Source organism: Helianthus annuus, chromosome 3 (genome assembly GCF_002127325.2).
Source record: "Helianthus annuus cultivar XRQ/B chromosome 3, HanXRQr2.0-SUNRISE, whole genome shotgun sequence".
Lineage (NCBI taxonomy): Eukaryota > Viridiplantae > Streptophyta > Magnoliopsida > Asterales > Asteraceae > Helianthus > Helianthus annuus.
Window position 1 is genome coordinate 158,522,209 of NC_035435.2, and position 72,089 is coordinate 158,594,297.

General features: G+C 36.9%; 4 protein-coding genes and 1 long non-coding RNA gene across 5 annotated transcripts; 4 read left to right on the plus strand and 1 right to left on the minus strand.

The window, feature by feature from the left end:
• Positions 1-5,681: 5,681 nt before the first annotated feature.
• On the plus strand, positions 5,682-24,386 carry LOC110930437 (beta-1,6-galactosyltransferase GALT31A). Its single transcript, XM_022173737.2, has 11 exons — positions 5,682-6,113; positions 7,964-8,063; positions 8,156-8,220; positions 8,326-8,504; positions 8,607-8,670; positions 22,032-22,104; positions 22,212-22,332; positions 22,891-22,978; positions 23,068-23,193; positions 23,277-23,386; positions 24,017-24,386. Exons 1-11 carry the CDS (start codon positions 5,968-5,970, stop codon positions 24,163-24,165), a joined length of 1,221 nt encoding a protein of 406 aa, XP_022029429.1. The 5' UTR covers positions 5,682-5,967; the 3' UTR covers positions 24,166-24,386.
• Positions 18,540-19,552, minus strand: LOC110930385. The gene is made up of 2 exons (XR_004888712.1): positions 19,358-19,552; positions 18,540-18,768 (listed from the first exon to the last, which is right to left on the minus strand). It is a non-coding gene; the product is annotated as an uncharacterized LOC110930385 (long non-coding RNA).
• A 5,457-nt stretch (positions 24,387-29,843) lies between the features above and the next one.
• LOC110932409 lies at positions 29,844-30,173 on the plus strand. Its single transcript, XM_022175746.1, has one exon. It carries the CDS (start codon positions 29,844-29,846, stop codon positions 30,171-30,173), a length of 330 nt encoding a protein of 109 aa, XP_022031438.1.
• Positions 30,174-38,461: 8,288 nt separating this feature from the next.
• LOC110930384 lies at positions 38,462-40,983 on the plus strand. The gene is made up of 6 exons (XM_022173685.2): positions 38,462-39,114; positions 39,293-39,455; positions 39,572-39,748; positions 39,842-39,925; positions 40,122-40,203; positions 40,328-40,983. The coding sequence occupies exons 1-6, from the start codon at positions 38,822-38,824 to the stop codon at positions 40,780-40,782; spliced, it is 1,254 nt and encodes a 417-aa protein (XP_022029377.1). The 5' UTR covers positions 38,462-38,821; the 3' UTR covers positions 40,783-40,983.
• A 14,039-nt stretch (positions 40,984-55,022) lies between these two features.
• On the plus strand, positions 55,023-57,717 carry LOC110930383 (glucan endo-1,3-beta-glucosidase 11). The gene is made up of 3 exons (XM_022173684.2): positions 55,023-55,386; positions 55,486-56,609; positions 57,490-57,717. Exons 1-3 carry the CDS (start codon positions 55,341-55,343, stop codon positions 57,565-57,567), a joined length of 1,248 nt encoding a protein of 415 aa, XP_022029376.1. The 5' UTR covers positions 55,023-55,340; the 3' UTR covers positions 57,568-57,717.
• Positions 57,718-72,089: the final 14,372 nt, after the last annotated feature.

Consider the following 72,089-nt stretch of genomic DNA (forward strand, 5'->3'; position numbering starts at 1 on the left):
TGTATTTTGATGACGTTAAAAGGTCAATTGTTGAGTGAAAGCTGGTATTTTTGCTGGTTTTCTCGAAGATGGGGAGGTAGTTGTGAGGGTTTTTGATGTTCAGAGACATGATCGGAGAAGAAGGTGATTTGGGGATAAAACAAGGTTTAAGTTGGAGGGTTTTTAATATGTTGGAAACTGTTTTTGAGAATTTTGAATTCGAGACGGCAGTGGTAGAAGCTCGATTTAGGGATGAAACAACTTTTATATAGAGAGAAAAAGTGAAGGATGACGTGGCAGTAGTTACAAATATCTGATGGCTAAGATCTGTCCACGTCAGAACCTTTCTTACGACAACCGATGACACTTGTTTCGAAACCTCTGTTGGTCGACTACAGTAGTTGGGAACAGTGTGAGTCAAACAGTCGTTAGATAAACAGAAGTTATGAGAACAGATGATAACTTTCAGCAGTTGTTTTATTTTTAGCTAACATCTGATCCACGTCAGAACCTCTCTTGTAATAATGGATGACAGTCAGCACTATAGTAAATCAACAGTCATTAGGATAAACAGAAATTATGACAACAGACGATACCTTTTAGCAGTAGATGTATTTTTAGGCAAACAGAAGTTTCAAAAACAGTTATTTGCAACAGGTGTAACACAACAGTTGTAAGTCTAACATCTGCTATTAGCCCAACCACTGTTAGTACCAAAACCTCTGTTGAGCATTTTAAGATTGAATATCATCTATTGTTCGTTAACATCTGTTGACCCATAGCAGACCTTTGCATCTTCAGACGTTTATTCATCAGCAGATGCTCTCTTTTGTCAGACTTTAGCTACAACACACCTTTTACAACAGCAAATATCGACTCCTTGTAATTAGGTCTTACCGGAAATTCTTCCAAAAGAGAGCAAAGATTAATAGTATTAAAATTTATTCATTTAGTCAACAGTGGTAAATCAATAGTCGTTAGCATACACAGTTGTTTCATAAGAAGGTTCGAATATATGACAACAGCAGCATGCTTATACAAAGGTCTACAATTACAATTTCACACATTGTGCAACATCTAATCTAATGGACTAACAAACTCCCAACATCTGCTATTGACCTAACCACTGTTACTATAAAAACCTTTTGTCGGCTCAACATATTTTGAATATCATCTGTTGTTCTTTAATATTTCCTTCTTCAATCTTTCATCATCAGCAGATGTTCTCTTTTACCATACTTTAACTACAACAGACCTTTTACAACTCCAAATATTGACTCTCTGTAATTTATAGGAGCACAGATTCTTCAAAAAAACTGCTATCAATGATCAAATTTTGAACATTTGTTTTATCTTTGCACTCATCTGTTCACATCAAACCAACCCTTGAAACTATTAAGCCACTGTTGACTTACCAAATAGATGTTCAGACACAATTCAACATCAACATAATCTAAATCAAACTCAAACACTAAATAAGTAAAACTAAAACGCAACATAGATTCATAAGATTAATATTTATTCATTTATTCATGACATTAAAAGTCCAATAATTACATAACATACTGAACAACTAAATTTTCTAATCTAACAATAACAACAAGAATTAAGAAACTTTAGCTTCAACTCCATCGATTGCTGAACCTCTCGATGTATGTCCTTCAACATCGCCATGAACTCTACGTCTCTATCACCGCACTCTATATTACTGACAACACAAAGCTCACGAACGGAAGTTGAAGGCATCCGCATAAGATTTCTGGAAACCTGCTCTCTCGTGAACAGGCCAACTTGCAATCCATCAAAACATCTCTTTAGCTCTTGAAGAGTAGCCCTATCATCATACACATGTTCCTTGATTTTCCTGACAAAACGCTGCTTTAAATCATCTGATTTTACAGAAGTGAATGACGCCATTTCAATAAACTATTTTACTCGACTTTATTGAAAGTATGATATCTTCGTAGGAAAACGTGATGAAAAACAGGTGAAGTGGCTATGAGTTTATATACTGAAATATCTATCAGTGAAAGAATTAATATAAACATTTAATAATCTAATCAATCAAAACGTGTAGATTTAATATAAACATATTAATGTATATTTCAAAACAACAGTCTTTTAATGCAAAAACCTTTTCAAACCCCAACTTTTATGGAAAAACTGTAAAACTAAATACCAAGAAACCCAAGGGACAATTTTCGAAGTTCAAAGAACAAAAGCAGATTATCATAATTACAATTAACCTCTTCATTTACCATGTAGACGCGTTTTTAAACTCTATAAAAGACCGATGATTACATTTGATTCAAAACATCAACAAATTGTCCTACAAATCACTGTCTGTGAAAAATTGTTCTACATCAGAAAATCCAACAAAAATCTACATGGAAAACTTCAGCTTCTACCACTGTTCAGACACCAGTGACGTTAAAACACAATTCTCGATGTGGTCACTAAAAGAAAAAAGAACAGACGAAGAACTAAACAGGAAAGTCAACATAATCAATGACATTAATTACAACAAAACCTGGAACAGCATAACATTGCTCGATGAAGTCCTCCACTCTCCTCCATCAGATTTCCAGAAGAATGCAGAAGAGTTTCTGACACAACTTCTAAAACAGGATCAGAAAATCTACAACATGCTAACTGACCTGAAAAACAAAAGAGAGCATGAAATCACATGGAGAAAGGCCAGAGTCTACGAAATCCTAGCAAGTGTTAACTCTAGCGTGTAATACTTTATAAATATTTAATTAAATTTCTATTTTTCTATGTAATAGTTCATTTTAATAATCTCAACATGCATCTTAACATAGTCTAAAATGTCAGTGTCAATAAAAACTCTCAAAATCATCAACAGTTAATCAAAATAAGAAACAAACCTAAAATGCAAAGGTCTCCTCTCAACTGTTGTAGCACATCTAACTTTTCACAATATTGCACGAATCTATACTTTGTATAAAAGAAGAAAATCTCACTGACATAAGAAAAGCTGACTTTCGATTTAACGAAAATCGAACAATGCAACTTTCCCATCAAAGAAGGTGCACATGCAACTTTTCACGATGTTGCAACAATGATACTGCAACATCGATGTTGAAAGGTTGATGTGTGAAGGGAAGCTTCATTGAAACGACGATGTTGGAACAATGATACTGGAACGATTACATGTAAACAGAAGTTCAAACACATGATATTGTAACAATGATATGTAAACAGAATCAACAAACATTCGAACAAAGAAGTATAATCGGAGATTAGCCGGCTGAATCACGAGAAATATGCATTTGAGAGAGAGAGAGAGATACGCTCGCAGATATGAGCGAAAGAGATTTGAATGTGGATCCAGATTCATATATCTTATTTATAGGATTAGAATATATGGTTTGAATTTTGAATCTGGAGCCAGAATTTTGAATTTGGACAGATGTTTACTTTGGAAACAGAGGTTTGATTATAAGGTGAAGGACAGAGGTTTGAATAAGATTTTAAATGATTTTATATATTAGGCTTTATGATATAATAATGACATAAGAAAAACCTTGTTGGACAGCCTCTCTGGCTGACACATCAGCTTTTCTTATGTCATTGGGATTTCTCCTTTTATAGAAAATATAGATAGATTGAGACCAATCCAACAAATCAAGATCAGAATTATAAACGCTAAAAATTTAAATTACCAAATGGAATATATATGAAATGTAGTCACTAAAATGGGCGTAAAGCCTAAGTAAACTCCTACATGATAACACATGTCACAGTTATAGTATTTATCAAAAAAAAAAAAAAAAAACCATATTAATAGTATAACCACTTTAACAGGTCATACTAAATAGACATCAATACTAAACTAAAAAGACTACTATTTAATTATATTTATTCTTTCCCTAAAATCATATTTCAAAAACCAGAAATGAAATGATGGTCATTACCAAAGGCCTTTTGGTCGGCTTCATGACTTTCGTTTGTTGATTAGACCAAGCGGTATGGCATGCTTAGGCCCGGTGAGGCCCGGCGCCGGTCCCCCACACCGCCCCCCACTCTCTCGGCTCGTCCCTTCCGTCACTCAGCAGCCGATGTTCACGGGCCTCCCTTCTCCTCCCTTCTCTCACATATACCTATACATACATACATATATATACATAAAGGGGTTCATCCCCCACCCCCTGGGTCCATCCTCTCCAAGCCACTCCTACGTGGCGTAACGTGACGGCCCATCCCCTTAAGGATGAGGCTCTCCATACCCACTAGTCTTAGAATCTCGTATAAAGCAATTTGCTTTAAATTGAACCAAAAAGTTCCTTTAATTATGGGCAGAGCCGACCCTAACGGCTTAAGAATTGAGGCAATTGCCTAAGGCCCCTACTATTTGAGGGTCCCAAATTTTAAACCCCTTCTTATTTATATATATTAGTTATATAGTTATGCATGCTAAGTACTGAAATATGACAGACCCATTTTATAGAAATGGCAGAACTAGCTTAAAAATTTAGGGGTGTCCCAATTTTTTATTTTTTAGACCTGGGGTATCTTTTGTATAACGGAGACGAAGTTGAGGGATATTTTTACACTACGGAAACTCAGTTAAGAGGTATTTTTACACTACGTAAACGGGGTTAAGGAGTAGCCCGTGCTACCCCTACTAACATTCTAAGTCCTCCCCTGTAGAAATCTCTATTTCTCAATTTTTAAGTCTCAGAGTTCACGGTATAATTATGCATTCAAGTTATATTTTTGTCAATGTCTTATGAATTTATAATTAACTATTTATCTATTTGTGATAGTTTGAATTGATTACGTATCTTGTTTACTTTACTTATGTGAATTTATTTGTGTGAACAATTTGAATCATGGTTTGGAAATTACAATTCTGTTAAACAAACGATTTTGTTAGTTGATTTATGTGAATGATTAGTTTATTTTCCATTCTCAAGCCTAGATAAAGAAAAAGGATTTAGTAAAATGAAATTTCGAAAATGGCCCGAATTTTAGTTTTGCCTTGGGCCAACCCTGGTTTGGGCTTCCTTCTAAACGGGTGGACCGAATCACCACGCTTTATTCTTCCTAAAAGAGAGTGATTCATTTGTAGGGTGATATCGGATGTCACGAGTCTTTGCTATTAATAAAATGTGACATGAATGGTTTTCTAAAAACAACTTGTGTTTGCACACACTCTCAGCCAGATATTACTATTTAAAATAGTACTTCTCGCTTTTTACGATGAAATGTAGTGACTACTTTTGATTATTTGTTTAGGCTGATTATTTCTTTAGATGTAAATCAAAGTTCAAATGCAACAACACGCAAGATTTATGAGAATAATTCCTGACTAATTTAATATTAATCAAACGAAAAAACTAAACTAAAAATTACAATATCTATACATACTTTCTATTAAAATGTAGTATGTATGAATTTCTAAAACCACTCGTGTTTACACAGGGGTATCACTACTTGTATAAAAATAAAAGTAAAAAAAATAAAAGTAAAAAGATTGATGGTCACTCCCCAATTAAATGAACACTTGTGTCATACGTTTGTAGGCTAGTGTGGTCATACATCATTGGGATTCAAATTTAAATAATATTAAACACTCACCTTTTTCAAAATAAACATCTTGAGCCAAACATGTTACCCACTACTATTACCATTATTATTATTTTTATTATATAGCATCCATTTCGAAATCAAAACTTATGTCCTTTGAGATCTGAGGTGTCCGACACTAAATCTTCTTACTCATTAACACTAATCTTACTTAATTCACACCTTTCATTACCCGCATTTGTCCGTTAATGTCTGAACCCTCTGACCCATCTTCAAACCCCTTCAATCTTGCTGCTTTTTCTTGATTAATTCTCCATTAATGGAGTTTCAGTTTCTTTAACACAAGACTTATATAAAGCTCTCACCTTTTTTTCATTTTTGGGTTTAAAGATTGTCACAGAGAAGAAAAGTTGTCTTCTTTTGCTCACTTTTGAGATGGGTTTGATGTATGGGACCAAACAGACCCACACCCACAAGATTTGGTCCGGGTCTGGGTTCGGGTCTGGCTCAGGGGTTTCAGCCAGATGGGTCACATTCTTCTGCTTTGCTAGCTTTTGTTTGGGGGTCATCTTCATTAACAGGTTTGTTGCAGATTGGGTTCTTGAAATCTTGAATCTTGCTGTGCATTTCACTTTTTTTTTTGGTTGATTTGTTGTTGATTGAATGTGTGATCTTCTTTATTGGTTAGTGGTCACTATCTTGGAAGATTGGAGGTATGAGATTTGGTGTAAACCTAACATAACTCTAATGATTAGATGATTTTGTGTCTGGATCAGTTAAGTCTATTCAGATGTTGAATGAAGTTGATTTGGTGTGACTTTTGAGCTGAAAGTGAGATAGGAACCTAAAAAATTAAAACTTGTACTATATGACATATTGCCATCACATGATATTAGGGATTGTGATCAATCAAGTTAGATAGTTTCCTTAGTAGATTGATTCTCATAGCCATATTTGTTAAAAGCCATCGCCTCTTGCGCCTAGGCCCATTTTTCAGGCGAGGCGAGGCAGTTGCGCTTTAAGTCGAGGAAGTTGCGCTTTAGCTCTCCAGGTGATGGTTCAGGCGCACATTCCGGCAAGATTCCTAGATTCCGGAGAGTTTCCGGCTAAATTCTGACAAGATTCTAGCCAAATTTCTACTTTTAATCAAGGAAAACTACTTTTCTACACTAATACACTAATATTTTGGTACTAATTAGATGATATAAAGTGTTACATAATAGACTTTGTTTATTTTATTTGAAGAATAGTATTCTTTTTCTAATACATAATATTTTTTTTTTATTTTTTTCATTATGCGCTTTATTTTTATCAGACCCTCGCTTTTTTTGCGCTTTGTGCCTAGGCCCCAGGCGAGGCCTATGCGCCTTGAGTGCGCCTAGTGCCTTTAATAACTATGCTCATAGCCACAAATATTCTATTCGGGAATCGTCTACGTGTTCTTTTGTGCTAATCTCCGTTAGATGAGATCCACATAACACTCTAGGCAAATCCCACATCGGCTGTAGACATGAGAGATGTTGGGTTCGTCAATTGGATGCATTGGTTGTGAATGAGATGAGAAATCCATAACTAAGCGTGCTTAGGTGAGGGCAATATGAGAAGTCTCAACACGGGCAACGAGAAAAAAAATAACTTAGCTCCTTGTGGAGTATGGTGGTAGGTATTGAGGGGCCAGATGTTACAACAATTGTTTAGGAAATTTCGATGTTCTTCAATGATGAACACACATGACCACGATAACTATGTAGACGTTTTTTGAGTTTGTAGGAACATTGTAGTAGCTTAATTATGTACTAACTTTAGATGTTTGCTGATAGTCCTATGAGTTACACACCTTTTTCGTATATTTAATGCGTCTACATATGCGTTCATAGCTCCAGGTCTTTTCAATGCCTAACAATCAAGTTGGTGTTTATCTTTAGTCTAAGCCGCATATCATAGTGTTTATCTTTAGATATTCTCCGCTTAAAACAGGTTTCTGTAGTAACTCATTCCTCAATATTAGGAGATAAGCATTGGTTTGACCATGAGTATATATATCTTGAATATTCTTGAGTCCTAATCTTTTGTCATAGATAAGTCAAACTTGTCAAGGTTGACCATAAGTATGTAGTCAAAGCAGTGTCAACACTAGATCCATCCATGTTGCAACAGTATGTTGTAACACTAGTGTATTTGCGAACTGAGTGAACAAATCCTGGCCATTGATCTACACACGTGTATGGCCAGGATCTCATCATCAAATCGTAAAATACACTAGTGTATTTCAACATCAAATCCTGGCCATTAATCTACACATGTGTATGGTCAGGATTAGTTCACTCAGTTCGCAAGCTACACTAGTGTTCAGTCTTGAACCTAATCCTATAAGTATATGTGTATTTTCATTGTTTTCAATCCTTATTTTAACGTTTACTTATTGCTCTAGATTTGGCATCACTCGAGTCCCTTTAGAAACAAACGACATCCCTTCAACTTTGGAGAAACAAAAAGAACTACTTCAGACCGATATCAACTGTGAGAAGAAGGCAAGTAATCAGTATAACTTTTTTTTATAAATATATATTGACTTATTTCAACGTCATTCATACCTCTAACTCTCATATTTTAATTGTTGCAGGATGATGCTTCTGTTGAAGCTCGAGATATATTCTCTCAAGTTTCGCACACGCATGATGTCATCATGTAACATTTTTGCTTCCATCTCAATTTAAAATATTCAAAACTACTTTTTTTTTTAAATCTTTGTAAATGTTATTTCTTTTACTCATTTATGCATAAAACTTTCAGGAATTTAGACAAGACAATATCATCACTGGAAACAAAGCTTGCGTCTGCTAGATCCGCTAAGAAACCGATATCCGAGGCATCAAATGAGGGCCGGAAGTTTTTCTTTGTTATGGGAATCATGACTGCGTTTAGCAGCCAAAAAAGACGAGATTCCATTAGACAAACATGGATGCCTCAAGGTTTTAATTTATTTTTTAGTTTGGTGGTGCCACTAACGTTGTATATATTACATTCTATATTTATAAATTTTATATATAACTTCTTGGTTTTTGTTCATTTAGGGAAGGATCTATTGAGGTTAGAGAAAGAAAAGGGGATTATAATACGGTTCGTCATTGGACATAGGTGAGTTAATAAAACTAGTCTAACTCTCTTATTTTTAATGCAAAAGTTCCTCGACCAAATCTTGGTGTGTTAAAGTCCCTAAACTTGTCAGAAATACACGAGAAAGTCCCTCAACCCAATTTTGGTATAAATAAAGTCTCAAAATTTGTGTAGAATGCACGTATTTATGAAAAATTTTGGTATAAATAAAGTCTCAAAATTTGTGTAGAATGCACGTATTCGTGAAAAATTTTGGTATAAATAAAGTCTCAAAATTTGTGTAGAATGCACATATTTGTGAAAAATTAAAATAATGACACCCCTTAAGTTGGTTAAATTTTAATGAAGTGACATTTTAACATTTTTGCATATGAAATGTTATACCATCTTATTTGGAGCAATTTAAAAGACAACAACATGCCGTTATTTAAAAAAGAAGATTCACAACTACGCGCATTTTAGATTAGTTTAGGGACGTTGAGATACCAAAAACGTTTTGAGGTACTTTTTCGTGTATTTTGGAACCAAAACTAGTTTGAGGGATTTTTGCGTGCAAATTAAGAAAGTACATTGTAAAACCCGTACAGGATCAATCTATGATATCAATAATATCTTGTGAAAGCGCGGAATTCAGTCACAAGACGATTCAAGATTAAATAATAACAATAACAATCAATGATAATTGAAAGCAATAGAAATCACAAACCAAATAGTTCTTGCATTCAACGATGACCGAAGACTGATACAAGAACAGAGACTCGCAACCGGTTACCCAACCAACAACCTCAACCCTAAGGTTGAGGTGTGTATATATACTAGACACTAGGACCGAAACATAAGCCCTATAACTAATGGGTTGCGAGTCGGCCCTATAACATCCAAACCGGCCCAAAATATCTATAAAGAAATAACAAAAACAACCCTTGTAACCCCTGTACTATATTCACCTGCATGAATAAACCTTCAGGTTCCAACAATCTCCCCCTAGGTTTATGCATGCAGGTTCTTGATTCTTCAAGTGTTGCTACTACCTCCCAAACGATCTTGAAAACCACCAAATCCAACTTTGCGAATGTGAATAGCGGACGCAACAGCGGCAGTCCAACCCTTTGCGATATCTTCATACTTTTCAGTTGCACGAATCTGATTTTGAGCTAAGACCTCCAAATCTTCAAGAGCAATGTTTAACACATCCACTTGATCAACTAAACGGAAGCTGACATCACCATCACAAACGAACACAGCCTGACCAAGACGCTCATCATAAGCCCAAAAATGCAGAGACTTCAGAGCACCTTGTGGAATCTTCTTGACCAACGGTATCACCTTCTCTTTGTCTGTTACCGGCCAGTGCACTACTTTCATGCGCTTTTTGGTAAATGAATCCCGGACACCCTTAAGAGGTTTAACAATCGAGTCAGCAGTGCGCATCGATGGAAAGTTATGTTGAACTTCCCTCTTCAACCTTTCGAAAAATATGTGTCCAGGACCTCCAGGGTTATCATCAACATAAGGAGCATTAGATAATTCTGTCAGATCAACCTTTGTAAACGATTGAAACTGGCCAGGATGTTTATACCACTCCACCGGACCAACTTTTCTCTTAATCCACCACCTATGCCTGTCGTGGTCATAACCCCAGCTTACCACTCCCGAGCGATTGCCAACTTTATCATACAAAGTCTCACCAACATCCATCATATGATGAGAAGCCTGAGCATCAACATCATCTGGATTCAGATTCTTGTTTTTCAAAATCACCAACTCTCTTTTTCTTTTAATTCTTTCTGCCTTTGCTTTCGCTGCTTCTGGATCAGTAACTCTTTCAAAATATTTCTCCATCGCAGCATTCTTTTCAGCATTATCTTCTTCAAAAGCCTTCTTTCGGTTCTCAACATCTGTTGGATCAGAAAACTCCTGTCCAAACTTTTTCTCAAGCTTACCACGTAAATCATAGACCATGGAGAATAACAAACTCACATCTCCTTGCAATTGCTCAATCTGTTGATCCTTCTTTACTATGACATCTTCAAGTTGGATGATCTTTGCTTCTTTGTGAATCGAATCTTGTTCAACAACCAATCTTCTCTTCATCTCTCTCATACTAATAAATTCATCTTCATCACTAGAATCATCATCAAACGGCATTCTCAACGGTTCCTCAGGCCTTTTGCCACTAGAACTGCTCGGCACATCATGAACAACATTGGAGGGGCCGGCAGAATCAGAAGCACCCAGCAATACATCACCAGCAGGCTCTGAAGCAACACTTGCAGCTTGAACTTCAACAGTAACATCAGTGGTTTCCATATCAGTTCTTTGAGTATCAACATCAAACAGACCCTCAAAAGTATCTGTGGAGGGGTTGGTAGCATCAGCAACACTCTTCTCAAAATCAAAATCATACAGATCCTCATCATCTTCATCAGCATTCAAGGATTGATCTTTGTTCTTCTCAACATACATACCGAGCCGAGGATCCCTCCTTTTCCGCTTAATTGGAAGGGAATCAGGATCCTTTGGACGTTCACTTGACTCTTCATTTGGAACTGAAAGATCAGAAGGAGGCTTTCCCATCTTTTCAGTCACTGTCTTTAATAACAGAGCCAAATCTTCAGTAGAAATCACAGGTGGGGCAGTTGAAACAGCATCAGAAACTCCAGCTTCAGGTGGAAGCTCCATATCCTCATCAGAATCAAACGAAATCTCAACACCTTCCTCATCTGAATCAATATTCACAAGCTCATTCTCTAATCCTCTTTGAACATCATGCTCTTCAGCAACTATAGCAACAGCTGGTCCAACATTAGCTTGAATTGGTTGATCTATGACTAGTTCAGCAGCAACATCTTCAGTTTCAGCGAACTGACCAAACTTCTCTAAGGGAATTTTTCCTTCAAACTTCCTTTCTGTACTCTTCTTCGTAGTAAGCGCGCCAAAACACGCGGGACCCATTGGTTTTAACTCTAATGTGTTTCCAGTTTTCACCAACTGCGGATAACTTGCATTGAGGATCATCTGAATAAACCTTGGATACATAAGGAACTTATCCTTCCTGACTTCGAGAACATTTCTTTTCATAGCCTCCAAAACATACTTCGAGTAGTTGAATGGCTCATTTGTGATTACACACACCAAAGCAGCAGTCTGTGTACTATTTAACTGATCAGTTCCTCCCCGATTCTCAGATACGCACAACAGAAACATGTGCACTAACAACCTCCAGTACGGATGCACAAATTTCTTGATCAGAGGGGGATATTTGCCTTCATAACTAAGCCTGGGTAGAATAGCCTCAACTGTACCAGCTGGAACCTCAATCGAATCCGACTCTTGATCATTAAACTGCAACACCTCACGAATCATCTGCTCTGTTATTGTAATCGTGATCTTCTGAATTTCAGACACAATAACTCCCTTTCCTTCAACCACTTCGATCTTCGCATTCTTCCAGAAATCTTGAATGAGGCCTTCATAAATGACTGGATTGTCTCGTAATGCGTGAACAATACGGCAGCTGTTTAGACCTTTCATGAGCGAAGAGTATAATCTCCGATGTTTCTCTGGAGGAGGTGCCAAGTATCCTGCCTGATTATGAGTTGCTATAAACTTCAAATCCATTATCTGCACAAACCAAAAGTGTGTCACAAACATACACAATTATCAATTATCAAAATCAACTTCAAACAAGATGTTTTTGACTCGAGATCACGAATCACAATCAAAAGTTTTGAGTCGCAACCAATGTCACAGTTGAACCATGAGTCGAGACCATGAGTCGAGACCATGAGTCGAGACCATGAGTCAAAACCACGAGTCGAGATCATGAGTCGAGACCATGAGTCGAGACAACAGATCTCGAGTAGTGATGATAAGGTTGCGACTCGCAACCAATAGTCTCGAGTCCTTATCCACGAACACTTTGACTTTCAAACATTTTGGATCAAAACCCCATAACACCATAAAAAAAACTGTGAAGACCAGATTATGTTAATTTTTAGGGTTCTTCAATTTCTTCAAATCTTCAACTTATCATCATCAGACCTGCAAAACTTCAAGCAGATCATCAAAGTACCTTCAAAAATATGAATCGAGACCGGAGACTTATGAGTCGAGACCGGAAATTATGAGTCGAGACCGGAGAGCAGAGGATGACTGTCGGAATTCTTTGAGAGAAAAACCTTGAAGATTTCGAGTGAGTTATGAGGTCTCGACTCGAAATCTCCCCTTTATACATCAGCCCATCAAATGGGCTTGGGCCAAACATTGGGCTCGTTGGACCGAGATTTTTCAATGGATTTTCTTAAACAATTTTTTAAATCAGATTTAATCAAATTACAAACCATTTATCAACACATTTAATTTATAATCCATTCAAACTTTCTGAGCAAGATTTGTTGAAAAACCTAAAATCAAAAATAAATAATTAAATATTCATTATTTATAAACAAAATGGGAAAACAACAAAGATTACTCAGGGATCAAATCACGGGGTTTCGGGCTTGACTTCACTTATCAACACTGATCTACTAGAGGATGATCTAGACGATTGCCAGTATATTTGTCCTCTTAAACTCATCTCCCTAGATCTTTTCCATATAACTGCCTGTATCTCATTTTATCATGTTTTGATATTTTTAATAATGAGCACCCAAACAAATACTAATCAAATCCTGGAATTATGCACAGCTCACTCTATCATGCAAGCAGTTTCCCTACCACATATTTCACAAGTCCAATCCAAATTTCTGAAATCTTAACTGGGAATAGATTGAGAAGAGAACAGAATAGATCTTAGATTGAGATGGTATAATATACAGATCAAATGAGTTTTCTCAATTTGATATAGGTTTATTGGGTTTCTTTTGGGCACTAGAGGGCCTCTTTCGGGTGTTAATTGATCTACAGATCGACAACGTACAGCTAGGTCAGCATGTATCTGGATGCAGCAGAAGCTGACGTTGCCTAGCACCTCCAGGTCAGCATGTATCTGGATGCAGCAGAGGAGGTACACGACTTTTTCAGATAAGATTTCAGAGTCAGATCAAAATTGTGTGTATCGGGAAAAACATACAAACATTCAAATAGACATGAGCTAATTCCAAGTGATTTTCTTTTCTGAGGTCATGTACTAGTTTAGTTCTGAACAGAAACAGCTATTGTTTCCAATCTTAAGGATAGAGCCTACCAACACATCATACTAGAGTCAACCTATTTCGATACTGGTCTTACATGAGTCAGCCCTTGACCATAAAGTGAAAGTTCATTTCATTTCCCAGTCATTGCAACGCTTGCTTTCCCCCTTCTTCCCTTTTTTTATTTTTTTTTAATAATTTTTTTTTAATGTTTTTGTATTTTTTTTATTTTTTTAATGTTTTTGTATTTTCGAATTTTTCTCCCCCTAAATTTGTGCATAAATAAAAAACTACCTACGAATAGAAAAACTTTATGAACAAATTTACGTACGAAACAAAAACATGCTCAGTCAGTAAAACGGATCATTTTCAGAAAATCCACAAGCACTCTGAATTTCGAGCTGCTAACAGGCTTGGTGAACAAATCGGCTGCATTTGCATCTGTGTCGATTTGTTCAAGAGTGATAAGGCCTCTGTCAAAGCAGTCTCGGATAAAATGGACTTTAATATCAATGTGCTTGGTTTTGGAGTGAAAGACAGGATTCCGAACAATTTGAATTGCAGCATCATTATCGCAGTAAATAGTAGTGTTAAGATAAGTCAAACCATAATCCTGCAATTGATGTTGCATCCACACCACTTGAGAACAGGAAGCAGAAGCAGCAACATACTCAGCTTCAGCTGTGGATATCGCCACTGTTTGTTGTTTCTTGCATTGCCAAGAGATGAGCCGATCACCCAAGAATTGACATCCCGCAGATGTAGATTTCCTGTCACTATCAGTACCTCCAAAATTGCTGTCAGAGAAAGCAAACAAGTCAAAATTGGAATCCCTCGGATACCACAGGCCAAACCGAGGTCGGCCTTTAAGATACCGAAAGATCCTTTTAACAGCAGTAAGATGAGAAGTTTTAGGATTAGCCTGATAGCGTGCACAGTTGCAGACAGCAAACATGATATCCGGACGGCTGGCTGTGAGATACATCAACGACCCGATCATTGACCTGTATTGACGTTGATTTACAGACTCTCCTTCTTCATCTTCAGTCAATAGTGGCCTCTCTGCCATTGGTGTTTCAGCAGGCTTAGCATCCGTAAACTTGAATTTCGCCAGTACATCATCCACATACTTCCCTTGATGGATAAGAATCCCTTGCGAACTCTGTTTGACTTGCAATCCCAGAAACAGTGTCATTTCTCCAAGAGCACTCATTTCAAATTTCTTCTTCATAACCCTCTCGAATTCCTTGCAGAGATCCTCGCTCGTAGATCCGAAAATGATATCATCGACATAAATCTGAACCAGGATTTGATCACTTCCCACCTTCTTGATAAACAGAGTCTGGTCTATGGTGCCACGTGTATACCCGTGAGCCAAAAGATGCTCAGTTAATGTGGCATACCAGGCTCGAGGAGCTTGGTGTAAGCCGTACAGTGCCTTGTCCAGCTTGTAGCGTAGCCAGGATAATCTGGATGTACAAACCCTGGTGGCTGCTCGACAAAAATTTCTTCCTTCACATCTCCATAGAGAAACGCGGTCTTGACATCCATCTGATAAACAGTGAATCCCATGTATGACGCGTAAGCTAAGAAGATCCGGATGGCTTCAAGTCGTGCAACTGGAGCATATACTTCATCATAATCCAGACCTTCAATCTGTTTAAATCCCTGAACTACCAGCCTTGCCTTGTTGCGAACAATGACTCCAGCAGAATCTTGCTTGTTTCGAAAAACCCATCTTGTTCCAAGTTTACGCTTTCCCTCTGGCAACTTGACAAGTTTCCATACTCCAAGCTTCTCAAATTGGTTCAATTCTTCGTGCATTACATCAACCCATCCAGGTTCCTGCAAAGCGATATCAACAGATTTAGGTTCAATCTGAGAAAGATAGCAAGAGTATAAACAAGTATTGATGACTCCAGATTGACTCCTTGTCATGACCCCTGCGTTGACAGGACCAATGACATTCTCTATAGGATGATTTCGCTGAACATTTGTGGGTATGGCTATATCTGGAGCTATCTCGTCTTCGGAAGCAGCATTTTGATCAGCAGAAATGGTATGGCTTGTCTCCCCCTCATTAGGTGCTGTAGAGTGATGAATGAATGGAGTGACAACAGAACAATCCTCCGGAATCGGATCAGGAAACAATGAAGATCCTGAAACACTGGGTGAGGCACCACTTGTTGAAGCACCTTCAGGGGTGTGATGGGACACCTGTTGTGGTGAAGGGTGAGGAGTAAAAACTATCCCCGGGGGATCAACGGTGTGGCTTTTTGATTCGCTTACGGATTGTTCTTCTTCCTCAGTGTCACCAAATGACAATGGTTGATGCGGCATCGACGTTCCTGCACCTGTAGAAACACTTGGCAACACGTTAAAAGATTTAAACAAAGTAGCATAATCATATAACCAATCTGGGCCAACTCTAGCATCCGTAGAGTTTTCCTCTAGCCATTCAATGTTGCACGACTCAACGACCTTTTTGGTTACTTTGTTGTACACTCTATAAGCTGAGCCTTTAGAGTATCCAACAAAATAACAGTCGTCTCCTTTGACTTCAAACTTTCCATTAGTGTCCATTAGTAATAACACACATGGACAACCAAAGATACGAAAGTGTGAAACCGAAGGTTTGTTTCCTTCCAGAATCTCATAAGGAGTTTTCATGTGACGTTTATTTACTAAAGCATGATTCTGGACATAACAGGCCGTGCTAACAGCTTCAGCCCAGAAGAAACTAGGAAGCTTGGAGTCAGCCAGCATAGTACGTGCAGCCTCTATAAGAGTACGATTTCGCCTTTCAGCAACACCGTTCTGCTGTGGAGTACGAGGAGCACTGTACTGTTGATCAATTCCCTTCTCTGCACAGAAAGAATTCATGGTAAGGTTTTTGAATTCTGTCCCATTATCTGATCGAATCGCCTTAACCCTTTTACTAGCTTGATTTTCCACCAAGGTGATGAATTGTTTGATCAAAACTGCTGCCTCACTCTTGTGACTTAGAAAATACACCCAGGTGTATCGTGAATAGTCATCAACTATCACGAGACAATATGCCTTCTTGCCAATGCTTAAAACATTCACGGGCCCAAAAAGGTCCATATGAAGTAACTCAAGAACAGCCTTGGTTGAGGGTGTAGATTTAGACTTGTGCGGCTTTCGATGAGCTTTGCCTTTAGCGCAGGCAACACATTTCTCTACCAACATAAAATCTTTGATTGGCAGATCACGAACCAGCTGACCTTTGGCAAGGCGATTTAAATTTTTCATGTTCACGTGCCCGAGACGACGATGCCACAATAGACCATCATGTTCTGATATCTTCGAAAACAAGCAAGTGATCTCTTCACACGGCTTCTTGTTCATATCGATGACATAAGCATTTCCTTTTCTCTCGGCAGTCATTAAGAACCAATCTTCAGGAATGACAATCCCTGGCTTCAAAACATAACATCCCTTTTTTGTAAAATGCACCGAATTTCCTCGGTCACAAATTTGCGAAATGCTCAACAAATTGTGTTTCAGTTCAGGAACATAGTTCACATTTTCGAAGCTTAAGACACCGTTTTTCACAGTTCCCTTCAGTGTGATTCTACCAGATTCTCCTCCCGCAAAAGAGACATAACCCCCGTCAAATTCTTTTACATTGACCAGCTGAGTCAAGTCCCCTGTCATATGCCTGGAACAGCCACTATCCATGTACCAGAGGCGCACGGTAGTCCTCCATAGCTGTTCCTGCACGATTTGCGAGATTAGTTAGATTTGGGAACCCAGCCCATAGTGGATCTGGGTTTTCCATATGCATCAATGTACGTTACTTTTTGCCAAATCAGATTATCTTTATTCAAAAATTTTGATTTATCTCTGTTGACAAAAGGATTTGCATTCATGTTCGACTGGGCAGCCTTTACCTTTGGTTTCCAGTGTTGATATGACCAGTTAGAACAATAATTATCAAAAACATTTTGTTTGTGTCTTTGAAAAAAATTTTGATTCTGTTGGTTTCTTCGTTTGGCTGCATTCCAGTCTAAATCAGAAGGCCTGGTCCTTCGACTGTTATTCTTCATTGCCTCTGTCTTCGTGACGTTCGTGGGCTTAGAACAACTAGTTCGATTTGATCTATCCTTCTGATTTTTGAAACCTTTGTGCTCAGATGACTTCTTTGGGGGATGGACACAATTTCGTGCAATATGTCCCGCAATTCCACAGTTGAAACAAGTTTGTCGTTTCAATGTGTGGAGTTTCGGGTTTTTCTGAAAATTGTTCCTGCTTTGCTTTTCAGGTTTGGCGATTTTTGCTGACTTTTGTTTAGAGCGATCTGGGTTCACCTGATTCGACTTTTCACAAGCATGTGATGTATGTTGCGATTCAGACACGACTTTCTTACTGTGATTACCTTTTCCTTGAAAATCTGACGATTTGAGATCAGTTTTATTTGGTAAAACATCTGTTGAAGATTTTACGTTCAAATTACCATTTAATTCTTTGTCGATGATTTTTGATTCAGTTTCAATTTCAGAAGCATTTGAAATTTCACTAACACATGCTTCTTCAACATGTGTATCAACGGTTTCCAATGGGGTCCCACAAGATTCAGCATTAGGGACTCCCACTGAGACCGATTCAGAAGAAGAATCAGGACATTCGTGATTTTCTTGAGAAGAAGTGTCAGTGGTTTCACTGAATGTATCCTGAGGGACCTCACCTGCAACACTATCATCTGACATATTAGAACCATCACATTCACAATTATTAACCGAAGAAAAATCATCACCATAATTAACGTTCACAGTTTCAACACAAACATCATCAGTCTTGCCCAAAACATCAGGCCCATTACCAGCTAAAGAAAGTAACATGCTAAAAATACTTTGTCCCAAAATAAGATCAGGATTATTTTCATCAAAACAAGGTTTTTGTGAATCAGAATTTAAAACTTGTTCTCCCCCAAGTGTCTCTTCACATTTCACATCAACTTTTTCTGCACATGCAAACGACTGGTTAGGATCAACATTTCCTTTTGAGATAAAATTCATTGTATGACCTGGTTGTTTATCAACAGATTTGTTGTTGATCGATGACTTATCGGTTTTTGGACCGTAAGTCATCTTGCCCTCATTGAGTAACTCCTCTTCCGTAAAAGGCATATAAGTGTAGTTATGATTGTATGGAGGAGGAGTTTTTGTGTATCCCAATCCAGCCCCTTTCTTTTCTTTATACTCTAGTTGTATGTCACAAATGTTCTTGACCAAATTACTAGAGGTGTCAAATTTTTTAATATTGATTTCATTTATCTGATATTTGACTTTCAAGTCCTCTAATTCTTTGGTCAGGTCGCTAATTGTGGCTAGAGCATCTAGAAAATTACAATTTTTAGCACTGAGGTCTTCTTTTAGCTGAACTATATCTTTTCTTTGGGCCTCAATTTTTTCTTTGTAAAGTTTTTCATTTTTGGCCAAAGTAAAGTTTTTATTCTTAAGATCTTGATAATCTTGAATAAGTTCAGCATTATGTATTCTATAAGCCTCAACTCTTTCTCTGCATTTAGTAGTGCAGAAAATAGAACGTACCTCTTCAGCAGTGAGTCCATGAACAGGAGCTGACAGGATTTTGGTCATGAATGCAAAGTTCTCAGCTTGAGGCTCAGCATCTGGCGAAGAGTCCTTTTCCTCTGAAGTCATGAATGCTATGTTTTGAGCAGCACTCTGGATTTCTGGTTGAGAGATGTTCAGACGTTGAATTTCATCATCCCAATTGAAATCTGCACTTGGTTGAACAGCAAGGGCTGAACTCTGATTTCCTTCACCAGCAACAGCTGAATCGTTTGTCGTCACAAGAGCCCTTTCAGGGTTTGGAGGAGCAGGATGCGCAGGAGTAAAGTCTTTGTTGTTGTTTTTGGGCTTAGGACAGTTTCTTGCCAAATGACCTTGCTCATGGCAGTTGTAGCAGCGTAACTTCATTGGAACATTTGCAGAGTTTGAAAAAGAAGAGCCCCATCTATTTCTGCCAGTCTTTTGTGCAAATCTTTGTGCTCTGAATGCTGCCATTGCCATTTGCCAGGTGATGTCCATCTCCTCCACATCTTCAGGATGATACTGAAATAGATCATTCAACGACCAGCTTGGAGGTTGTATTTTACCTGCAACAAAAGCATTCAAACAATTTATCACAGAAGCAGCGACCTCCAGATTCTCTTTCGATTGCTGAGAAAAGAATGCGATGAGCTCAGATTTTGCTGAAGAAGGTGCGGCGATTTTTGCTGCAGGCGATGAGGAGCTTGAGCTAGAGTAATGCACAGTAGTGGTTGACCCAGAGGTAGCCTTTTTCGATCCATTCTGTGAAATCAGTGCAGTGTTGTCATTGCTTGGATTGGTGGAAGAAACAGAAATGCCTGCGGCTAACAGACTGGACTTGTGATTATTCTCCCGTTGCTTGTCATCAAGCTCACATGCTTTGATGTGTGAAATCATTTCAGTCAAGGTGCATCTTGCGAGATCTTTGGTCCGCTTGATCATAGCAACGTGATTATCCCAACTCTTAGGCAAGGCATTCAGAAGTTGACGATTCTGAGCCGCCTTTGAAGGAAGTATTTCTTCTAGATCCATTTGAGTAATGATCTTTGAGAAACGCTGAATCTGATTCTCAATGGTTTCCCCATAGACGTAGTTGAAATTGTTGAAGTTTTGCCTCAACAGGTTCCTTCTGCTTTCCCTCATGTCTTCATTCCCCTCGTACACATCGATCAATGCTTCCCACAGTTCTTTGGCTGATTTGCAAGTGCGAAATCCCATAGCAATATCTGACCCCAGTCCCATGGTCAAGTATCCGATTGCTCGATTATCTTCTTCGACAATAGCGTAATCTTCGTCAGTATATTCAGCACGAGGTTTCTTGACTTTGACTCCAGGGTTCGTCTCCCTCTCATACATGATTTCTCTAGGGCCTCTTTCAATGACCCTCCAAAGCTTGGGCTCCTTAAACTTGATATGTTGCTCAAAACGCCACTTCCATTCAGGAAAGTCATTAGCATCTAAAAGCCTTGGAATACGAGAGCTGGTTCCAATTTTTGAGTCCAACTCTTGCTGAGCGTTTGTGACAGCTAGGTCATTAGCAGTTGACATGTTTGCTTATGGTTAATTAATTAAATTAATTAAGGTCCAATAGTCCAACAGTCCAACAGTTTAACAGTCCAAAAGATCAACAGTTCAACAGTCCAAAACACGAGTTTATGTTTGACGTTGCGAGTCGAGAACGCGGTTGCGAGTCACCCACTACTTGTCGAGACCAGCCGATTGCGAGTCGAGACAAAAACAGCACAACTCGAGACTTCACTCGAGACCTTCAACCGTTGCGAGTCGAGACCAAAACAGGACAAGCCGAGACCTCTGTTGTTGCGAGTCGAGATGAAAACAGGACAAGCCGAGACCTCTGTGGTTGCGAGTCGAGACCTGCAAAACAGATAAGTGATAAGAACTGTTGACTCGGAATCCCGGATTTTCAGCACTTCCAAAATTCAAAGATTTGAAATCTTTGAATTTTCTTCAATCAGCTCCAAAAAATCAGCAAACAGATTTCTGAAAATTATACGATCCAAATCAGTAACTTTTTAACAAAAACCACCAAGAACAGATTAGTATAATCGAATCCTTTCACTGCAAAACAATCACCACAAACCGGTTAGTAATATTAGTTTAACCTTGAATCCGATTGATATCAAAACCGAACCAAGAATGGTTTCTTGGCTCTGATACCAATTGTAAAACCCGTACAGGATCAATCTATGATATCAATAATATCTTGTGAAAGCGCGGAATTCAGTCACAAGACGATTCAAGATTAAATAATAACAATAACAATCAATGATAATTGAAAGCAATAGAAATCACAAACCAAATAGTTCTTGCATTCAACGATGACCGAAGACTGATACAAGAACAGAGACTCGCAACCGGTTACCCAACCAACAACCTCAACCCTAAGGTTGAGGTGTGTATATATACTAGACACTAGGACCGAAACATAAGCCCTATAACTAATGGGTTGCGAGTCGGCCCTATAACATCCAAACCGGCCCAAAATATCTATAAAGAAATAACAAAAACAACCCTTGTAACCCCTGTACTATATTCACCTGCATGAATAAACCTTCAGGTTCCAACATACATTGGTTTTTTATGGTATTATTATATAAAAGTTTGGGTTTTTTTTGTTCCGTTTATGACTCGAATTTCAAACTATATTCAGTGCAACACAGAACGGGCTTTTGGATCATGCCATTGATGTTGAAGATGAACAGCATAAGGATTTTCTAAGACTGGTATGATAGATATTTTGTAATCATAAACATATCTATATGTTTAATTAATACACAAGAAGACATTTAATTATTTATGTGTATAACACTTTATTATTTTGGAACTGCAGAACCATGTAGAGGGATATCATGAGTTATCTTCTAAAACTCAAATCTATTTCTCAACAGTTGCTGCAAAGTGGGATGCCGATTTCTACATCAAAGTAGACGATGATGTTCACGTTAATCTTGGTTAGCACATCTTGTAATATAGCATAAAGATTACAAAATATAGTATAAAATAAAATAGAGTAAAATGCCATTTTCGTCCCTGAGCTTTGGCCACTTTTGCAACTTTCGTTCAAAGGTTTGTTTTTCTGCATCTGGCTTACCATTTTCGTCCGGCTCGTTAACTCCATCCATTTTTCTCCTTTAAGTAAAGGGTAATTCTGTCTGTTTTTGCTAACTTAAAGGGCAATTCGGTCTCTTTCACTTTATGTAAAAAGTCTTTTTCACTTTATGTAAAAAGACGAATACCCTGAAAAAGACCGAATTGCCCTTTAAGTTAACAAAAATACAGAAATACCCTTGACTTAACTACCCTTGACTTAACGGAGAAAACTGGATGGAGTTAATGAGCCAGATGAAAATGGCAAGATTTCAAACCTTTTGGATCCAGATGCGGAAAAACAAACCTTTGGATGAACGTTGCAAAACTGCCCAAACCTCAGGGACGAAAATGGCATTTTACTCTTTAATAAAATATCAAAACAAGTTTATGTAATCCCTTTGCTTAACAAATTTGCGCAGGCATGATTGGCTCTACCTTGCTCCGTCATCGCGCAAAGCCACGTGTTTATCTTGGTTGCATGAAATCAGGACCTGTTCTTGCACAAAAGTAAGATCATGCATTCTACCCGTTTTTATTATTATTTTTTTTTTCAAATTTTATATATTATATTCTCTTACAAATAAAACTTATTACAGAGGGGTGAAGTATCATGAACCTGAATACTGGAAATTTGGAGAAGACGGAAATAAATATTTCAGGCATGCAACGGGACAAATATATGCGCTATCCAAAGATTTGGCCACTTATATTTCAATAAATCGGTTAGCATTTCATGTCGAATTCATGATGCTTGTTTTTACTTTTATTCTGATTATTGATGTAAACATGTAATCTTTGTTATCAGTCACATACTTCATAAGTATGCAAATGAAGATGTTTCGTTGGGCTCTTGGTTTATCGGTCTTGATGTTGAACATATTGATGATCGAAGCCTCTGCTGCCAAACGCCCCCTGGTAAGATTTATCCACCAAAGCTATCTTTTTTTCTTCGAATTTTCATAATTCTTTTAAGAGTAATTATCTTCTCCGTATTTTCATAATTCTCTTAAGAGTAAAATGTCGTTTTGGTCCCTGAGGTTTGGCCAGTTTTGCGACTTTCGTCCAAAGGTTTGTTTTTCCGCTTCTTGATCCAAAAGGTTTGAAATCTTCCATTTTCATCCTGCTCGAGCTCGTCAACTCCATCCATTTTTCTCCGTTAAGTCAGGGGTAATTCTTTTTTTTTTGTTAACCTTAAGGGTAATTCAGTCTTTTTCATTTTATGTAAAAAGACCGAATACCCCTGAAAAAGACAGAATTGACCTTTTAAGTTAACGAAAAAGATGGCAATACCCCTGACTTAACGAAGAAAAATGGATGGAGTTAACGAGCCGGACGAAAATGGCAAGATTTCAAACCTTTTGGATCCAGATGCGGAAAAACAAACCTTTGGACAAAAAGTCGTAAAACTAGCCAAACCTTAGGGATGAAAATGACATTTTACTCTTCTTTTAGTGTCAATAGTTGGATTATTAAAAATCCAATTTACTAATGAACTATCGATTAATGTTTGTTTAAATGTCAACTTTGTTAACTTTGACCGAATAGATTGCGAGTGGAAAACGCAAGCGGGGAACTTGTGTGCAGCTTCATTCGATTGGAGTTGCAGTGGCATATGCAAATCAGTGGAACGTATGAAGGAAGTGCACAAGCTATGCGGGGAAGGTGAAGACGCAATCTGGCACACCAGTTTCTAACTAAACCACTCTTTGACTTCCCCTTTGACCAAAACGATATGATCACCAACAGCCCGAGTTTTGGCAAACTGGTCGCGGGTCGGGCGTAGACCATAAAAAGGAATGATTTTGCACATATAATGGTAGTTGATCATGATCATGTATTAATCTTATTATGACACATGTAAATCTAGTTATTGGGTGGAAATGCATTTCTTGAATGATCACATGTTTGAAAGTTACAACTTACAAACGTCCACTTGAAGATTCTCATACTTTCACATGATCTTTGATGATTTCTATGTATCAAAAAGGTGCCTAACAAAACAAGTAACAAATATCAAAAAATAAAAGGGTTTGAAGGGGGCCGGTGACTAATGGGCCAATACATCAAACTCAACTATGAAAAATAGTTTTCAAGATTTTTTTTTTTCGTCGTTAAAAAAAATTAGAACATTTTTCACGAATGGCAGAATGGGTAGAATCAGGGTCGGAACCAAGGGGATCATGGGTTTCTGGTCACGGTAACTAATCAAATCTTTATCTTAAAAAGTTATAAGAAAAAGGAGATCTTCACCTTTTAGAATATGTATAGTGGTTTAACTAAAAGTGAAAAAGTATATGTCATGTCACTGTCAAGTAAGTGGTGGGACTTTAAGTTAACTAAACTCTCAAGAGTGTGTTAATGATTTAACTAAAACAAATATAAAGGAAAAAAAAAAAGAAAATATAAAAAGGAGTGTGGCTTGCTCAAGAAAGGTTAATTACACAACTCTCCCTCATGCCCATTATAGCCACGACACGACACGGTGTTTGGGGCTCATGGGTGTGGTGGCACCTCCTTAACGCACACTTAACATAGTCTTGAAAACAACTTATAATGCATCAAGAATAAAATTTCTAACTACACCTTTAATCAAGTAGAATTGAAAATTATTTATAAAGAGGAAAGATACTTGTAGCTTTTATTAAAATAAACTATCAAAGAAAAATAATATACAATTTCTAGGTTTATCTCTTTTTGTAACTCTTAGGCCGGAGGGTATGGAGGGCGCCACTGTGCCACATCACCGCCGATAGTGCCCCCCCCCCCCCCACCCATACCCTGCAAGTTAAACCAGGGCGCCATGCTTGCTTCGCCACCATGTTAACGAACGATTTTTTGATTTGATTGAGGGGAGATGGTCAGCTTAAAGGGGGCGCTATAATTAAAGGGGGGCTTTATCTCACACCGTGCACGTTAAGGGGATGGGTCTTAAAGTCCCCTGTGTGACGTGACGTTGACATGGCACTGAGATAACGTGATAAAGTCCCTAGAGGCTTTATCCCACACCCTACGACCTTAAAAGATTCCAACCTTTAAAGATAACAATTTTAAGATTATGGATTCCAAATATGAAACACTATAAATAGCTTGACACGTTGATTATTATATATATTGTTTCAAATACTAATAATTCATAATATTTAAAAATATATTTAAGAATATAAAGAACTTATATTATAAAAATCTAGGGAATCCAACCCAATCTTAACCTCAATCCACACCCACCGGTGACACCTCCCACAACGACTGCATCTACCAAGCACCAAACTACATAAAAAAATCTATGACATTTTATTTTGTTTGATGGTTAATTTTAATAGCTTAGTTTGACACTAATGGAATTTTATATATTTTGGGTGACTTTTAATCTATTCAGTTTATTTCATTTTTGGATATGTTTATAAACGAACTTTAACTCGTATGCCTGTATCTATAAGATAAATTATAATCAAGTTGATTCTATTAAATCAACCATAATATGTGTTCAAACTTATTAGGTTATCCTTATTTAAAGTGCAAGTATAACTCATTTTTTATTATGTATGGTAACACCTGACACGATTATTGATTTGTTCCTAACATACTAAATAAATAACACAACTACGTAAATTGAAAACGACATAATTATATTTTTATATAGATGCTCTAACCACCAACTCAAATTGAGATTTAGACATAACTGTTTTGAGAAGGCTCCTCTACAAGAGAGTCCTCTTGTACGAAGAATATGGGAGAAAGATTAATGGCTCCAGTGGCGAAGCTTGAGATTTCTGACGCGGGGGGTCGAAAACGTATATACCTAAAAAGGTTATAAAACCGGGGGTTGAAAACGTATATACCTGAAAAAATTTATACAAAAACTACATAACGAACACTACTGAGCGAAAAGTTCGGGGGGTCGGGCGCCCACAGCCCCTACAAAGTTGCGCCCCTGAATGGCTCAAAACTAAGCAGTGGCATTTTCGTAAATTTTAGAGTAAAACAAGTAAAACAATTGAAGAAATAAATAGAGAAAGGGTATTATGGTCATTTCTTAGTTGAACTCTTTCCCCTTAATTTTAAAACAGCTATAACTTTTTCATATATAAATATTAATTTAAAAAAATTAAACCGTATTAACGAGCATTTCGTTCTTTTTAATTCGAGCAGCCTATTGCTATAGTTTTCTTAAAAAAGTTACTGATTTTGAATACCCATTACGTGATTACATGATTTTGAATACCAATTATGTGATTACGTGATTTCATTGTAGTATGTGAAACCACACTAAGTGATTACGTAATTACGTAACAATAGTTGACTATGTACTATTCTGTGAATACGTGATTTTGAATACTCGTTTTGTGATTTGACTATAGTATTTTATGTGAAACACACTGAGTGATTACGTAATAAACATAATTGTAATAAGATCAGTTATAACAAATCATATTGAATGTGTAATTAAAGTAATGGATTTATATTGAAAGTGTAATCGTGTAATCGATATTTAAAATCACGTACTCATGTGCTGAGTATTTAAAATCACGTAATCATGTAATGAATTAATGTTATTCAAAATCCTGCAATTAAATTTAAAGAAAACTATAATAATAGGCCGCTCAAATTAAATCGAATAAAATGCTCGTGAATACGGTGTAATTTAAAAAAAATGTTATTCAAAATCCTGCAATTAAATTTAAAGAAAACTATAGTAATAGCCTGCTCGAATTAAATAGAATAAAATACTTGTGAATACGGTGTAATTAAAAAAAATATTAACGTATGAAAAACTTATAGCCGTTTGAAAATCAATAAGAAAAGACTAAATTACCCTTCAAGAAATTTCATTTGTCCTCCCCTCAATGTCTCGTACGCTTCATACAAACTTTTTGTTGATCCAACATCTTATTTTTAATAACATTAGTTAATAGTTAATAACATTTAACAATTGTTTTACTTTTTGCACCTTGTCATGCATACACCATCGTTATATTTTATTATAGTTACTTAAAACTATTAATATATAACAAAAAAAAATAATAATAACAACTTGATCCTTAAAAACTAAAACAAAATACAATATGAAAGTATTTTGTTTGTATAAGTTAAAATTTGACTTTCTTATCTACTTTTTATTGTAGTTTCTACTTTATAGTATAGTCAACTTTTTCCCCTCACTCCGACCATCCCAGTCAACAGCTCTCAACTTATACCACCGGCCATCGTCGTTCTTTTCTAATCTTGAACACCTTTTTTACATGTTATGAATTATGATTATAACTTATAAGTAACTTATAAGTGTGTTGTTTACATGAAAAACAATCAAAACTAATTAGATTGTGTTCTTTTTCTTCGTACCAACAAATGCGTATGTGATACAACCTACACATAAACTAGACGCATATCTATGTTGTATACATAAACAAAGAATCGAACTAATTTGTTCAGATTTTTTCAATACAAGAGTGAGAAACACAAATGCTACTTATATCTTTTTTTTAAACATCAATTTTAAGATTTTTAAGATAAATAAATCACGCTGCACTCTACAACTCTACAAGATTTAAACTCTCAGTGTTTTTATCTGTACAACACCTCTTATCATAGAATGTTCCCATAGGGACTCTTATTTTCATTAATCTTTATTTCTTTTAAATTTTTAATATTGAGAAATTGAATAATTTAATTTTCAGCGTACTCCTAATAATATGTATTATGTATGCACTATAAACAGTGACGAAGCTTGAAAATTTCCACTGGAGGGTCGGAAGTCACCGGACCTAAAAATTCTATATAAGTAATTTATTTTTTTTATAAAACCGGGGGTCGAAAACATATATACCTAAAAAAATCTATACGAAACATACATACATAACACTACTGAGCGAAAAGTTCGGAGGGTCAACCCCCCCCCCCCCCGGCCCCTTGAAAGCTACGCCCTTGACTATAAGTTTAACATGTAAGGATCAAATACAAATGAACCTTAACATATAAAATGGTCTTAACATGAGAAATGAATGAAACTTTTTTTTCATTTATTAATAGGATGTTTAATTTTAAAATGTAAAATATATATATAAATTTACTCTAATAGAGTAATTATGTAATTACCCTAAATTAATTATAGTTACTCTACTAGTATAAAACAACATTGTTAAAATACGTGTTTGTTTGACAAGATAGTTAAAAAAAATCCATTCTTCAATTGTCATGTTGAGGGACACTAATGAGTTTTGGGAATATACGGAAGAGTGATGTATAATGCCACTCTGAAGTTGATATTTTGTTTCTTTGAATTATATGTCACGGTTGTGATTTGTGAACCACATAAAACTTGTCAGGCTGGCCTTTTGTGTATGTTACATATAAATGGCAAAAAACGAATTATATAATTAAGGATCTAATTATATGGTTGAAAATGTTCCGTTTTGATTTTGTCTACTAATACTAGGAGACAATTGTATATTAAATCATCATAACTATATTCAAGCGATATAAAATTACTTACATAATCATTGAAGCTTGCCATTTTTGCAAATTAACAGCCATACATTGTCGATGTGATCTCGAAAATGTATCATAATCAGCCATTCAGCCTTGAATCGTTGTAAAATGTCGCAAGGTTCTCGAAAAGTCAAGAGTTCCCAAAATAAACTACTATATTAGAGGTACACCAAGATTTTTAAACGGATCTAGTTGACTAGTTGTATTCCGTTAGCTAGGAATCATGAAAACAAACCCCCTTCGAAAAAACGGGTCTAGTTGACTAGTTGTATTCCGTTAGCTAGGAATCATGAAATCAAACCCCCTTCGAAAATCTGTATTTATTTCCTAAAAAGTTACCCATTAACATTATACAAAACGTAAAGAAACGATTGATATCATAACAAAATGATAGGCTTGTCAAGCATTATACAAACACTATCAATATTTATCGTAACTAATGTATATATTTATCATATCATATCTCCACTGGTCCACTTAGGAAGTGGATACACTTGAAACGTAATTGCAATGATGAATTTCAATTAAAAGAGTAAAATGTCATTTTGGTTCTTGTGGTTTGGCCAGTTTTGTCATTTTAGTCCAAATCTCAAACTTATTACATCTGGGTCCCTGTGGTTTGCATTTTGTTGCAGTTTTAGTCCAAAACTCAAAATCTCTGAATTTTGACTGGTTTGATCACCCTTTTTTGTCCTTATCCGGAGGGGTAGTTTGGGCATTTAATTTTCATTAATGTAATTCAATTATTAAAAAAACCACATAATATAAAAACCCCTTATTTTCTCACACAATTACTTCATCATCTTCATCGTTCCTATCGAAACCCTAACCTAACCAGAGATCAAACCCAAAAAAACCCTAACCCACAGGAGATTGAAGAACGACAATGGTGGTTTGCACTTGTGGAGCCTCAACGTCACTGAGAACCTCATGGACAACACAAAACCCAGGTCGTCGTTTTCACCGGTGCAACAAACCATCAAGCTGCGGATTCGTTGCTTGGGCTGAGCCACCGAAGATTGAGAATCCGACTGTGATGATTCCTGCATTGTTGGACACCATCAAGCGGCATGAAGAGAATGCAAGACAGATGTTTGCTCGGAACATGAAGCTTGAAGAAGAAGCTAAAAAATTGGCACAGGAGAAGAAGATGCTTAAAGTTATCTTAGGTTTCAGTTTTTTGTTGTTCATGTTTTACTATGTTAAGTCTGGTTAGGGTTTGACTTGTGTTTGGATTTTGTAAGTTTGGTCTGTACTATCGACCTGCTAATATGGTTAGGGCTTTTTGTATGGATTTTGTAATGGAAAGTTATCTAATGTGTTGTGCATCTAATCTGTTATGTCAATGTGCCGAAATGTGCCGACATGTGCATCTAACTTGTTGTGCATCTAATGTCTTATGACAATGTGCCGAAATGTGCCGACATGTGCGTCTAATGTCTTATGACACTATGTGCAGTTTACCAAATGTGCACCAAATGTGCAGTTTTCCAAATGTGCAGTTACCAAATGTGCAGTTTACCAATTTGCACCAAATGTGCAGCAAATCTGCACCAAATGTGCAGCCAAACAAATCTGCAAATATGCAGCATTTAACCTAAGAAATGTGCACCCAAATACCAAATATGCATCATTTAACATACCAAAACAGATCTGCAAAGTGCAGTCTTTAACATTACATAAACAGTTTCATGATCTAACATACCAAACATACATAAACAGTTTCATGAACATAATGTACCAAAACATAAGTACCAAACAGTGGCGGATCTAGGATTCACGCCAAGCCGTAACGTTTTATAAATAAGCCGTAACGAAATCGAAAAAACATCAATTTTTTCCAAAATTTACACTAAAAACATCAAATTTTTCCGAGCCAAGCCGTAGTGGAGGTTACCCCCTGGTAACCTCTAGGTCCGCCCCTGGTACCAAACAACCATTAACACTAAAAGTTAAGTAGTTTGACATGATCTAATGTACCAAAACAGTTTGTTGCAAACTGTAAACATCACAGTTTGAAACAAACTGCAAAAATGTCAACTATAGTCCATCTAAGCCTGTGGGCCCCCTGACCTTGTGCCCCTTCCTGACCTTGTGCCCCTGGCTGTGCTTGTGCCCCTTTCCTTTTACAAGTTCTTTTGTTATGCCCGACACCCTTGCAGATTTTACATGTCCCTGAGCCTCCCGTCCTTGGCAACTTACCAGTTGCAGGGATGATGTTGCTGACATTGACCACATATTCTGCAACTTTAGCCTTCTTTTTTTCCTTTGAAGCTGCAACTTTAGCCTCTGCAATCTCCTGTGCAGACTTCTTACGTTTCTTTTTTGGTCTCCCAATTTGGACATGATACTTTGGAGGGATCAAAGTGGTTGGGCATGCAGATTTAGGCCACAAATCACTGCCATTAACTGGTTCTACATTATGCTTGTAAACCTCAACCCAAGACTCAACCCAATACACTAGATGTACCCATTTTTCAGGAACTCCATCACCTTTACCATGCAATCCCATGTTCCAAATACATGCCACTGCATGTCTATATGGGATGCCTGTTAGATCCCATCTCCTACAAGAGCATGTTCTTTCATCTAATACCACAACTCTCTGGTCTTGGTGGTCATTGAAGTGTGTGCTAACCTGAAACTTTGTTCCTCCAGTCCAGATTACAGTGTATTCTGCAGCCTCAGTCTTTGCAGTTTGAAGCACAGCAGTAGCAGCTGGTGTTAATGGGCCTTTGCACTTGCCAATCTTGTTATTCACCACAACAATCTTCTTCATAAGGTACTCTCTGATATACTCAAGGCAGGTTATTATAGGCTTGTCCCTACCTTGTATCAATTGCCTATTGAATACCTCACAGATGTTATTCAGCAAAATATCACACCTAGCCCTGCCTGTAATATTTTCAATTCAATTAATTAACATGATCAAAACAAGTCAACTGAAAACAATTCAAGTGGTAAATTACATACCTGTGAAGTAGGCTCTGACCCAATGTTTGCTTGGAATTTCTTTTAGCCAATCATGTAGTCCTTTGTCCTTATCAAGAACTGCCTTCATAGCCTTTTCAAACTCAGGAACTGTTGATGCAGAGGCACAGTTCCACAACAGGTTTTTGTATTCATCACCACCCCATTTTGATTTCATATTTTCATGTATATGTCTCAGGCAATATTTGTGCTCTGAGCTTGGATACACTTTCAGTATAGTAGGTATCAATCCCTAGCATCATAGTTACAAAATGGGTTAGCATTGTAATAAGAAAATGCAAAACTAACAAGTATATCATTGAACAATAGTTACCTTTTGCCTGTCAGTTATGAAGGTGAAATTACTGTTATGTTCTAGTTCAAGATCATCACCTAAACACTCAAGAAACCATGTCGAACTTGCAGTTGCTTCAGCCTCCACCACTGCATAGGCAACAGGATAAATCCCATTGTTGCCATCCACTCCTACTGCTGTGAGAATCTGGCCAGGGAATGGCCCTTTCAAAAAACATCCATCAAGCCCCAGTATAGGTCTCCCTATCAATTTAAATCCAGCCTTTAACGCACCTAAGCAAACATATATCCTCCCGAATTGCCTTGTTGGACTGCTAGGATTGCCACAAGGTTCAACATCTATCTTAACTGTGCTTCCAGGATTAGATCTGAGAAGCTCCTCACAATAATTCCTGAGATTCTCATACTGAGCCCTATAGTGACCCTGCACTTTCTCCGTTGCCTTCATCTTAGCCCTAAAAACTTGGTGCAAAGTCACTTCAACTTGATATTTCCTTTGAAGATCTTCCTGTAGAGCTTTAAGTGGTATCCCAGGATTGTTTTTCATAGTGTGTTGAATTTTTTTTAGATAACCAGGCAACTGTGCACAGTCTAACATCTCTGGTGTTCAGACATACATGTTCTTTGTTTAGGGTTTTCACAACCCAAGAGCCTGCCTTTTTAACTTTAGAGACATAAAGCATCCAAGGGCAAGTGGGTGGTGTATTCTTTTTAGGGTTAGGCCCATCTTGTGAGGGCCTAGTTGTATTTTGGGTATTTCCAGATTTACCCTTAAATGCAGTTGGTTGAGAGGGTCCTCTAGCATTTTTTTCACAACTACTCAGTTTTGGAATCCCACCCATACATATCACACGGAATCTGATGTTGTCATTCCTTGTAATATGGAGTTGTCTCCGAGTTTCAATTGCATGATTCTTGACCAACATCTTAATACTACCCTTATCAGGAAATGACTGGCCAAGATAAAAGGGACATTCACCAGATGTTTTAGACCTTCTTTTGTCTTTCCTAACACTCCTACAAGCTCTTTGAAGAGTTGTGTCACCATCTGAATCAGTTAAACTTTCAAAGCCATCTAAATCCACCTGATCATCATCCTCATCTACATCAACTTGTTGTTCATATTGTTCACTAATTTCAGCATCTACTTCAGCATAATACTCTTTCATATCAACACTATAATCTTCCACAACATTATCTTTATCAATGATGTAATCTGGATCTTCATCATCCTCATCCTGACCCACCTTATCCTTCCTATTCTTAGCCTTTACATTTTTCCTATGAAATGACTTAACACGTTTGCTAGGGGTGGTCTCTACACCTTCTGCCTTTTCACCCTCACCTGCACTACCTTCACAGGATCCTTCATAACTACCATCATCACTCTGCCATTCACTATCTTCATCCTGATCACTATCCTCACTGTCTTCATCCTGCTGATCACTACCCTCATAACTTCCCTCATCACTAAGGTCTACGTATTCAGGTTCCTTTTCAACATCCTTTTTTGAAAACCTGCTAACATGTTGAATATACACCTCTAGCACCTTGTTTTTTTCAACATAACTAATCAATCTCAATACATCCCTATCAGTGCCTAGCGACCTTAAACCTAACATTAAATCTTCCCCTGGAACCCTAAAATGGTAAACCACAACATCCTCTTCTGAATAACCAAATGCTAACAACATATCATTCGTCACTATGATTGAAAACATATCAGAATTCACATTATCAACGTAGTCTACCTTACCCCCGACGTATTGAAAATCATCCTCATCAGTGAAATCACCACCATGGTTCACTTTCAGGGTGAATAAATCGGGATGATTTGCTGTAGAATAAGAAAATAACTTTCAATCAGAAACAGGGGTTTTCAAATCCAGCTTATCAACTACAAATACGTACCGTATTTTACTTCTGGATCAAAATGGACGCCTTCTTTTCGAACACAGCAGCTAAAATCATCCCCATCGTCATCTATCAGAATCGCCTTGGCAAGAATGAAGATCGTCGGTTGAAGATGATGATGATTCGCCTTGGGAGAGGGGAAGATGATCTGAGATGAGAATAGGGTTTGAAGATGATGATGTAATGTGTGTGCGATTAATAAGGGGTATTTATATTATGTGGTTTTTTAATAAATAAATTGATTTAATGAACATTAAATGACCAAACTACACCTGCAGATAAAGACAAAAAAAGGGGAGTTCAAACAGTAAAAAATGAGGGATTTTGAGTTTTGGACTAAAATGGCAACAAAATGCAAACCACAGGGACCCAGATGTAATAAGTTTGAGATTTGGACTAAAATGGCAAAACTGGCTAAACCACAGGGACCAAAATGGCAGTTTACTCCAACTAAAACTCATATTCCAATTTCTATTACCTGTTTTTTTATAACGACTAACTCACACATTCTTTTCAACCTACTTCTAAATTTACACACTTTGTCCACTTGTTTATTGATATGCTAAAAGTGGTCTAAATAAATTAACTAAATTAAACCCTAAATTAGACACGCTAAGTTTAAAATTTATAAAAACTAAGACTCTCTAACCTAGACCACACAACCGGCAAGTGTACCGGTCAATGTAGTATTACTTAAATAAGTCCGAGTATCGAACCCATGAGACTCTCTAATTACGTTTACTAGACTCTATAGACTTGACAGACTGACACGACTAAATTGATTTTATATTTTGAGGGGGGGAGGGTTCTAAATATCCTGAAATTTCGATTTAAATTAAACTAATTAAAATAAACAACTAAGACACGACTTAAACGAGATTTGAGATCAGTGATGATGAATAACTACCTAGGTTGGAATCCCAATGGATATCGTATTGTTTCTATCAGATGCTAATGTATTAGGGAACCGAGATCTTTAAGTGCTAAACCCTAAGAGAAACAGAACAAGAACCCCGACCCTTATCGGGAAGACACCTATGGAACTCTAAAAGGCTGTTAAGAGTACCGATTTATTAGATTCCCCTACGGTTATCTAATTATCTAGAAAAGTACCTTAAGGTGATTAACTACCTCACAGTTGAAAGTCTAAGGCAACTAAGGACTTTAATTTAACTCGGTAAGCAAATAATGAAAGGTAAGCTAAGGTGATATTCTTACGAATTACCAAACCCTAGCAATCTAACTATAAAGACGGACCAACAATCTCTCACCTTACGGATATAAAGATTAATAGAATATTAAATCCTATTAAAAACCTTAATCACAGTTCCTACAGAAAATCCTGCAGAATTAACCGTAAACTAGTCATTAACACACATTCTATGACCTAACTAGCATTCATACATGGAAGACATCCACAAAAACGCAAGTGAAACATGTAATCAGATTTAAACAAGATTAAATACGCATAAACATTAAATCAAGAATCCAAAGTTTGCTACTTTTCAAGATAAACCCATAAAACACATTAACATCTAATAAAAATCCATACTTTAATAAAAAGTTCATCACAACCTAAGTAGTCTAGAGAATTTTAGCCAAGAATCATAGTCTTAAAAACAACAAAACAAGGTTTAATAACTGAATTCATCGAATTAAAATAAAGAACGAAGAAACGAAACAATTCGGGAAGGTAAAACCCATCAAGTGTTCAATCCTTGAGCTCCTAGCTTCTCCTCGATGATTCCGTATGATCAATCCTTGAAAAACCGGCTTCTTAATTCGTCCCAACAGGTATAAAGTCCATTAGGGTTGATTAGGGTTCTTAAAAATGTATTTATACATGTCCAAAGGCCCAAAACCCTCAAATCTGCGCAATTTGTTGGGTCGAGAGGTTTTGGCGGCCCATGAAAGGTATGACTGAGGTTATCGCGGCCCATGAAAACCTAAAAAACCTTATTTTTGTCACTGTTTCATCTCTCGATCATCCGTTCACGTCCTGGTACTTGGTTTTAGCATATTTTAGCTCATTTTACACTCTTTTAAACTCATTTCATTAACCCAGACCTGTAAAACATAAACGAATCAAAGGTATATACATTGACATTCTAACTAAAACCGAAACTAAATCTAACGAAAAACGCACAAAATATACAAGATAAATAATGTATTTTGCTATACATCATTTATGTAAAGGTGCTCATTATTTTTTTTACTTATACATTAACACCATTTGCCCATATGTGTATCTATATGACGTGCTATTCGTCCACATTATACGTTTTCACTTTGTTGTTTGATATCTTACTAAGAATGTTGTTAGTACAATATGTTTGATCTGTTGTTCATTAAGTTATGCATATGTATGTTTTCATTTGACCCTTTATGTTCGGATATTCATTTGACTCTTTATGTTTGGATATGTCTGTGTAGTAGGGGGTCTAATTGGAAGCAACCCCTTTACCTATGAGATAGAGGTCATGTGTGCCTACATCTAGGTCTCCAAACAACCTGAACACACATGAATAAGGCCTTGTTCATGTTCATTAGTTAAGGAAATAAACGTGTTCACGAACTATTCATGAACACTTACCGAATGAGGTTTTTTGTTCGAGTTCGTTCATTAATGAAACGAACATGTTCCTCCTCGTTTGTTAATTTGAGGTAACAAACATAAACAAACACAAATGGACACACAAACAAGTGTTAAGGAATGGAAGGAATGGAATTGAATACAAATGAACACAAACACGTATGCGATGATATAGGTGGCGATGAATTGTGAACCCTAGGGTCTGTTTGGTACGGGGTAATGGAATGGACGAGGGAATGGAATGGACGAGAGAATGGAATGAACAAGGGAATGTAATGGATTATTACCATTCCATGTCTTGTTCGGTTACCATGTGGGAGTGGAATGAATTATTATTGTGTATTGTTTGGTAGGCAAGAAAAACGAAAAAAATAAAATCAGCGGTGAGTGGTGGTATATGGTAATGATTGTTGGTGGCGGCGGCGACGACGGCAAATGGCGGTGGAAGCGGCGATGCGGGTGGTGGTGATCGGGGGGTGCGTGGAGGCAGAGGCAGCGGTGGGTGGCGGCGGCAGTGGTTGGTTGTGGCAGTGGTGGTGGCGTCGACGGTGGTGGTGGGTGGCGGCGGCGACTGGCGGTGGCGGCGATGGTGATTGGTGGCGGCGGTGGGTGGTAACGGTGGTGGGTGGTAACGGTGGCGGGTAGGTGGCGGCGGCGGTGGCTGTCGGGGTGACGGTGGAGGCGTTGACGGGTTGCGGGCGGAGGCGACAATGGCGTCGGTGGTGGTGGTGGGTGGTGGCGAAGGTGGTGGGTTGTGGTGTTGGTGATGAATGGTGCTAGATGAGATGAAATGAAAAAAAAAACATGGGGAGTGGATGAAATGATTTTGAGGGAATGGAATGCCTCATGGAATGGGTGATTCCATTCCATTGGCCAACCAAACACCTCTTTCTTCATTTCCTCATAATGATCCATTCCATTTCGTCTCTCATTCCTGCATACCAAACACTACCTAAATTATACGAAAGGTACATAAATATGATCAACTATGTTATGTAATATACAATACACTAATATTTATTAAATATTTTATCTGTGGAAATTATAAAATATTTAAATAATCTATAAAGTTAAAAAACCCTAATGAACTATAAAAAACAAACGATCACTTTATCGAATGTTTACAAAAATAAACAAATAAAAGCCACCTCTCTTTTATATCCGTTCATTTAACTAAACAAACACAATTTCTTATTTAAACAAACGAACTCGAATGCTTCACAAGTGTTGTTATGTAAGAGCATTCACATCCATTCCACTATATTTTCATCTTAAATTACACTAAAAAACACTATATTTTTTTTCTCCCTTTCAGTTAAATAATATTTTTTTATACCTTTATCATTACGTTTTCTCTCTCCTCAACTCACAACCACTTTCAAAATATATTAAAAAATTATAGGAGGTGAACAGTGTCCCCACAAATATACAGATGAACAGTAATATTTTCTCTCTCCTCCACTCACAACCATTTTTTATACTTTTTATATTTTAAAAACACCCCACACATAATTTGGTTCTTTGGATGTGAATGCTCTAATTATTAACAAAATAAAAATAATCTGATTTCAAGCCCTCTTTTTATACGGTCTTTAAATCAAACTAGGGTTCTTGAAAGTTGAATGCAAACGTGGAAAACGAGAATTGATAACGAACGCGGTGAAATCGCACCAATAAATAAGCTCGTCAAACAAATCAGATATTCACTGATCCCTCTACAGATTCCCAATTTCCCTCATCCGCCGTCCTTCTGGTGGTCACCGGCCGGAGAGATTTTCTCCCAATTTCCTCCACCACATAAAAAGCTCGACTCGAATCACAGTGCGGGCCCCACATATATCATCTCATACAATTCTTATCTTTACTCTCCTCCTCTAATCTTTACTCTTTTGTCATCTTATCATTCACCTAAAAAAAAATACACAATATTCCCCTTCTTATCCCCCCTTCCTTTCCTCCACCCTTTCCTCTGTGAGCTTCATTTCACCGCCTTGTTCATCGATTGAACTCATAAAGTTTATATCTTTACTCGATTCGAACAAGGGTTTCTTCCCAATTAGGGTTTTCGTGTTATGGCGGTAATTGAGGCGCTTTTGAGCATTATTCAAGGACCCAATTTGTGGAACGCGTTGCCGGATCTTATGGTGTTTGTGGCTCCTCTTTGGGTTGCGGTTTTGTTTGGGGTTTTGGTTGGGTGGGTGTGGCGACCCACATGGGCTAATTCTGCTCTCAATAATTTCACAATTCCGGCAACTAATTATCCCAGCTTTGATTCGTTGAAATCTCAACTACCCAGTTGTTTTTTTTCGGTTTCGGATAATGGGTCAGTGGAGGATTGTTCATCTGGGTCTGGTTCTGATAGCAGGTGGTTAAAGTTGTTGACTTTTTGTGGTTTTGATTAATGTGGTTGTGTATAATTGGTTAAAGATTGTGTTTAGTTGAGTAAAATTGTTGACTTTTGTAGTTTTAAGTAATGCGGTTGTGTATAATTGGTCAAAGGTTGTGTTTTGTTGAGTGATTGAGTTTGATTTTTGTGTGTTTAGGTTGTCTAAATTGGATGGGGAGAATAAGAGTTTTGTTGGGGAAGGTGATTTGAAGCATTTGGGTAAGCTTGTTGCAGAGAAAGATGGAGGTCCTGCTTGGGTTAAGATGATGGATAGGTCTACTAATAATATGAGTTATCAAGCTTGGAAGAGAGAGCCTGAGGTAGTTTTTTTTTTTTTTTTTTTTTTTTTTTTTTTTTGTGTTATGGCACTTGAAATGAACAATGTGTGATAACTGTGATTGGTTTTGTTTTGGTATGTGAATTTGTGGATATAAAGACCGGACCTCCACAATATCGGTCTCGAACGGTTTATGAGGATATGAGTCCTGAAATGATGAGGGATTTCTTTTGGGATGATGAGTTTAGATTGAAATGGGATGACATGTTATTAGAAGCCGAGACGATAGAAGAGTGCCCGAAGGATGGAACGATGGTGGTTAAGTGGGTTCGTAAGGTATTATACGCATAGATATGTTTTTGTGTTGATATGGTTTTAGTGTGTTTGCTAATTAGGTTATGGACTTATATGTTACAATTGGTCTTGCAGTTCCCGTTTTTCTGTAGCGACAGAGAGTATATCATCGGTCGTAGAATATGGGAATCGGGGAAAACGTACTTCTGTGTTACAAAGGTAAGAAAATGAAGATACTTTTGATGTTTTAAAACTGGTAATGCCCACCCCGCCCCCCCCCCCCCCCCCCCCCTAATGTTCATATGAAGGAACTTGTGCTAGTAATTCAAGTATGGTCATTTCTTGATTATTGGGATTTTATTCCTAATATCCGATTACATATAAAAACCGAAAGTTAAAATTTTACTTGTTGCAGGGTGTACAATATCCGTCGATACCACGCCGTACTAAACCAAGACGTGTTGACTTGTACTATTCAAGTTGGTCGATTCGTGCAGGTAATCGAACACCCTCATGTTTAAGATACTAATCCCAATAAATTACCAATTTACCCCTGTACCTGCTTATTATAGTATTAACATGATCACTAACTCGTGTAATTAATCAACCAATAACTATCAGTTGAATCGAGAAAGGGCGATGGACAAATGAATGCATGTGAAGTATTGCTATTTCATCACGAAGACATGGGAATCCCATGGGAGGTAGCAAAGCTCGGTGTTCGTCAAGGAATGTGGGGAGCCGTGAAAAAGATCGACCGCGGTCTACGTTGGTACCAAAAAGAAATCGAATCCGGCACGCCTTTAACTCACTGCGCTTACATGGCACATATCTATTCAAAAGTTAGCACCAAACGTATGAAATACTTAGAGAACGCATCAAACGATTCACAGGAAATCGAAACAAGTGAACCAACAACAGCGAACGATGAGAAGCCGTCAGGGAAGAATGTTCCTAAGCTGTTGGTTGTAGGCGGAGCCATTGCGCTTGCATGCACCATTGATAGGGGGCTGTTGACGAAAGCCGTAATATTTGGAGTTGCAAGAAGATTTGCAAAAATGGGAAGAAGGTTGTGAATTGTGGGTCGGGTATACTCTGTCTTCTGACTTGGAATATAATTGTATTTTGTTTTGAATTTCTATATTCTGTTAGATTCATGTTGCAGCGTATGATCATGACAATGAGAGTATGATAGTATTCGATATTCATGTATTTATTATAGATGATCCTTCTCATGCTCTGCTGAAATAACATGAAAATAATATTTTCTTTATTTACCCGCCATCGTTTCATATTTTGTTGGATAGTATTAAGCCCAACCCTCACCCCTGGGCACGCGTTACAGGGGCATAAAACTGTGCCAAATAGAACTAATGTTACACAACCGCTAACGACCATCAACACTGAAATTGCGGCTTGTTAATCCCAAGAAATTAGACTGAAACGTGAAAAATAGAAAATAATAACTAAGTTATTTTAGGGACCTTATGTTGCGGCAGACCTGTCAAACAAGAAAAAAGTAGGCGACGTAAAAAGGTTAACCCACACATGCACGTTGCGTCGTGTTAACTCGTAAAAGTTAGAACGAAACGTAAAAACGTTGAACCACACAAGCACGTGTTAACTCGCAAAATTTAGAACGAATCGTAAAAACAAAAAAATTGCAAAATATGAAAGTGCAAAGGATCAAAGTTGAAAGTAAAAGAGTTGTGAGGTTAAATTGCAAAAGATGAAAACAAAAAAAAAATTACAAATAAACTAGTGGGATTACCACGTGCTTTGCGGGCATTCGGCAGGTACCGATTTGATTCGTCATGTATCTCTACCGAAATAAAGAACAAGGAGGAATTTTTGCCCGTGTACCGTATTGATGTGACACGTTAACATCTTTCGATAAAAGGCACAATGCAAGCTAACCCTTGTTACAGGTTAAATGCAAGTTGTAACCCAATGATCTTTAGATCAATTGGAGTAAAGTCTTGTATGTTTTTTTTGGGAGATGCAGGTTCAACTTCCGCTTGGTGCAGAGTGAGGTACTAGTAGGCGATGATATGAGACCTAGGCAAACCTGGATTCAATCCTTGAGCCAAACGGGTTTTACCGGTAATTTCATCGTCATGCATACGGGCGAGTGGGTTATCGGGTTTCCCTGGAATTGGTGGACTCGGGTTACTCTCAGAGTACTCTGTTTGGTCCAGTTGTAACTTCACTTTTGCAATGACCAGTTACCCTACTATAACAGTATAATTAGGGTTGTAAACGAACAGAACGTTAAGCGAACAGTTCGTGAACCGTTCAGCGGGAAGTTCGTTTATGTTCGTTCGATTAGTTTAACGAACGAACACGAACAAAAAATTTTGTTCGGTTAGCTTAGCGAACGAACACGAACAAAGGTTTCGTTTGTTCGACTGCGTTCGTGAACGTTCGGTAATATTTTCTGTTACGTTCGTTTACCTCCGTTCGTGTTCGTTTAATTATATTTAAAAAATAATAAATAATACACCTTTTATCTAAACATATTTCTCGTCAATAATAAACCACTATGTTTTGTAATTCTAATATTTTCAAAACAATTTAAAAAATACATATAGTTACCACTTACCATAGATCAATGTTTATGATATAAATAAATATGGTCAAATTCAAAGAAAACAAATGGGAAAGAAGTATTTATTTAGTTAATATAAGATAAGTATTGATTTGAGGATACATTCAATGAACAATGAATGACACGTGTCCAAAAGTTGGTTTCTTTTATTATAGTAGATAGATATTGAAAACTTGAAACACTTTTTTTTATGTTAGCTAAAATTTGGACATTTAAGAAATTTTTTGGGATAATTATGTCCAAGTAATTCTGGATAACTATGTCTAAGTCGTTAAACTTGATTATTCGTTTGGTGGTTGTAATAGACTTCTTGTGTTATGATATATAATTTGATGGTTGTATTTAAGTAGTTATGTAGTTACGTATCTTAAAGCTTGCCTTTGAAACGGGTATCTTTTCCCGTTTGGTCGTGTATCACTCGAGTTGCCTATCATTTACAATCCAATTGATCATTAGGACTTCATCATATATGACCATTTTATCAATACTTGCTAACAACCATTCATGGGGTTTTGACCAAAGTTTTTCATGAATTATTAGCAACTAGTTTTCACTTAGGCATTTTAGCAAACATTTTATGGGCATAATTCTTAACCTACTCTTATTAGCTTAATTTGTCAATTTTTTACCTCTCTATCTCAATTCAACAAGTTCACACTTCCGTTTACAATCAATTAACATGTAGATTTCAACTATCAAAGCTATCACATAATTTATTGCACATCAATTTGGGTTTTTTCACACTTAGGTTAAAACCAACTTCACATTGTACTTGAATAATCATCTAAACAAGTCATGGATCAAATAAACACATAATTAACGATTAGGACAATCATAATCATTCATACAATCATCAAAACACATATTTATGGTGGTTAGGTCACTAGACCTTCTTATTCCATGAATTTCTCCTAACTAGAGAATTCCACCAAAGATGAAATTACGACATACCTTATGTTGTGGTGATGTTGTCTGATTCAAATCTTCAAACATGTAACAAAACTCTCTTTGATTCCACCCTTGTTTTCCAGATTTTATGTTTGAAGGTTTTAAGGGGTTTTCTCCCCTTCTCTCTCTTAATTAGGGATGAGCTCGGTACCGACCGGAACCGAAATTACCGGGTACCGAAATCCCCAAAAGTAGGTACCGGTACCGAATATACCCGGTATGGTATGGTTCAATACCGGTACAGTACTCGTATTTGAGGGTAAAAACCGGTACCGAACCGGTACCGTACCAGACCGGTACCGAAAATGTCAAAAGTCGGTACCGAAAATGTACCTGGTTCGGTAAATTCGGTACCGGTACCATTTTCTCATCCGTACTCTTAATCACCACACACACACACACACACACACTTGTGTGTGTTTTGTGTTTTTCATCTTTAAATACCCACATCTTTTGTTCATGACCCATTTCAGCCCCTATGGTTTGGTTTTATTATAATTAAGCCACCATCTACTTATTTTACTAACAAACAACATGTTTTTAACTAGGTTAACTATTCCTAGTCACTATACTTATGATAATTATTACAAGTATATATAATATCAAATATTTTTGGGGTGTAACAGAGAAACTTAAGGAGCATAATATATACGTGCATTATCTTACATAATATGATCTTGAAGGACTGGGTCTGATCCATTTGTGCCGACTATGACGGTTTTGTCCAATCACTGACACCGCCCAATCTATGTTGCTATGAGAAACTTGCTATCCATTATAAAGTACGACATACGGAGACACATTTGATATTCAAGCGGATTTGTAGAGCATCTATGGACTATGGTTGAATCTCTCAAATGATTATGATGACGCCGGTAAATCGGTAATGACGAGTAGAATAATTGTAATTTTCCAACTGTTTGTTTCAATGTTTTTGTTTGGCATGAATAATTTTTAGTATGCTTTTTAAAATTTGTTGTGTCAATGTTTACAATAAATATTTTAAAATCAAAAAATAAATTAAATTGAATTGGGAAAAAATTGATTTAGGGGCTTTATACCACACCAGTTTAGACCGTGAGGTATGGTAGGACTTGAGTTGACACGCGGAGTTGGAGCCCCCCACCGGTGAGTGACGTGTCCGTGGGGTATGACGCGGCTTGGGTTGGGGCGTGGCTTGGCAGTTTATTAAAAAAAATTACAAAAAATTAAAAAAAAATACACACAGCATTAAAAAAAAGCCTAAAATTTTATTAATTACAAAATAAAAAAAAACCTAAAAACGATTACAAAATAAAAAAAAACCTAAAAATTACAAAAAAACCTAAAAACGATTACAAAATAAAAAAAAAACCTAGAGCGTTAGGTAAATTTCAAAAAGCGCGAGCTTGTCGAACGGCCTTCGCTCCTTGCCCCGAAACTCAATGTTCACCACCGCCACCCGGTCCTTGTGGCTTAACTCACCGCTCGGAACGGCTTCGTAGTAGGCCTTGAAACGATCAAGCTTGGGCCGTAGCTTGCGCCATTTATGTTGGCACGCGTTTAAGTTGTGCAGGTCGTGTCCGACGTTATGTCGGTAGCTTGCGAAGGCTTCCGGCCAATATTGTGTTTGGCTGGGTTGTCGCCCCTTCATAGCGTCAACGACGCTTGTGATGAGAGCTAGCTCTTCTTCGTGGGTCCAAGAGGCCATCTTCTTCTGGTTGGGGTAGCGGGTTCGTGGGATCAAGTGGGTTTTGGTTGGGGTAGCGGTGGACAGCGATGGTTTGGGATGGGGAAGCCGGTGGGGTTGGGGTTGCCGCTTGGCTTGGCCAAACGGTTACAATCTAAAATTCAAACTACCCCGCCCCGCTATGACATGGCCAACAAAGCGAATAGGAGCCCGCCACATAGGATGGCTAGCCCGCCCCACGCCCGACTTCAAACTCCCGCCCCTTGGGCCACGCCCCAACCCAAGCCCACCCGGGGTGGTGGCTTGGGCGTTTTCCCCCAACCCAAACCCCAAACCCCACAGTCTTAGTTAAGGGTGAGGGGCTTTAAAACCCACTACCTACATGGCGCAGATGAGACAAAGTTGGTTTATTCCATACCACCCGGCCTTAGGGTGGACGGAGTCATGGCAGGGACTTTGATCGGGGACCAAGTTTGCCGAGCGGTGAATGGATGCCGGCCTTTTTTCGGTGTTCGGTGAATGGTTAAATCGGTGTATACTCACCGCTGCGACCTGCGGGAAGAGGAGGGAAGGAGGTGAGAGAGGGGGTTAATAGTGGGCCCCATCCTTTTTCAAACAATCACAATTTTTTATTTTAAATTCTTTACCACTCTCCATGTGTTTGAATCATTGCCGGTGTTTGAGTGCAAAATGGGGAGTTGAACGGGGACTTGACATGACATGACATGATATTATTGGCTAGAGAATAACTCAAACACCCTAAAGTGATTTAACGAATTACTCCACCCTTGTGTTTATGATAATAGTGAGGTGATACTACACGATTACAAGGTTCCAAAGTACTCATATTGAGCACCCTAAGATCTTACGATAACCAAAGATGATGGTCATGTATAATCAAACAAACAAACAAATACTTATACACATAAATATCAATCAGTACAAGTTATACATCCGATTGTTTTACATATTAATAATCACTCATCTTTCTCAATAAAAGAAAACAAAACTTGTTTAGATCCTCAACAAACCAGGGACTCAAAGCAGTGAAGGCCATCAAACTCCGGTGCCCATCGTGCCGAAAAACCGCCCTTGCTAGGGGGAACCGCGGTGCTACCCTCGGCCTCATGTTTCACCTTCTTTTGCCCATCTTGAATGGTAGTACCAGCAGCAGCAGCAAGAGGATATTTGGTGTTGAAATTCAAAGATTGGCCCGAGGAACCGGTAGATAAAGCATTGAAGGAACTGAAGATGGAATTCATATTTGAAGTTGTGTGAAGATTGAGTTGGAAGGAAAGGTTTATAAACAAGGAAAAAGTGGTTATCTATCTCCTTGCACTTTTTTGAACGTGTGATGATATTTTAAAAAGATCAATTGGATTGAATGAAGTTAATGGAAAGTAGATAAGAAATCAGTGTACCCAAATTGCAGCCAATTTAGTGTTGTATATCGAGCTGCTGCTTATCAGTATGGGACCAGTGCTGTCAAATAGGTTGGTTTCTTCTTTTCTTACATAATTTATATACATTCTAAGTAGGGGTGGCAACAAAAACCCAACCATGATATTTTGGGTTATTTTGGGCCTTTTTATAGAAGGAAATAAGTCAGAATGGGCTGTGAATTTAGTAAAGATGGGTTAAGATGGGTTTTAAAATAATCATCTAAATTTTAAGATGGGTCAGGATGGGTTTTAATTCTCTAACCCAAAAACACGCAACAGACTTCATGGATTCAAGTTGAGAAAACCCTAGTAGTCAAATCGATCAAATCCACGCGAAATTCAACCTCACCGGAACCAATTTCTTCAACCAGACTGGAACCCAAAATACAATACCTGTTCTTCAAGAGGAACCAACGACAATTGGGGATTAGGGTTCATAAATCTCTCCATCCTGTGATCAAATTCCCAACATCATCACGTCATTAGGTTTAATGTTTCTTGTGAATGTATAAATTTGTTGAAACCATAAGATTATACATTCAACACAGCCTATTATTTTATGTTGCAGCAACTTCTTTGATTGAGAAATTGAATTTGGAGAGAGGGTTCATGAAGTGATGAGGTGTATGGTGAGAAATTTTGTGGGGGGGGGGGGGGGGGGTGTTGAAGGAGGCTGTTGGTATGGTTGTTTAGACGAGGAACCGAGGTTTGGAGCTGTGTACTCGAATGTTAAACTGTTTTGTTGGTGTTGCAGTGGAGATGGGTTCGGTTGAAGTTGCACGTAAGGTGTTTGATGAAATGTGTGAGAGGTGCGACTCCGGATTCTTCTACTTTCAAGATTTTGATCACCTGCCATTGCAAAGAGTTAATGAAGTTTCACTAGTTGATCAGTGGGCCTAGGCTCGCACCTGAGTGAGCCTTGACATCTATACATTGTGTTTGTTTGTTTTTATATTAAAAAAGACAGACTCAATGTCTGTTCAACAAATAGGTTTATTCTCAATTTCCAAGTTATCTGATCTTAATAATGGCTTTCATGAGTTGCTGTAGATTTTTCATTGAGATTAGTATTGATTTTCTTTATGAAATATGATTGTGCTTTCATGATGAAGAACACCTTAAGTTTGCTACAATCATGGTGACTCATGGTTTTCTTGTTGTTAATAGTCTGTTCCTGGTTTAGGTATCTTCTAAAAAGAGAAAAGAAATCAATCCTCCACCTGCAAATAGATTTATAGCAAGATACACATTATCACCTTGTTACTATTTCATTTTTTTTTTTTTGGATTTTTTGATTTTTTTTAATTTTTTTTTTTACTTTTTTGTTATTTTCTGATTTTTTTAAAATTTTTTGTTGATTTTTTTTATTCTTTTTTTAGTTTTTTTATTTTTTTAATTTTTTTTTGATTTTTTTAAATTTTTTTATTATTTATTTATTTATTTATATTTTTAGCCTATCATGCCTAAATCCATCTTGACAAAAACCCATCTTGACCTAAACCCATCCTAACCCATTTTTTAATAAACCCATCCTAACCCAAACCCATCATAACCCATACCCATCCTAACCCATTACCCAAACCTACCCAACCCACCCATTTTGCCACCTCTAATTCTAAGTTGTTAAATACTAAAAATGGTGGTGTAAAGATTGATTTTTAAACGTTTGTAGATTGTCACATGTTTAAAAAGTTAGCGGCTTTCTTGAATGGTATGTGTGTAAAAAACTTGTCCTCGTGGGTGTTGGGCGACATTCTTTAATAAAGATCAATAGGTTGTCTCATGTAATATAACGTTTATTTGTTTTGTCCTATCTTGAAGTCATCACTCATCAGCGGAGTGGTCACAACTCTCGACCAGTTGGTGTGGGGGGGGGGGGGGGCAAGATGAGCATACAGTTTTCCTGGCAAATTAAACGTTTTGGTACCCGACTACAACCAGTCCTAGCTGGTACATTACTCTTTCTAGCAAACAAATTCATACGTGCGTTGACCGACACTCCTCCTAGGCAAGGTCTGTTACCCTATCTAGCGACCCTTCATGAGAGAAGGTTTCTCAACGCCATATCATATCATGTCATCCCAACATAAAGCTAGTCTAACTATGATTCTTGTGGCCATTCATAGGAGCGGTGTGATTCGAGATGAATATATATATTATGTCACTCCAATGTATAAGTTGTAGTGACTAGTAACCCACGTGTTATACATAATCTCTATTGTGTTGTCTTCTTTAAGGTAAGTTTCACTTTCCAGTTTCAATAGATGCACTACAACAACCGCACAAATCTTATAAAATCACAAAAAGTTGGCCTTGAAAGTGTGCCGAAATTACAAAGTGATGGCTACTCGTGTGCCTTGTCGAGATATTCCAATGATTGGTTGGTTATGGGCTTATTTTACAAGATGTTTTTCATTTGTTCATCATAATTTGACTCAAATAATCCAAAATAAGCTTTTATAGTTAGTTTGAAAAATGAAACTTCAAGTGCTAGTATGGTAACTGAACAAGAATGGAACTTCAATGAAGTCCCTTCATTTTAACAAAATATATTAAAAAATTTACATTTAAAATTATCTTTCATCTTGCTCAAATAAATTAAGTCTTAGAGCTACCCGTGTTTTGTGTTTACTATAGAGTATTGCTATTTTTTCAAACGTGAAGCTTTAAAAAAAGAAATATATATATTTGGGAGTTAAAAGTCTAAGATGGAGGTGATACAATTTTGAAAAATATATGTTATAAAGAAAAATATATGTAAAAGATGAGGGACTAGTTATATATATTTTTTTAATCGGCGCCAGGAGGAGCGTCTCTCAACTCTCAATTAGCACGGATTTTCTTCCCCTAACGGCTCATAAGTTCAAAGACGTTTGATTAAAATGTGTTGACGGAATCACATTATGCATATGTGGTTTGATGTTTATCTTAGTTGTATAAAAGAGAATAAAAAGTCCCCATTCAAGAATAAATTTTGATTTTCAATGCATAACAAATTTTAGATAGAGAGTTGCAATTTACAAATGCAACCTAAACACTTGTATGTTATCTTTGTCAAATTTAAAAACTGGGACACAGAGTGTGGGTTTAAGATTAAATATAAAGTCTCTTATTTTAAGAAGTTATAAAAAAACATCAAATGCACTTCTATTGACCTTATTCAAACGGCATTGGAACCGTTTCACCTAATTTTATGATATGAGATTTTAGGTTTTCACTTTTAAATTTATAGTTTGTAGATTTTAGAATTTTTATTTATATCATTGTGTGTTTTATATATTTGTGTTATTGTATCTTTTTTCGACTCATTGTGCCTTTTTTCCTCGATATTGTGTTATATTTTGCGACCCATTGTGTGTACACTTCTTAGATTTAAACTTTGTAAGATAACTTTACCCTATGAGTTGAATCACGTAATATCTTTTTATTATAAGACCCAAACACGTTTTAATCATAAAGACGCAGTGGAAATACGAGCCTTAAAATTTCTTTCTTTATAAACGTCTTGACATACTTGAAAGCCCATTTTAAAATAACTCTTTTACAATAAATACATCCTTCGTTCTCATTTAAGAAATAAAAACATAACTTATGTTTACTAAATTACATAATCAAGCATTCCCGTACAACCTATCTTGTGACTCAATCTTCGACCGCTTACACCTCATGATGATGATCTGTGATTCCGTACACCCTGCATTCACCACATATATTCACATCGTTAGTACTTGGTGACATTATATATATAATCTAGGATTCTTAATTATAGGATCACGTCACGTTCTATCTTCATATACATTCTATTTGGTTATCTTTCTGAATTCAAGCATTACATCTCGATGTTTAACCTTCAATGAGTCAACAGTAATGTACCTGCATTTCATTTCATTCTCAAAGGCAACACAGTTAGTATCGTTAATACTCGTGTATATTTACCCCCTCTATACATACATACACACATACAAGTCTCACTCATTCGAATACATATGGTTTAATAACACACATACATATTATCTAATCCAAAATCTTACATACTATTAGAATAAGAGCTCAATCATAGCATTGATTTGTAACATAATATTGTAAACCATTTGCTAGAGCATAATTATAGGAGGATTCCTAGGAATCGTACCATTGAATATAGGAGGATTCCTAGGATGACCATTGACTTGTAAACATTATATATTGATTGTAAATAATGAGATGACACACACAGACAATTACAAAGTCTAACATGGTATCAAACCTCTAAACCTCCTTCCCTTCGATCCTGTCCCTCTTCTTCTTGAACCGCCGGCCACCATCTTACTTTCTTCTTTTATTTCTTTAACCAAAACATGGACCCGAAAACACATCCTGCCATTATCGTAACCAATATCAAAACATTCATCCCTATCACCCTCGAAATGGACACCAGCCAATACTCCTCTTGGGCTGAACTTTTCAAAATCCATTGCCGTGCGTTTCAAGTGCTCGACCACCTCTCCCCTCGCGTCTAACACATACAACTTACATTCTCACATATTCATACTAACAATTCTTAGTCACAAACTACTATACATACAAGTATCGTACATACCAATCTACGCGTATACTCATTTCTATTCGTGTTTACTAATGGATTCCATCTACTAACATACAATTAATCTATTCATACATTCCTACATATTTATTTCGTTCCCACACATACTTGCATACACGCCATATTCTTACCCGTACCTCATAAATTCTCTTTAATGAGTTTGGGGTACATTTCGGGAGCTTAAACATGAGTTCTATAATCACCCGTACCTCACAAAACTATTTGTTAAGGCTGTGGTATGTTATGGAAGTTTAACCGGGGCTTGGGAATGGGTCTACGGGGTCCGGAATCGAAGAAAAACGAGGAAACGGGGCTACTGGCGTCGGCTGGCGCGTAGACAGCAAGTTAGGGCATCGGCCAACTGCTGCCCAGCGTCGGCGATGCTGCCCCTACAGCACCGTCGCCGGATTTCGTTCTTTTCGACGTTTTGACCCCCGTTTGCGCATCCCGAACTTCCCAAATCGTAAAGCAACATTATTCCAAGCCTCCAAATTATTCTAACACTTAACCCCATTTCTCCATAATCAAATCTATACTTTTATCATACATTCTTGATTTTGACCCGTTTGATTTTACCAAGTTATTTCCGATATAGTTAACTACTTATGGCCTGCTACAACAATACTTACCTTGGTGCTTACCATTACCTATACTTTCTTACATGAATCCCTATATTAAATCACACCAAACATCAAATATAATATGATAAGTGCATTTGGGATTCACTTACCTTAAGCGTTCGTGTTCATGCTTGCTTCCTCGCCTCTTCTTGACCCGTTAGCCTTCCGTTCTTGAGTCCATGCTAATGTGATTCCTATCCTTTCATGTCATTAAAATCACATTATGGTTAGCACACATGGCCATTCATACTAACTTTCATTTCTTTCCATTCATACATTACTTGCATTTTTATTAACCAAATACCACATACATAAGGCATAGACTAAAAGTCACCTTGTTCCACATTCACGCAACTCAATTATCATCGTACACAACATGTAGATCATCTAGTACATAACACATTACTTCTCTATTATTATAATTGTGTCCGAAAGGCTAACCATGTTATTCATTCATTGTTGACTTTCAGAAAGTCAACTGTCCTACTTACACACTTTCAACTTATGAACATGTATCCATCTTAATATGGTAGACCATAGTATTAACATTATACGCATTTCATAATCGTATTATATGACATACAACTACATGATCACCAAATTACATACGCATACATAATCCATCCCATCCACATTAGCATTTTTATATCTTCATAACTAACACTATAACCCGTACTTAGCTAACCCGACATCATTCCAAATTTACCCTTTTCTAGGATTCTCATATGCTCATATTTACTTCTAAATCACAATTCGCATGGTGTGTATTACATCACACAAGCATATAGCGCAAACTCCTAAAGCATACCTCTACCGAATCACACATTAACTACCTTCTTACATGGAATTCATCAAGAACATATTCCTCATGATATTTTACTATCAATACATCATAATTACATTATATATATAACGAGTTAGACGCTAACCCGTGCATTGCGGCGGGATGTTGGAAGATGCAAATTTCATCATATCCGTCTTCATGTTTAGGCATGGTTTAGTACAAATCGATGAAAGACGTATGCATTAACTCCTCACTGTTACACTTAAAAACCATAATCAACCAAGAAATAACGCATCTCTATACAAATTAAAACGCAAATCCAATTGTAATAAATGAGATCCAATTGTAAATCAATATAAAGGATAAAGTTAAAAAGCCAAAAAAAAAAAAAAAAATCCAGGTATGAAAAGATATCCAATTGGCATTCTACAAAACAGAGTACCTCTAATTTTCCGGTCTTTTCCGAAGGACACATACTAATTATAGATCATGGTGTATTGTTTAAAACTGTTAAAGTTACACATAATGATCATTAATAATTCTGTTATAAAAATCACTTTACGCCTTTGATTGTATTTGGCCAAATGCATGTCAATTAACTTAATAAAACAAATATGATCATAAAAAAAACGATCGAAGCTAATTTGAATCAATCATCAAATCTATTAATCTATATACGAACAATTAACACAATGATTAGAATCATCAGTAGAAATCACACTTACAGTATAAATTAAAAAACCTAATCGCATATTACGTGTTTAGGAGTGTGCGACTTCGATTCAGATAACAATAATTATTAGAATTATCAAACACTAAACAAAATATATACCAAATCTATATCCGATCATGTACTTTTCATAGACCACGCATGATTCCGAATAACCGTAACAACACATACAATTACCATTACAATTAACAAATTATGCGAATCGGGTCCAAATTTCAATATACTATGAATTCTATAACCATAACTTCATCAAATTATTCATGATTCCGAACGGCCATCTTTTCTACAATGAACCGAAAACTACCACAAACTAACATAATTGGACCGTAAGAGAAAGGGGTTGATGAACTTTAATGGATAACGATACAATATGATCCGATTAAATGAATACGGAATGCGGGATGATGAACTTTAATCTAAAACGGTTGTTCATACATTGGAGAGAGCCTTTCTCCATCTCTCTCTAAAACCAAAGTCTCTCTCTATCGCCGCCATCACCAATGGCATCACCATCGCCACCACCCAAACAACAAACAATACCCATGGTGGTAGTATCGGCGGTGGTGGGTGCACGCTTTTTTCCGGCGAGGAAGGATAGTATTTGTCGATCAACTTTGTGTTTGAATATTAGTATATAATGTATTACCGATAGAGGGTGAGGGTTATATAGGGTGTGAAAAGGTGGTAAACGACGGAAGAAACGGTGGTCGGAGGGACACGTCTGTTTGGTTGTTAAACGTAAATTCACGACGGTGTCTGACTCACGACGGTGTCTGACTGTTTCTGTCGTTTCATTACCGGGTGTCCCACCACCGGTTGAATTTTAGTATAAAAGGTGTGTATTTTTGTTTAGGATTGCCACTGATTAAATTTGTAGTAACCGCCATTAAGACTTAAGATTAAGAAGATGGAAAACCGGTTTGGTAGCGTCGGTTTTTTGACGGAATGGTGCACGACGGTTGCCTGTTCGGAGGGGTATCGATGCTAGTTATTTATGACCTTTAATGGGAGAGGATGTGAGATGCTTCACGTAAACGGTGAGTCGTTTTATGAAGCCAAATTGTTGGTTTCATAAACAGTGCTTTTTTTTTGGGAAACGCCTTTTTTGCCGATTGTTAAACGGGTGTCTTCAACGAAACGATGCGATGGAGTAGAATTATTTTTAGATTAAAAGTGTTAACTAATTCAAATGTATTATTCAAGGGGTTTGTATATTGAGACATGTTGGTTTGGGAGGTAATATTTAAGAGGTGTGTATATTGGGATATGTTGGTTTGGGTTATGTGTTTATTAAGGCAAGGGTATTAGTCAAGGGTGTGATGTGAAGAGACACAACTTTTGAGTTACCCTAACGCACCCCAAGTTACTTTTTGTAGGGTTATGTAATGTTCTAAGAGGATTTGCTATCAAGATAATAGATATATATATCATGTCCTATAATTGTATCAACCTATTAACTTCATTCTTAATAATAAAAGTACTCGATCACAATAATTCAGCATGTTATCATGACAAATTTACTTCGAATAAAAAGTAGCCAAGGTCGATTCATGAAGAAATGACAAAACAAAACATGATGGAATGACATGTGAAATCTCATATACAACCTTAGCTTAAAACATTTTTTGGGAATGTCACGCATGTGAATATTGTCTATGATTGAATATTAGTGTGAATACAGGTAGATTTTTCATCATCTTCCCATTGTAGTTGCATTACCCCCACCCCATACCACCCTACCTCCCCCCCCCCCCCCCACCCACACACACACACACCTTCATTTTCAAATGTTGCCGTTATTAACTTTAATAAAAAGCGCTTTTGCTATTTACATAATCATTTATTTCACATCTTTCAATTATCAATCTTTATTAGTAGTTCCACTCAAGTCCTAATCAAATCCGGATTGGAATTGTCCTAAAAGTGCAACCCCTTTTTTTCTTCCCTATTCAATTAACCCCTCTTCTTCACAATCTTTGCAGTAACAATTCACATTTCACCAAACAAAATTTCTTATTATTATTGCTATAATTAATTAATTACCAAAAAACATTTACCCACAAAGCCCATTTGCCCAATACATTTACCTTGGTAGGTTTTGGTTTCTAGTGCAAACAGGCCCACACCATACCATACAGACTGGACCAGAGTTAACATACAGGATCTGGGTCTGGTTATAAGCCACTGCAACTGGCTCTAGCCACCATTCTAGTGGTCTGCTAACCTCATCTCATCATCATCATCTTCATCAATGGAAGCTACACATTTCTCTTCAAATCTTGCAATTTTCTTGTTAGGTAATCTTTCATTCACCATTTCCCGAATTTCCAACAACCCTTTTTTAGTTTTTATAATTTCCTAAAAACATTATCTTTTTTTTTCTAATTTTCTTGCAGGGTTTCTGATTCTATTCCCATTAACAATATCATCAGTAGGGATAAACTACGGCCAGATCGCAAACAACCTCCCCTCACCCGACCACGTGGTCCCCTTAGTCAAAGCCATCGGCGCCACCAGAGTAAAACTCTACGACGCGGACCCGAAAGTCCTAAAAGCATTCGCGAACACTGGAGTCGAATTCACAGTTAGTCTCGGAAATGAATACCTTTCTAAAATGGCAGATCCAGCCAACGCCCAACAATGGGTCAAAACAAACGTACAATCGTACCTACCCGCAACCAAAATCACCTCCATTGCGGTAGGCAACGAAGTACTAACATTAAACGACACAAATCTCTCAGGATGCTTACTCCCAGCAATGCAAGGTGTCCACTCCGCACTAGTAAACCTTAAACTCGACAGTCAAGTAACTGTCACGACAGCTCACTCTGTCGCCATTCTCCAATCGTCGTACCCACCATCCACCGGATCTTTCCGACAAGATCTAAAATCTTGCATATCTCCCATCCTAGATTTCCTATCCAAAACATGTTCGCCGTTTTTAATAAACGCGTACCCGTTTTTCGCGTACAAAGCGAACCCGAAACAAGTGTCGCTTGATTTTGTTCTGTTTCAACCCAACGCCGGAATAGTTGACCCGGCGAATAACTTGCATTATGACAACATGTTGTTTGCACAGATTGATGCGGTTTACGCTGCTTTGAACCGGTTGGGGTATAAGAAACTGCCGGTTCAGATATCGGAAACCGGGTGGCCGTCAAAAGGGGATGAAGATGAGATCGGAGCGTCGCCGGAGAATGCGAAGAAGTATAATGGGAATTTGTTGAAGATTATTGGGCAGAAAAAGGGGACTCCGGCGAAGCCTAATGTGGATTTGAATATTTTTGTGTTCGCTATGTTTAATGAGAATTTGAAGCCTGGACCGACGTCGGAGAGGAATTATGGGTTGTTTAAACCGGATGGGACTCCGGCGTATGGGTTGGGGGTTTCGGGGATTGGGGTTTCCGGTGGGAATTCTACGGGTTCTGGTGGTGGGAGTGGTGGAAGTTCTGGGCCGTCGGTTTATTTGTCGCCGCCGGTGAACTCGTCAAATGGGTATCTCGCGATTTCTTCGGCGACGGTGAGTTCTTTTCTCTCTCTTATTATTTGCTTAGCTAAATTGCGCATGTCATACTACGTCGTTTAACTAGTTTCACATGTTAAATGTTTCACAACTACCGACTTTAAATGGAGTATTCCGATAGTAACTCTGGTCCACCACCAATTCTGAGGAAAATGGTAACTTATCCGTTCGTAGGCACGACGGTAAAATTACTGGTAATACCTATTTGGCTCAAGAATTGAACCCAAGTTTCCCTGGGTCTCGTATCATTGTGCACCAAGTGGTAGTTAAACTTGCATTTCCTAATAAGAAATGCAAGTCTTCCACCACTTGATCCAGAGATTATACGCAGAAGTCATATCTAATAGATTACGATAAATACGGTGCAACCTAAGAGTAAGAGTAGAGTGAAAATTGTAAAAATAGGGGGTATTTGTGCAACATTCATTCTGGTACTAATGTTAACATACCTGAAGTACTATTGTTATTAACTATTAGAGGTAGGGGGGATAGTAGTGGGGATGATGCCGAAGAATAAGAGCAATAATTGTGGATGGTGATGGTGACAACGATTGGCATAGCGATGTTGAGGGTGGTAATGGCAGCGCGACAATGACTATAGTTGTAGCAGCGATGATGACGAGAGAGCGGGATAATCTCATTTCAATCCTTAGGTTGACTTGTTTTACTATATATATAAAGTGAATGTTGAATTGACTCGCTCGATCGAATGAATCCTTAGGTTGAATTCCTTCATTCTCTAGTCAAATATGTTATTAGATTCTAATTTCATTGAATTCTTCTAACCAAATAAGGAATTCAGGTACTAATTCTAAGGAATTAAACTTCTTGTAGGTTTGATTTATTATATTTGATATGATACCTCTTCTGTTTTCAGGAAATGATTGTATGGAGCAACTGGAGAAGATTTAGCATGGGGTTAAAAATGTTAATGGTTGCATATTTGATGTCTTAAAGTATGAATGTTGTTAGAAAATTTGAGAGGGAGAGACAACATGACATATTCTATTGCTTTTCTAGTTTGGAAAATGTGGTGGTCTTCTTCCTTTATGTAGTTTGGAAAATTCTTTAATTAAATATTGTGTCATATGTGCATCATTTTCAATGTGTTTTGTTTACCATGAAATTTACTTTGTATTTGGGAGTTTCAATACACCTACAAACTTTCAAACAAAAGATAAAAAAATATAAAAAGGAAAGGAAATGATGCCTTGCACATGACTTCAAGAATATATCAGGTTTTACATTATTTAACAATTAACGTTATCTTTCTCAAAGCAAACACTTTGGTTGTCTGACACAATATCAACTTAATAAAGATATCTTTTATTTTGTCTAAAAAGGATTATTCAAAGAAAATATAATCCTCTAAACCTTAGTTAAACTATACATAACTAAGCGATTTAAAAATTTGGAATCACACCAAGCAAGTGTCCTAACCTTTTCTCTTCCTTATGCAACTTAGTCGCGAGAACCATAAAGGTCAAAATTATATGATTTTCGTGATTGAGTTGCATGAGAAGCTACATGCAGAACACCTGGTATAGAGACCCAATTTTAGGTGAAATAAATACCACGACTTTCTCTTTTTCAATAAAACCATCACGTAGTAAATCGACAAAGCCTAAAGTGATTTCTCTTCCCCCTTCAAATTCACCTGCTATAGTAACGGACTGAATGTGATCTCTAACGGACATACCTAACCAGGGGCGGAACCAATGTACACTAAGTCGTAGCACGGGCTACGGCTTAACCCCGTATTCGCATTCACAATGTAATTTTTTTTCGGTTTTATACATAAGATACCCCTAAACATATACGAGGATACCCCTAAGAGAAGAATATGAAATTTGATATTATTCATTGAGCCCAAAACCTTTAGTAACTAAGCCCAAATAATTAGTTTTATGATAATTAAACCCAAATTGTAATAACTAATAAAGCCCAAATAATAAAATAATCCATTTGAACAACATGGTGTGTGCATTTGAAAATGATTTTTCATAAGGTAAAAGACGACGATGTTATGGAGCGATTTCAAGCTATGAAAAAAAAAAAAAGAGGACAACTCTATTAGGTATTTGTTTTACTTTATTTATTTATTGTCATTTTTTAATATTGTATGATTGCATGGTAAAAAAAGTTTTAGGATACCTCTGATTTAATGGATTAGTTCCGTCACTATACCTAACGCTTTAGCTATCCACGAAAATGCATACCATGATTCTTCATTCTATCAATTTTGGAAAGAAAAATTAAGAAGGTTAAAAGGATTAGTTAGAAAAAGAAATAATTATTACCATACAGTGATTTATTCTGAATGAGGAAACAACCCATGTGCAAGAGGCTAGGAGGGTTGATATTGCAAAAGAATATTCAAATTACAACACATGAAAAAGTGGGTCAAAATGATTAATTAAAATGATACAACCAAATATTTCAACGTTCCATAAACTTCCTGAAATTGGATCTTGCATTTTCTATACCTTTTTTAGGGAATGTTGTTTATGAGACTTGAACTTAAGACCTTCCTTTTTAAAGGGTTTAAAGGTTTTACTTTTGTCAATGAACCACCACTGCATAGTTACGGTTTTTGTATAATATTCAAAATTGGTTGAAGGTCTAAAATAACAGTGTCATATCGATAACCAACTCTTCATTCCCTAATCTTTTAGTTTTATTTTCTAAAGTTTCTTATATGTTCATTTTATTTATTTTCTAAATTTATTATATGTTCATTTTATTTATTGTAACACTTTATCCGAACACTTTATCCACGCAAAAATCTAATCTAACTACTATAATAAAAGAAACCAGTTTTTGGACACGTGTCATTCGTTGGAGGTATCCTCAAATCTATATTTATCTAAATAAATAAATAATAAATTAATATTAAATCTTATCATACTTATTTAAAATATTATTCTCAAATATAAATTGTTAATTTAATATATTTTTAAAACAAATATCTCTCTTATTTACTTATCTTATATTAAATATATAAATAATAAATTAATATTAAATGTTATCCTAATTTATTAAAAATATAACTTTTTCTATTTGGTATACATAATTATGCTTATTCAACTCGTGTAAAATGCATGGTTTTTAAGGATATATTTTTTTTTTATTTTTTCGTAGATTTTTCAACCCGACTATACACGGGTTTTTAAAGATACGAAGTTTTTAGTATTTAATATACAAAATTACATTTATTTAGGATATAATTTTTTTATTATGTGGTAGATTTTTCAACCCGACTATACACGGGTTTTTTAAAGATACGACGTTTTTAGTATTTAATATACAAAATTACATTTATTTAATCTGTGTAATACACATGGTTTTTAAAGATATAACTCTTTTTTAGATCTATTCAACATGTGTAATATACGGGGTTGGTAAGAATGCCAATTTTTATTATTTGGTAGATTTATTAAACCTGATTATACACGAGTTTTCTAAAGATACGACGTTTTTACTATTTAGTATACAAAATTACATTTTATCTGTGTAATACACATGGTTTTTAAAAATATAATTTTTTTATTATTTGATATATAAAATTACATTTATTTAACCCGTACAATATACAGAGTTCATAAAGGTATAATTTTTTTATTATTTAATATATAAAATTATATTTATTCAACCCGTATAATACACGAGGTTATAACCTAGTTCTAAATATAAGATGAACCGATTAATATGATTTTTAAAGTTTACAATTTCTATTTAACAGATAATAAAAAGCATTCTTCTAATGTTCACTTTATTTTTTATCCTTTTATTTCTTTTTGATCTTTAGTCGTAAGATATAGTGTCTGAAGTACAGGCTTTATACGTATAATTATTTACCTTTTCTTTATTTTGGTAACGTTCCGTTAGTTACAACTTTACCATGTGTACAATTATAAAAAGGTTAATTAATGTTTTAAGAAAAGAATCCCAACGGTTAAAATTATGCTTTGATGGAATAAAATTACTCTAGTTGAGTGTTAAACACAAAACCTTTTTTAATCTATGTTTTGATCTTAGTATACATGTATAACAAATTTGCATATTTTTCGATTTTGTTTGGGTCAAACTCAAACAAAAATAATTTAAACATTTTATAATTTCATAAGTAACACCTAACATTTATTTGTCAAATAAATATAATATCTCATCATTAAAAAGTGTATACACCCCTTCATCTAACATTTAAATATCACTAACATGATATAAATAAGTTGGATTCTGAACTGGGTGACTGTATCGGTTGAACTACCCGATATACCCGGTTAAACTGTTTTTGAGTTAAATCCGGTACGGTATATAAACTGGATTTTAAAACATTGCTTACTACCTTTTTACTTGCTCTTACAAGAAAAAAACAAATTCATTTGAGAGCAGGTTTGTTTTGGCAGGTTTGTTTTGTATGATTCAATATAGATCAACCCTTTCGATTGACCACAATTCCCAGTGTTGTATAGTGGTCCTTATTTATAAAATTGTTAATAGGTTAAAAGTTAATGTTGTCTTCTCTTTATACTCACTATAGGGCCAAATAGATATAACCAACAAATAGAACAAATGCAAAAAGTAAACAAGAGATAAACTAAACACAAAGAAACTAACGTGAAGCTGGAAAAGGGCCATCAAGAATCATATTGATATGATTTCATATTATATTGTAAAATACAAATAATTTTAATGTATAAAACGTATTAACTGAAGGTTTTGCTAAAAAAACACGGTAGTATTTTCGTAATTATCAAAATTACTCTACAAATGATCATGTAGGGTAATTTTAATCTTTATAGAGTAATTTTATAAAATGTTCTTAAAGAGTAATTTTAATCTTGTAGGGTAATTATCAAAATTACTCTACAAGTGTATCTTGTAGAGTAATTTTAATCTTGTATTTTTTTTTTAAGATTTAAATTTCATTCCAATCACCAGGGCAAATTACATAAAGATAGCAGGTAGACGAGCAACAAACAGCGCAGCCATCCTCTTTTGAATAGAAAACTCTAATCTGCTAAAAACAAAGTCTCGCCCCTGAGTGGTCGAAAAGTTGTTGTGGACCACACGCTGAACTCTAGCCAAGAACCTAACCGCCTCCGACGCCAAGGAGCCGAACGTGTCAAACGCTAGGGGGACAAAGGCATGTTGATTATCCTCACAAGCTTTCGCGTGCTTTTCCACCTTCTTTGACTCTGCTTTCAGTACTGCTTGCCCCGTCACAAACCCATTTTCCCGGAACCTGGCTAGGGGGATACACCTGTGAGATCGACACAAGCATGTTTCCCGCCCTCCCAACCAAAAACTAGCAGGTCAGCCGGGCGTAGGGTGGACCCTCCTTCCGTCAGGTCTGTAAGAAAATTAATTGATGCCTCTTTTTTGCCGAGATCCCTGCTCATCTGAGAATATCCATTAACGCGTCTCGAACAAAGTCATTGCGATACTTAAACCCCGGCAACTCTCTACAGTGTAACGCATGCTCCCCGTATTTATCCAGGCATGCTTTACGGCAAACTGGGCAAGTTTCATCATTCGAGAACATGGGAATCATCAGACGGTACATAAGGATTGACCGGTACTCCACCGCTGACATATGTTGACCCAGACCTTCAATAGGAATAATAGTTAAGAAATCCTGAGCGTGAGGCCTCTGTAGGCATTCAATGACGGCTTTCTGGGGGGGGGGCAAATGGAAATCTTCTCCCAAACTTTGTGTGATTCGACAACTAAGGGCATTCCCAAACTTTGTATGGTAGTTATCAAAAATACTCTACAAGCGTATCAAAATTACCATGCATCAAACTTACTCTACAAGTGTATCAAAATTACTCTGCAAGTTTATCAAACAACATACGATTCAAAATTACTCTACAAAATCATTTGCAGAGTAATTATGATACTCTACAAAATTACCGTACAAGATCAAAATTATCATACAAGATCATTTGTAGAGTAATTATGATACTCTACAAAATTACTCTACAAGATCAAAATTGCCCTACAAGAACATTTTACAAAATTACTCTACAGGATCACTTGTAGAGTAATTTTGATAATTACTCTACGAGTAAATAATTACGAAAACGCCACTGTATTTGTTTTTTTGGCTTTTTCATGCCTTTCATACGTTTTGTATAATAAGACACTTTGTACATGAACTTTACTCATATTGTCAATGGTAAATACAATCCTAACGCCCATTAAAACCTTCAATTTGCATGTTACTCATCTTTAATGGTATGAAACCAAATTTGTTTGTGGTGTAAAATATCATAAATTTGTATTAGACTATATTGTTGTGGCCTACGGGCTCAGTTAGTTAGGGTTACTCGTAATTTTTATATTGTAACCTACTTATTCAACAATATTCATTCAATATTTTATCTTCTTACATTGTATCAGAGCTATCCTCTATACTGCCTTCGTCGCGCCGCACAAATAACCTAACTGAGTCCGACCCATAATAATATAGTATAATAATTATGCCTACTCGTTGCAGGACCTACTTGAGATACACAAAACCCTTCCTTTGTCAAAAGATAAAATAAAAATAATTCATGGAATCATCATGGTGGTGTGTTGGAATATTTAGAAAGAAAGGAACAAAAAGGCTTTTTTCTAACAACACGTTTCCGGTAAGACATAAAGTCACTCGCCTTTTTCTGGTTAAAAAACCGTTCTTGTAACACCCCGTGTTCCGAAAGTCAAAGTCAAGATTGAAGTCAAAGGAAGAAAAGATTGCTAATTGCGATCTGTCACTCCTTGCTCGATTCCTGTTTTGACTTCTTTGACTTGTAGATAGTCTTTTTATGCTTTTACGTTAGTTGTATTATGTGGAGTACTTATTAATAATCGAGGTTTAATCGATGTTTATCGCATGTTTTATTGTTTTATCGCTTATCGCAATCGCATGTGCAACTCGAACTGTGTGTTCTGGATATTGTTTTACGTGTGTGTGTTACTTATGTGTTACTTGTGCATGTTATTATGTTTATGTTGTGGTGATTAATCGAAACGCAATCGCAACTCAATCGCAATCGAATCGCAAACGCTAAACGCAAGTTAATTATGATGATTGTATGTTAGATATAATAGTTGGGATTAAAAGTAATTTAATGAGAAACTCTATCGCATCGCAACGCTCAACACGCGAATCGAAACCGCAAAACTCGTCGCGCCGAACACTCGAATCGAGTTGCCACCCGATCGACCAGCCACTTCTCCACTTTCCTTTTATGGAAACCCTATAAATACCCCTCATATGTCAACATCACTTGATGTTGACAGCTCTCACTCGACCGAGCTCGCTCCAGCCCACTTTTCTTCCGATTTCTCGCGATTCATGTAAGTATTCAACCTAAATCTTGTACTTTCTTGATCTACACGCACTCCTACACCTTTCTATCTTTTGAATCTTAACTTTTAACCGTGAAATCACTAGATTTGAGGTGTTCTAGGATGATGTCATCATGGTGTTCATAAGAACTTCATGTTTTGGCTTCAATCCACCAAGAACAACTTAGATCTGAACGATTTCCACATGAATAAACAAAGATCTTGCATAGATCTGAACATATTCATGGTGAAAAGGATTGAAAGATGGTTTTCTAACTTTATTTCAACTCTTTTACACTCAATGCACTCAAAACCGATAGAATCGGAGCTTGTTCTGATCTTCTACTCTTCTTAGTAATGTGTTGGTTCAAGATCTGGATTCTATCCAAGAGATTACTGATTTTGGGTTAAACATGAAACACCGTCTCGAACAGTTAACTGGTCGGACTAGGGTGGTTCCTATCCGATCGGGTCACTAAGTCTTGACGAGGTTTCTGTTGTTTGACACGTTATCGTACAGTTTTGAGAAAACGCAAACTATCAAAACAACCAAGTGTAAAGACGATCAGGTCATCTGGGATGGATTGCCGTCCGATCGGACAGCCACCCGATCTACTTGCACCTTGGTCCCCACACTTAACTTTTATTTTAACTTTTGAGGTTTTGAACATCGAACGAATTGCCGTCCGATCGGATCTCCATCCGATCGGATTACCACCCGACCATGTGATGTTTGGACTTCAACACTTAAACAATTTTCAACATGTTCAATGCATACGGATTGCCACCCGATCGGATAGCCATCTGATCGAGTGACTGTCCTGCGGTGAACTTGTTCTCAAGCTGAGAAGCCTCGCCAATCGGATCGCCGTCCAATCGAACCGCCGTTCGATCGACCTACCTGAAAGGTAGAGATACTTCTCTATTTTCAAAATGCTACAACGAAAACTTCAAAAGACAAGCCATCATACATAAACACATCTTCACCAGACAAGGTGACAATCCAATCAAATGGCCATCTGATCGGATGAGTATCCGAATGGATTGCCACCCGATCGACTGGCCATCCGATCAGATTGCCATCCGATCGGATTACCATCTGATCCTTGGTACTCTTGTATCGTTTTATGTCGCTTATCGTTTATGCTATCGTTCTGATCAGGCTAAAACTCACTCTAGCGCTCCCTTCAATCCATCATCGTTGTGAGTATACTCGAACCCTTTTTGCTTTACGCACTTTTGGGTGTTACATTCGTTGCTTATTCTAAATCACATCGAACACACTACGCAAAACTTTAACGCTAACCGTTACCGTATGTTATACGTGACTTAATGAATGCTTGTTTGTTATGTTTACACATGGATTGCTGTCTACCTGCCTTAGCAACGATAGTACTATAGTTTGGACTCAGCACCTGTTCACTCAGGGGTTGTTAAGGACAATTAATCACATGATTCACAGTGGTGAATATGTATTACGAACTGCCTTGCGCAGTCAACCCGCAGTCATTGGTATTGATAGGATCATGTCGATAACTTACGTGCTTCCTTTCACACTGCGTACGTGCTGGTTATGCGTAAACGATTTCGAACTCTATTATATCTATTAAACTTGTATGCTCACCTTTACACTATGTGTATTGACTTTTACTTTAACGTATGTGGCAGGTGCTTAAGATGTTTAAATGCTTGGCTTGCTGTGAAATCGAGGCTAGGAAAGGTCTAGAAACAAATAAACGAATTATCTGTATTTAAATTCTGAGTTGTCGAAACATAACAATTTGTCTTGATTTTGCCTGTAATAATTATGTTACTTATTATGTCATGGTATGGGACGTGATACTTTAAATAATTGGTAATCGTAGTTGTTATGGAAACTTCTGGACAATCTGTTTCGCTCAGTGCCACGCCCCGATGTTTCCGCCATCGGTTGGGGTGTGACAGATTGGTATCGGAGCCATAACTATAGGGAATTAGGCAAGACTCGACCTAGTCTGGGTCGATGTCTTAGAAACGACCTAGTCTATTGTTAGGAACCAACAGACCGACTTGTGAGTACCCTGTAGGGGTTATGTACGAGCTTGCTTGCTATTTCTCGCTATTCTCGCCTACACTACACTGTCACTGCACTTTAATTTTCGAAAATGAATGAGCGATTAGGTCGAGATTAGGTGTGGAAGCCACAAACTCTCGACTAAGTTGCTTGTTCGACCCGCATTTTTATCTACAAACAGGAGAATTTGCGTTAAATCAGGAGTGAAATCCATACTTTGACGCATAATTCTTCCTTATTTTATCAAAACGGGAACGAAGTTGTTAAGTCAGGGGTGAAACCCGAACCTTGACGACTTATTCCGATCTCTATTTTGGTTTTACAAAACTCTCACCAAAGTCTCGATGAATTCCAAGGACTCGAGTGCTTGAATAGCTAAAAGGATGGGTGCCATTCACCGCATGTCGGTGATAGAGCACAGTCTATTAGGTCAACAAGGACTTTTGAGTACATCCTTGTGAATAGTCGAACCACTTTGGATAGTCGACGTCTAACAGCCGTAGACAATCCATTCTCGATTTTTATGTGTTTCGATTCTGAGCTTGCTATTGCCGACTCTGATACTCGTCGCTTTTATGTGGATTTTATGTGTTTTATGTGATTTATCTGTTTATGTGTTATGATTTTTGATGATTTATTCGCTTTTCGCTCTAGCTTTGTTCGACACACACGACTCGCACTACACACCTACCTCAATACGCTACCAAATCGCTGCTACTTGGGAATCATTGTACGGTATACTACTCGCTGTGTACTCGCTAATCACAATCGCTATTCTCGAACGCTCGCGGACTTTGAATGATAGGTTTCTGTATTCTGACTACCTCTTGTGCTCCTGTGTTCTGTGCTTCTGTGCTTTACGTGCTTATGTGCTTCTGTGCTTATGTGAATACATGATTATGTGCCTATGTGTCTACGTGATCGTGTTCCTGAGCTTTAGTAGTATTAGGCGTGTGAGGTGAGATTCGATTATATTGTGTCTGAGTCCTATGGCGATGTCTGTTGCAGACAATGTCGTCATCTGGATCCCGTCACTCGCGCGCTGCTCGCCAAAACCAGAAAGACAAACGCCTTGCTGCTCTCGTCGCTAAGCAAATGGTGAAGGTTATTCCTCAGATCGTGTGTGAACTATACGAGAATGTGAGCAAATCGTCTGAAGAGTCCAGGACTGAAACCCCTAAAGCTGCTTTCAGCTTCAAGCAGTTTAAAGCTTGCGGACTGAAAGAATTCACTGGCGAAGATGGCCCAAAGGCCTTGATTCAATAGTTTGATTCGATCGAGTTCACCCTGCGCCAGAGTGGTTGTCCTAGCAATCTCCGCACTCTGAATGCTACCGACGTCTTCTAGTCCCGCGCTTTAGATTGGTAGATGGCCGAGAGAAACAAACGCGGAAATGATGCAGCTAATGGTCTGACATGGGATGAGTTGAAGAACGTCATGTTGGAAGAGTTTTGCCCTCCCCATGAGCGCCAAAAGCTGGAGGACGAATTCTGGCATATAAAGCAGAAGGATGGTGACAACGCTGCTCTAACTGCTCGCTTCAAGCAGCTCAGTATAATCTGTCCTGATCAAGTCAAGACTGCTGATATGACGATCAAGAAATATATCCGAGCTCTGCCGGATTGTGTTGCAGATTTTGTACATGCTTCAAAGCCAGCAACAATCATGGAAACTTACCTGCTTGCCGCTGAGATCAACGACAAGCGAGTCAAGTCTGGCTACTGGGATAAAACCCCTAAGAATCTTGTAACACCCCGAAAACGGGTTTAGTAATTAGACCCCGTTAATACTAAACAGCGGGTATAATACCGTTAGCAGAAAAGATTAAACCGGAAATTATTAGGATTTAAATAAATAAGCTTAATAATAAATAAAAGGAGGATAAATACTTTGAGAAAACAAAGTATATAGAAGGCCCGAGTTAACGGGACTTAAAATAAAACGGGTTCTGACTTCCCGAACCCATTAGATTAACTAGGAATAATTAACCTAGTTAGTAATATGTGATTAAGTTATAAATAGTGAATTATAGCTTAAATTGATCAAAATAAAACATAAGGGACCATTATTGCCAAGAGGGCAAACTAGTTTTATTAAAAAAAAAGAAAACAAAACACACACTTGGTGTGTGTGTGGGTCGATCGACCAGAGCAGGAGAAAAGGGCTAAAACCCTAAACTCTACAAAATCATCAAATTGAAGCTTGATTCAAGGCCAAAACCGATGCATGAATACATAGAAACGATCACCTAGTCGCAAGGATCGTAAGGTATGTCAAATTTTTGATATTCATGAAGTTGGGATTCTTGATGAATATATGAAGTTTGAAATTTAAGTTTGAATGATTGTTGTTTGGATGAAATTAGAGTGAAATAATGTCTAAGAACAAACCCTAGTTATTAGATTGTTGAAATTGTGCTCAATGCTTGAGAATTTCATGATCACCATTCAAGGTGATAAGTGGGTTTTGACTAAATTCGTATATTAGATGTTATTAGGGTTTTGATTGCAAAAAAATAGTGTTACGATGTCAAGAACATGCTTAAATTGAAAGCTGAATTCAAACAGCTCCTGATCAGAATTTACAGCCGACTTGTATTGGCTGTAACCTGAACAAAACGTGACAAAAAACATGTGTTTCTTGAGTCTAAAATGTAACTCCAGGAAATATCTTTAAAACCCCACTGGAATCGCATATTTTCGACGAAAATTGAGCGTTTTATGAATTTTTTTCGTATCAAAGGTTCAAGCTACGTTTTCTGGCAGAATTTGCAGCCCATTACGAATGTCATAACTCAATTTAGGAATTGAGTTATGATCTCAAATTCTTACTGTAGAAATTTTTAAGTGATAACAAAAATCGCCAATTGGAATTTCGTCAATCGGATAAACGAGGAATTTTAAATGAATTTTTCCGTAAGCTGCAGTCAGAAGTGACGAATCTGATTGCAGCTTAGTAAATGATTTTTTACGAATTTTTGGTAAAGAGTTAGATCTTGAAATTTTACCACAAGGTCTAACCCTCCGAGAGGTATGCCACATACAAAAATCATAATTTTTGAAGACTTGTAAACAGGTTAAACAAGTCACCAAAAACAGCCCATTTTCAGTGATATGAAATGCCTAAATGAAATCGTGGCCTACTAGTTAGTATGTAAAATTTGATTTCGTTAATAGTTCGGATGAAATACGCCTAAGTGAGTTCATTGAGCCAAATGTGCATTTGAATATGTTGATAAATCAATTGACTTTAAAAAGTCAAACCGACCAATGATTAGATCGAATGATAATTTTGATATGGTCAAATGATAAATTCGACATAAAACCCGTAGGATGAAATAGTCGTAAATGATTATGACAAATCTAATCGTCTTACGAATTGTGATGATGATAGTTTGACTCTAGACAAGCTAGATGAAGACTTGGGAAAGAAGCGGGTCAAACGGATCGAGTACGCGGAAAAAAAGAGCATAACCGGATGCAAGGTAAGTAAAGCTTACACCCTTTTGTAGGATATACATTTATTTATAAGTTATAAACACAACAAAGGTTATATTCGAAATACGGTTCCGACACAAGTTGATATGGGTCGGAACATATCAAATGATGAAAGCCATGTTTAATGGTAAAAAGGGTTGAAACAGTATTTTGGTCATGTGATGAAATATATAAAATGAGTTTTCGAATGGCTACTTTATAAGTAAGACTAAACGAAGTAAAAAGTGAAAACGACGATTTAGTCACGTATAAATGGATAAAAATTGAAGTATAAAACGACACCAAGTAGCATAAGCCATGTTGAGTTAAACGTGTAAGAAACGGATTTAAGAGACACAACTAAATGGTGAGAAATCCGAAATGAATTATCTAACGAATTGGTAAATAAATACCATTTATATATAATCGCAAAATGTTTGGTCGTTTAGACCAATTGGGTCAAATGGTAATGTTGATACCATTTGACATATAACGACTAATAAGTGTTTGTCAAGTCTTATACTCGCAAGATAAAATGGCTTGCGAATTAGCGATGCTATGAATTAGCAAATTATTGAGACAAGGTATTAAAACGGGTCAAAATGTCGACCCGAGCCAGGTACGCATAAATAAGATTATAGTTAGACGAGAACTTTTTTGGTCAAATATTTATTGAAAGTCCTTCGTCGTTAAATGAGGGACTAAAACTAACCAAAACGCCTTTGATGGGTAAATCGGGAAAACGACCCATATGGGTTGATTAGGAAATTTCATTTTGGTTGGGGAATCATTAAACATGAATACAAGTTATAGGCATAAACATTTGTGGATCAAATGCCTAAAATGTGCCAATTGCGTAAAATGACTAACCGAAGGGTAAATTTGGGTTAATAAGTAGATATGCTAAATATACCACAAAAGTAGTCGTGGTGGAACCTAAGCATATATTTTAGATGTGGAATAACGACGTGTGAAAAGAAAAGAGTTAGTTTAGACTAAATAGCTTAATTTCCCCAAACGGGTCAAAAGTGTTAAAAAGGGATTTCAAGCCGAGAGCTTGAAATCTGAATTTTTGAAGTAGTTTAATATCAGGTATTGACTCCATGAGATGGAGAATTAAATTTTGAACGTGTAGAAAAAAGAATCGGGTAAAACAGACTTGTAGATAAAAAGTTATGACACTTTAAAGTTCGATTTACGACTAAAACTATAGCTGGACAGACATGCAGGTTCCAGAGACGGACCTGCTGGAAATAGTTTCCCCCGCACCACGCGACGGAGGACATAGCCTGGGGCGCGACACGCGACAAATTTTGTGAACGTCGTCGCGACACGCGACGGCTTAAAATTTCGGAAATTTTTGTTGATCTTCTTGTTGGCTTATTTTGACCCACAAATTGGTTCGATTATGTTTATAAACACCGAATGACTAACTCATTTCATGTTTTATGAAATGTAGGTATATTATACAGCAACGGAGGACGATCAAGCTAGAAGAAGAACCGAACACATGAAAAAGAAGCTTCCGCACATTGTTTCGTCGTTAATTTTCAAATGACAAATTCTTTTACATCATGTTGTATTACTTTTAATGTAAAAGCTTTAAATAAACCCGCATTTTTATAAGTACGTGCTATCGGAATTAATCATTAATTACCGATAATTATATGAAAATCTAAAATAAATAGAAAGGGTGTTACAAGTTGGTAATCAGAGCTCATGGTTAAAGAGTAAAGTGTGTTCGGTTCGAGGCTTGGTCGCAAATCCGGTAAGTACATGTATGTTAATGGTTTAACATTTTAAAGTGTTGTAAACAACACATAGGGTTATCGTGTAATACACGCTACCCCAATTAAAATGATTGATACAGTTAACGAAATCACGTGCAGTAAAAAGCCTTGTATTACAATACGTGTATTTATTAATGTTGAAATTATTAACTTTTGTAAATGTTTAGTTGAAGGATACTCACATCCGAAGACGACGAGAGTTGAACGAATTGTGGATATGACGGTGGAACGGTCCGAGGTATGACAAGCAAAGCATACTCATCAAGGACCTAAATCGCGTGATGATCGCGAACAAAATCAAAGGCAAGGAAAGCCCATTAAGGGCAAGCATTATCAGGTACACACTTTTAAATTTAATTGCACAAGTAGTAATATGAAACAAACACGTAGGGGATAACGGTTGCATATATTTGATAAAACCTGAGTAGGATATCTATTCAGGATGATGTTTCTAAGAGAAGTTTAATAGAAACATGCGTTATTCACGATAATGAATATCAAAACTATAATAGGAATAGTTCATATGAAAACTTGGACCGCGGGGGGGGGGGGGGTAATTATCCAAGTGGAAAACTCCCAATATAATGCTATTGAGAAAAGTAGCGATCACATTAACAAATGTGATTATATAATAGTTCGATAGAAAAGAAAAACCCTTTATATGTTCAAATGTAAAACTAGTAAAACTAATGATTGTTGTTTTGTAATTAAATAAAGTTTTACTAAATGAAATCAGAGATATAAAATAAATAGAGGCATTACTTACATAGGGTGTGATGTGAAAGCTATAAAAAGGTCATGTGTATCATGTGCTGAT

Coding starts and splice junctions, on each gene's coding strand:
- LOC110930383 (XM_022173684.2), top strand. CDS start 55,341: ATGGAAGCTACACATTTCTCTTCAAATCTTGCAATTTTCTTGTTAG. Junction 55,387..55,485: donor TCTTGCAATTTTCTTGTTAG/GTAATCTTTCAT, acceptor ATTTTCTTGCAG/GGTTTCTGATTCTATTCCCA. Junction 56,610..57,489: donor TCGCGATTTCTTCGGCGACG/GTGAGTTCTTTT, acceptor TTCTGTTTTCAG/GAAATGATTGTATGGAGCAA.
- LOC110930437 (XM_022173737.2), top strand. CDS start 5,968: ATGGGTTTGATGTATGGGACCAAACAGACCCACACCCACAAGATTTGG. Junction 22,105..22,211: donor ATAAGGATTTTCTAAGACTG/GTATGATAGATA, acceptor TTGGAACTGCAG/AACCATGTAGAGGGATATCA. Junction 22,979..23,067: donor GGACCTGTTCTTGCACAAAA/GTAAGATCATGC, acceptor AACTTATTACAG/AGGGGTGAAGTATCATGAAC.
- LOC110932409 (XM_022175746.1), top strand. CDS start 29,844: ATGGTGGTTTGCACTTGTGGAGCCTCAACGTCACTGAGAACCTCATGG.
- LOC110930384 (XM_022173685.2), top strand. CDS start 38,822: ATGGCGGTAATTGAGGCGCTTTTGAGCATTATTCAAGGACCCAATTTG. Junction 39,115..39,292: donor GGGTCTGGTTCTGATAGCAG/GTGGTTAAAGTT, acceptor TTGTGTGTTTAG/GTTGTCTAAATTGGATGGGG. Junction 39,456..39,571: donor CTTGGAAGAGAGAGCCTGAG/GTAGTTTTTTTT, acceptor GTGGATATAAAG/ACCGGACCTCCACAATATCG.